This window comes from Gadus chalcogrammus, chromosome 22 (genome assembly GCF_026213295.1).
Source record: "Gadus chalcogrammus isolate NIFS_2021 chromosome 22, NIFS_Gcha_1.0, whole genome shotgun sequence".
NCBI classification, from domain to species: Eukaryota; Metazoa; Chordata; class Actinopteri; order Gadiformes; family Gadidae; genus Gadus; species Gadus chalcogrammus.
Window position 1 is genome coordinate 7,940,998 of NC_079433.1, and position 69,820 is coordinate 8,010,817.

Below are 69,820 nucleotides of genomic sequence, written 5' to 3' on the forward strand. Positions count from 1 at the left end.
AAGCGCATTGCATTGACAGTTGGTCTTCAGACATATCTGCCGAGCCTAAAGCAATTTGTTTTGGCCAACTAAATGCAACAACACCGGAGTGGTCAAGCACTTACGTCGAGATGATAATGTGTCTGGAAGGCACTTTTCAGACATTTTCAGACAGTGATAAAAGCGAGGCCGGGTGAGATTGAATACAATGCGGTGTTACTCATTCATCTGGGGTGCATTAGTTTGCGTGTGGACAGCATGTGGTTCAGGACGAACTCTGGAAGCCCAAGATGTGGTTACACTTTTTTTTTTTTACATAATATCTGTTTATGGATTCATATTTTGCCTATTGTACAATTTCCTTCCATGTTTCTTATCTTTTGTGTATCTAGAAGCTCTCAGTATGTGAACCCTATAGGGCCGGAGCCCCGCTATTCTGTTGGTGCTGCTCTGGGCCCTAACACCCCTATATCCTTACCACCGGGCTTCAGCTCCACCCCGCGATAAGGACTCACATTTCCGTGCTCTCATGCCAGCCCTTCCCCACCCAACGCTCGTCTGCGTGCCTTTAAAACGCTGCTTGTTGGCGGCAACTTTTAGCCCCAGTGGAGGAAGCCATAGAACCACACACACACATGCACACACATACGCACACACACACATAGACATACACACACAAACATACACATACACAAACACACACAAACATACAGAAACACACACATACATAAACGCACACATTCACATACATACACACTTACACAAACACATAAACACGCACATACCTATGCAGACACACATAAACACACACACACATACACACGTAATTATGGATTCATCTTGTTTTTTACAGGGGGGGGGGGACAGAAAGACAATAAACAAAAAGAGCTGCATCAGAGAACCACTGAAACGAAGAGTTGCTCCTTCCACACACCGCCTCATATAACTGGGGGGGGGGCCCTCGTCAGCACCCTGGGACGAATCCACACTGAGAACAGCCTCTCTCCGTCTCCAGCTCGCCCTGCAAGGTTTCTGTTAGACTAGGTAGAGACAGAGGAGAGCCGCAGCCCGTTATAGCACTCATCTTAGGAGTCATCTTAATGCACAGCGACAGCCGGCTCGCCCTCAACCTGCTCTCATTGGCCGATGGATGTGTTTTGGCCAGGCAAGGGGGCGGGGATGGGGGGTGGGGGGGGGGGGGGGTTGTGTTTGGGGTGGAATGCAATTTAGGCCCACTTAGATCTCACAAATGAGCCTGCAGCGATGTCGGCTGCTTTCGGTGCTTACCTGACACGCACACACCCCCACACAGACACACACACACACACACACACATACACACAAACACACATAAATACACACACACACACAGACACACACACACACACACACACACACACACACACACACACACACACACACACACACACACACACACACACACACACACACACACACACACACACACAAATACACACACACTCACAAATACACTCACACTCAAAAATACACACACACATTTAGACACACACACGCACACTCTCATTATCAACATAATCGATAGCAAGTCGTTATTGCACCCACTCCACCAACCCCACCGCCTCCACCACCTCCCCCCACCCCATCGCCCCCATCACACCGAAGGGATGCATGAGGTGACTGCCTAGCCCTGGCTTGGTCACTGTTATTCTCAGCTCTGACGTTATAATGAATCAGATATGCTTCGGTAAGCTGTTGGCCATCTGTATATTTGAAGGGGGATACGTCAAACTACGGGATGAATCATAGTCGGGCCGACCTCAAACGAGGATTTGTTACTTCGCTAGAAAGAAATCTAATCCACAACGTCTTCAATAGTCGAGTTGGGAGACACGTTGGAACATTGCGTTGGAACATTGGGGATTGGGAGGATGTATTGTTCATGAGTGATAACGCAGCATTGTTTTCTAGATGGAAAGGCCTGTAAGTTACCGTGTTTTGTTTCTGGGTCCTCTGTGTTCAATTTGCGCTGTTATGTTTTGCTTTCAATAAATATCCTGATTGTTTTTTTTGATAACCCCTTTGTGTAATGGCAGTGAGACTATCCAATCATTTGTGGTACACCTTCATGCATTGTGTATCGCAAGAACTCACAATGTCAGGTAAAATAGAACGAAGTAACCATTAAAGATGATCCAAAAAAGTAAAATGCAACAGCAACGTATGTTAGTAGAAAGACTACACACCCAAAGGTCGCATAAGTGACCTGCTCCCCTTCTCTCTCTGCAATGTACCGATAGCACTGAAGCTAAGGTTAGCCACCAGGATATAGTCACATGAGCAGCGGGTGTAGCTCGTACTAACTAAATGTTACTTTACTGTTTGGAGACAAAACTAGACTTTTCCGAATTGAATCTTTTAAATTTACAAACATTCTACTTCTTTATATTTCGGGGCAAATTGAATTGAAAAAAAATTGAATTCTGATACTGACATGAACGGATGGGGGTTATTGCAGTCACATTGTGCAAAGCAAATTTGTCTGAAGAGGTGGTCTGCCATTTAAAGAGGGCGCTGCACCTCCTCTATAGACAGCTGTGGGAAACCCTGATAAGCTAATTGATAATATTTTCAAGCGTTTAACCAAGTTTTTTTCCCACACAAAAGGCACAAAAATATAAGGCATCATTGAGCCGCATATATTAAAAGATATCATATATGATTCGACGATCAGTCAACGAAGGCTCTGGCTTGATGATGCAGATTTGACAATACTGGACCTTTGTGGAGGACTTCCCCTACATCATGGTCTAACATTAATGTGAAAGTGAACTTTATTGTCAGACCGACAAACCAAAGTTACATAGAGGACCGAAATTGGTTTCCCCCATACTCCAAATGGGCTTTTAATATCTTTACCACACAAAATATAACATAATAACATAATAATGACATGATAAGTCCCACATGAAGTACTAACAAGTACCTCCTATAACAAGTAACCAACAGAAACAGACGGTGCTTTCCAACACGCCCCTGCGTCGTGATGGTGGCGTTCGCCGATATTCACGGCCCCGTTTTATTTATAAATCACGATGGCCGGAACTCCCCCACACATCCTCGCCTGGAGCCGTTGTGTTTTAACGAGCGGCGGGCGACCGGTGATGGCGGCTCCTCGTTAGCCAATAGCCTCCTAGCCGCTCCAACTGTATGCAAATGTTGAAATGCGCAACTTCACAATTTCATCACATACCGCCGTGGATTGTGTCTGCTTAATCCCCAGATATGCCTGGTTTTCCTGGAAGGAGGAGGAGGAGGAGGAGGAGGAGATGGCAAAGCAATCAAAACTTCTTCGCACAGTAATTATGATCATCATGCGTGAAGGCTGCAATGGCTGGAATGTAAATATAAAAATGTACAGGATTAATTAATTTGCAAAGTTCAACGGCTGGAAACTCTGGGTTTCTGTGTCTGAGGACTGTGTTTGTGCCTCTGGGGCATGTTTTGTCTCCTGTAAAGCCCGCCCACGACCGGTCACTAATCCCGGTCTGATAGCGGGTGACAGTTCCTCAGCGGGTCAGTCCTCCTCTTCCTCAAAAGGGTCGAACGCCTGATCACACAGACGGACAGACAGACAGACGGACGGAGCAGACAAGGGGGCAGTCGGAGTTGAGGATGACAAGAGGCATTAGGTCTATTTGTCTGCACACACACACACACACACACACACACACACACACACACACACACACACACACACACACACACACACACACACACACACACACACACACACACACACACACACACACACACACACACATATATCTACAAACAGGCATGCACAAACATGCACATATACATACACACAAACACACATTCAGAACACACACACACACACACACACACACAAACCCTCACATACATACACAAAAGCACGTGAACAAAATGTCCACATGCGTGCGCACAATCGGAAGCGTGCAGCCGTGCACACAAACACACACATGCTCCCAGAATTAGTGGATGATCAGAGGTGGCATCAATCGGCCCAATCAAGCGTCCATCTCCACTCTGGGAGCGGTTAAGCTCCGTGCTGATCGGTGGCGGAGCGGGCCGCCCCGGTCGTTATGGAGCGACTGCTTCTGCCTGGGAGGACCCGGGCGGCTTTAGTCTGCAGGCCCTCGCACAAATGGCACATCAGGAGGGATGAAATGTCGGCCGAGAGTGGAAATGAATGCAGCCCATAAAGTAAAGCATCCGACAACAGGACTTGCCCTGATTGTCTGCCATAAAAGAGGACACTCATGGCCTGTGTCGGATATTTGTTATAGCCTCTAAGAAATGTAAATTACAAAACGGCCACCAGCCGTATCCTCTTTTGACCTCATCTGTTCGCCCTGACTTACTGGTTTAATAGAGTTGTCCCCAATGTATAGTTTTTATGGCCCCTATGCTTTTCTCATTGTTGTCCGTTGTATATTTATGGCTTGTTATGTGGTCCCTGTTGGTGTTGTTATTGTGTTTACTATCACTACTGTGCAGCAAAAACCAATCGCCCCTTGGGGATAATAAAGTCTCCACTTTCCCCCACCCTACTAGAGTACCTAATGTCAACTAGTTCCACTCTCAGACCATGCATAGTCGGGATCAAAGAAGTGCTCAATGTCGTCACGGGCGTGCTCCTTCGTTACAATGTTTGGAGACGCATTGAAAATCAATAGAGTGCTAGGAACATCGAAATAGCTCCATTACTGGGTTTTTAAACGTCCACCATCTTACCATCAACTTTTCAGATAAGGTTCGTAAAGACAAGGCCTGCATATTAAGTACTGCTCACCAGTTTCCCATTTCCCTTTGGCTATTAATATTTCAAGTTTTATCTTTAGTTGAATAGGTTTATCTTATCTTGTCTTATTTCATTATTATGAGATCATATTTAAAATTAACTTGTGAAATTCCTAATATATATATATATATGTATATACATATATATATATGTATATATATATATAAATAAAAAATCTCAGTATGTTTTAGTGTTAGTGCATATGTTCATAAATATCTGCATGCTATGATCGTCAACATTACGCATTGCAAAGATTGCAGGTGGAAAGCAGGTCATAACTCGCCTCCTATCTGCCATGTGATTATATCTGATTAACCGCAGCGATGTGATTACATGTGTTGTGTATGGAGATGAGCATGACAGCGGTTTACTCTCGTTTCAAGACTTTGAAAGAGATGCAGAAGGCTCCCCCTCCTCTCCGCCCAATAAAAACAGCGACCGCCACCAAAGCAGAGGCCCCTGGACTCCCAACGGTCTTATCGATCCCAGTGTGAAGCGGGGTACGGGGGTTCAGACTCTGCACCTGAGACCTTATAACTCAAGCCATGCAGTGAGAGCCATAGACCTGCGGCCAATCTTTAAATGTACAATGTTCGGCCAGTTTATTTTTAAAGGAAACGGCAGCGTGGCTAGAATATTTATTTAGCTCTAAGCTGGAGGTGCCAGTCCTCAGGACAATAAGGAGCTCAGTAGGGTCTTGGGTTGTACACAGGAGACCCCTTAAGAATACCTACTGATACTATGAAATTAACTGTGCATAAAGATATAAATGGATGCACATATTGATATTTCTATAGGCTACAAACTGAATGCATTCTAAATCATACATAATACTCACTACTTAAAAAGAAATTAAACAAGATCCCAAACACGCTCATGTACCGGTAAATATGTTCAAGATTGAGTTGTTTATTAAAACAATTTAATTTATCTACTTTTGCACCTTTTAAGCTATTTCCACTGGATTTTTCTCAGCTGGAGGCACCACATTGAGCATTGCTCCTCAGAGTTATTTTAATAGTCAATCAAGGAGAGGGTGTCTTGCCTGGGTCGGCCTTGGAGATAGCATTTCATTATGTCTAATCGTTTGCTATGAAAGCCAAACTGGCTTCCCAGGAGTGATTACAGTATCTGTTTATGATTTGTATTTCACAGTGTATTCACATTTAAGAAGGAGTGTAAAGATAGAATAGAAATACCTTCTTTTTTTTTTTTACAAAAGCGGCTCAAACCATGAAACTTCTCCCAGGGTACATGAAAAACTTTCCGCTTTGCATCATTTGCGTCCATGATGGAAAATCAGGAGATAAGTGCTTTTTGTCTCCTCTGTGCCTCACAGATGCTTGCTCAGGCAGCCACTTTATAGCATCATCCAAGCAAATGCGTTGGCAATTTCAGAAAGATCTTGCCTAGGGAAGTGGCTGCAAGAGGCCAGCTGTTGTATACATCTGCTGAGTCCCTGTTGTGCTTTCGGACTCTTGAATGAGGGGATGTCTGTCATATTTGGTTGGGAGTCAATGGACTCCCCGAAGGGAGACGAAAGGCGGTTTGCTCTGAAAGGCTTGGCAGGTCGGGCTGCAGTCTGTCTGTCCGTCAGCTTCCAAGGCTCCACCGGCGGTATGTGGGGAAATGCCAGACGTCACTGGCCGGGAAACCCATTGGACGAGACTTCAAGTGTTGTGGACGACCAGGGTTGGCAATAGGAGGGGACCGCCTGTCATCCTCTAGCTGCTCTCTCTTGGAAGATCGACATTTGGAAAACATTGGCCATAGGGCGGCGTGACTTCAAAAGGATTGCTGAAATACTGCTGATACGCTGATGTAGCCTTGGTTTGGTTCCCAAGACCTTTCGGCAGCCAATTTAGCTTTCTGTCAGGCGTGGGACAACATTTGGAACAGCAGTACAATGATGTCGTATAGCTTCCTGGTGACATTGAAATCGTCCTGCTCTCCATAAGCCTTCCGTCGGTTGCTAAGAGAGATGAGGTCAGAGGCATCCGCTCCGGCCATGTCTCAGGGGAAAGAAAGGAAAAGGTGAAAATGCTCTTCAATACTCTAAGGCCCCGTTCACACCTGGCAGCGACGTGGCCTTTGGGGATCCCATCACGAGTGGACGGCTCTGAGCACGTCAGCTCACTTCTGGCATTAAAATACGTTGGAGTAATTAACCGGCGGCAGGCAGCAACGTACTTCCACGTGCCTAGTCTGACGAAAGGGAAAAAGGAGAAGGAGAAGAAGAAATCAAACCAATCCAGGAAGAGTCTATTCTTTGGCAAACCAAATCCCCCGAGATGTTTGACACACTCATATTAAATCTCTATTGGCTTTTCGAAATGTTCTGAGGTCTTGGAAAAAGTATGATGAGCTAAGTGATTTTGATGATGTTGATTTACTTTGGCGTTGCGCCCCTTTGACGCGAGAATGAATATGTACCTCTGCCAACGCAGAGGACATCACAATAGTTGGCTGTCCTTCAATATGGCAAAGGTATTTGGCCTTATGTGACCCAGACCCCATCCAAATGTGATCCCATCTCAATGGGTCTTGGGTGCTTCCCACCTGCAGCTAGGGCTGTCCCACAAGATGAATGGTAAGGCCAGGTGTGAACAGAGCCTTTTGGTCAGCATCGAGAGGGAGAAAGAGAGGATGTCGAGATACATGGCCATGACGCTAGAAAGATAAATCAGGTGTGAGCGTGAGAGGAAATAAAATGTGGTGAGGAGAACAAAGACATCCAAAACCACGGATGTCAGACTTCCTCCCCCCGAGAAACGCTCTGCCTCGAAACAGAGAGCAACAGGATTCCGATCCACTCTGACAAGAAGAATATTTTGGGTCTATGATTAAATGCATTAACAAACTCAATATGCTGGATGTCTTTCAGACGTGCAGAAATATTAAATTGCTTTTCTACAGTTGAAGGATATGAAGACTGGTTTTAATAATAATATTTATTATGTTCTCCCGGACAGCGCTCATTTCGGTTTTCCATTGCAGCGCTCAAACTACTCCAACTACTCAGTTGAGACCAAAGCAGTAGGCGGTTGCGGAGGGGGGTTAATGGTTGAATTTGTTTTTTAATAATAAACATATTTAGTAGCTATTTCAATTTTTCAACAAGGTTTAAAGATCTCCTATCAGGTGAGGAGCGTTAGTCCTGCGGTGCATTTCATCCTAACTTTCCCCAATGTTCGAACCACTTGATTGCTTTGTGATGATTGGAATGATATGTTTGTCCTTGGAAGCTTTTAGGGTACAGCTCTGCCGTAGACGAGTCGTATTTGGACTGCTGACCAGATCCGGACGCCCCTGACATCCAAGCAGCAATCCTACGGGATATCGTTGTTTTGCTTTTTATGTTATTAAAATAACACTGTAGAAATGAGACACAAAGTGGTCTCCGCTGTCTTAGGCCCCGTCCACACAAAGCCGATTTCATGGCGAAACCGCAAAGGTCTTGTACGGTTCGGCCTTCCGTCCACACGGAGCTGGCGAATCCGCTGACCTAAACCGCAAACTTCTGAAACCACCCTCGGAGGTGGTTTCAAATCTACCCGGTTTCGTTTTGGATTCGAGTGGACGCCAGAAACCGACTGAAACCGTAAACCATGACGTCATCGTCCCACCCCTAGGCCCTCTAGCCAATGACTGTTCAGCCCGCGGAGTCTCAGAACTCACAACAACAAAGATTTCTGTAGCAGAAGCAGCGCCCCTTAAGGGCCTGGCATGTGTACTACAGCGTTTCTACAGATCTACCCGGTTTCGCTTGACTCCGTCTTTACGGAGATACTCCGAAGCCGGATAGATCGAAACCGTAACGGTTTCGCCCGTTTCGGCTTCGTGTGGACGGGGCCTTATGCTGCGTTTTAAAATCCATCCGTCTCGGAAGTCCGAGGACATTGCCTAGCGACACGCACAAACACGCCCCTTTTCCTCGGACGGCGAACTCACCATCTCGGTTGAACTCAGTGGTGACCGAGCAAAATTCCAAGACAGAATTCAAGATGGATGCGCCCATTGTGACTTGAAGTATGAACTGTTTTCATTGTGCTTGGACCACTTTGGTGGTTTAAATGGCAATTTCAATCACTCGTATTACTGCAATATCTACTGCGTCCGTATCTCTGCCTATGGCCTATAGCCTACTTATTTTGAAGCGCCTGGTCCTCTGCCAATGCTACCGCGACAACAGCTTTCCGGCTGGCGTCCATGTTTATCTCGCACGACCGAGCGAAATAATAAAACGCTCGAAGTGTGGGCGTGGCGTCAGATCCGAGATCCGAGTCGGTTCGCAGAGAATACTCGAACGCAGCATTAGACTCAGGTAGGGAAGATACCAACTACTAATTATTTCTTATTTTCTTACAATACTTCGATTATTTGATCATTAACTGTGACGATTGTGATCATTGAAGTTTAAAATGATCTATTCGGGACTGCATTGACTAGATGTTCATGGACAAATGAAGAAGCATATAGAAATACACTGTATGTACAGCAGTGTATTTTTGTCCCACGTTGACAACTGTTCTATGCTTGCAGATCGATGTTCACACCTCATCCAACACATCCTTTATCATTCAACACATCGGCCCAGCACTCAGCGCAGGGCTGCTTGGCTTGTATCCACTAATGTAACTACCTGCCAGACTGGTGTTGGTGGCTGACAGATATAGACAGTGTTGCTGGACATTGAGATCTAAATCCCAAATTGCTGTTATCTGATTTATTTTTGCTCTATCCCCAAGACAACACCTCTTTTTATCTGTGATATGGTCGAGGTGAAACATGCCTGCTTACACAAAAACACACTTATCAGAAACCCATTGTGATATAAATCGATGTCTGGAGTTTCAGTAACAAGGAGAGGGGAATGTCATCTCTTACTCTTCACATTAAATGAACGCTGCTGCTGTGAGATACGTTTTATTTATTTTTACGTCATGAAAAGTGTAGAAAATTGTAAAGGCTATCAACTATAAAGAAAGTTGCAAACCCAAAAATATTTTGAGGTTGGTAGAGTTAAGAAATATGTATTTGAAGCTTCATAGCCTGGATATTCACCAGCAATATTAAAGGTCATCATCCAAGCTTCATAATATTAAGGAATCCAAAAGAAACCTTAATATTCAATATCCTCCATATCTTGGGAGGGCGGCTCTCCAGATCACAACACACTCATACGTACGTACGGTATACAAAAGTTGGGCTAGCGTGTCCTATTTACTGATAAAATGCACGCCCAGACTCTCAGTTTAGTAAAAGGTGGAATTGCTTTCTGAAAAAAAAAAAAAAAAAAGACAGATTACTTTCTCCCTGAAGACATTCCATTTGGTTCGGATCCGGGACTTGCTACGATCGGAGGACAATCCGGCCGAAACCGGAGCCAGCTGTGAGACCCGTGGAACGAGAGGGTAAACTGTGCTCTTGTCGTGTAATACCTGTGATTGGCTGCCGGCCAGATATGCAATTATGGACAACAAGCGTAAATACAAGAAACAATGACATATGCACACACACCAATATACAGACACACACACACTATGCACGCACCAACAAACACACGTCAACGTACACACACACACACACACACAGACACACACACACACACACACACACACACACACACACACACACACACACACACACACACACACACACACACACACACACACACACACACACACACACACACACACACACACACACATTCCCTTCAGTTTTGTCTTCGAATGGAAAATTATTTTCTGATTTTCTCAGATGAGTTAGTGTGGAATAAAGTGGGAGAGGCTATGCGCTTAAGGTACGCCTTAAGAAGCATACGACAGGTAAGGAACCTCATAAACATTATGCATCCATCTCCATCTCACCTCCACCCGAAAAGTATTGAGGGATAGAGGCGAATGCGGTTTCGACACTGAAGAAATGTCTTCTCCACGAGCCAGAATCCCAACAACAGCAATCACCAACCCCAGACACGGGCGGAGATGTTGACAGCGTCTTGAACGACGGAATTCACTCTGGAAGGACTTAGGAGCACAGTCGCCTCACAGATGACAAATTGGCAGGTGGATACAACTCTGCCACTGCGGGCCTATTGCCACCAGCAGACATCTTGAGAGTTTCGAGCGCACTGCCGCGTCCACAAACATTTTGAAAACGGATGGTCAGATGTCACACTAGAGGCAGGCAATCTCACCCAAAAGAAAATGAAATGGAAATGGATTCTGGCACGCGCGGTACGAGAGAGGGCCGCTGTCAGACATGGCGGTGAGCGATGGCGAGGGGTGCGCACGGGATGGCGTCCTCGTGCACGTGTTCTGCCGCTGTGGAACGAATGCTGCGGATCTGCCCGGCGCTGTATCACCGACTCACCGCCGTCCGTCATCGGAGAGGCGGCGTCGTCAATACGACATAACCCTACACCCACGTGGGCACGCACACACACACACACACACACACATGTGTGAACACACACACCCACACCCACACATGTGCGCACACACAACCACACCCACACATGTGCATACACACACACACACACACACACGCGCGCACGCACACACACACACACACACACACACACACACACACACACACACACACACACACACACACACACACACACACAGATAATGTGTTGGCCTGCATCCCATTTTTCTTGCTTTATTAGATCTCAAATGTCGCCTCCACATATGTTCATCGCTTACAGCTCCCCGGCCATCATCGTACTGGCGTAGCCTCGTTTTTCTAACTGCCGCGGGGCTGCACAGCATTTGGGCGACGCCAAATCCATCAACCTGCATTGTGATTTATCCAGTATCACATATTCACGGCTGAATTGGGTGTTCACTGTGGATAGGGCAAAAAGGTAAAGCCCTTTGGAAAAGGAAATTACATTGTTGTATGTTTATAACTTTTGGAGTGCTCTGCATCACTGAGGGTGGTTTGAGTCAACGGCTATGAAGGTACCCACGTCTGACCGTTTTATTGCCAGAATATCCAGATGGTAGGATACTGAAGAAATGTATTTGTATGGATCTCATCTGTAAACACAAGGTAGACCTGCAGTGAATGGATTTAGTCAACTATAGTCTAAACCGCATAATGTGCTTCAGAGAACAATAAGCAACCTTTTCCAAAGTTGCAACTGTAAGGATTATTATTATTCTGACTCAAAAGAATAGATTGGTTCATTCTGCACACTCAACAGAAGATATGCATCCCACACATTGGATATGATGCACAGAAATAAATTAATGTCAGGGAGACTGTCAGGAACACTCACAGGAGATATAACTCGTATGTACTGTTCAAGGAACCGGAGCTGTCAGCGAAACGCTATAGTTAAAAGAACAATCTGGCGATGAGTGAGTGACATACCGGGGTAGACATAGTGCAGAGTGGAGGATGGATCGCAGGTGTGCGGCTGGGAGCCGTTGAATGGGATGAACAGCAATCGAGGAGCCTTCAAACTAAGATGAATGTAGTGCCACGCCCACAACACGGACACTCCCAGAGATAGAGAGAGAGAGAGAGAGAGAGAGAGAGAGAGAGAGAGAGAGAGAGAGAGAGAGAGAGAGAGAGAGAGAGAGAGATAAGCAGAGGAGACACAACGGAAAGGGAAAGCACAAGAAACACAAGGAATAACTTGTTGTTTTGTTTATCTCACCTTGCATTAGGATACTTTTTGTTGTACTTACGGCAAAGGTAGTCCCAGGCCAACTGCCCTGGGAAAAATAGATATATTCTAATCTATTTAGACTACAAATTAAGACTTTCGGGGACTACAGGCAGCTTCGTGTAAGCCCCACGGCAGCGCTCTATAGTTTATGTTTTTTAATGCTCTGCGTTATTCTTGTTGCTCTTGTATGTGCTGTGTTGCGTCAACCTGCAAGGCTGCAAAGATTCCCACTCCACCACCTGTGTTAAGAAACTGCACCAAAATCGAAAGTTCGGCTCAGATATAAACTTTTTTTTCAAATTCTTTCTTTCTTTGCTACAAATTTCAGCAATAAATCGGTGGTTACGCATAAGAAGTGACGGTTCGGTGTTCTTCAACCCGTCTCTGCTGTGTTCAAGTTTCCACAAGAAACTCAATTATGAAACTTCCCCTGCTGTAGGGCTGCTTCTGATCCAGCCAATCACGTTTATTAATCACAGTTATTTAATCCATCCCATAATTGTGTCCATAATGGGTGTTGATCAAGACAATTATCCACTGTATTCACCTATATGTTCATTGACAATAAAAAACGTTATTGAGACAAAAGCACTCATGTTGTTGCAGTACTCCGAACCACCTGGTGGGGGTCGTATAGAAATGATGGATTAAAGTGTCATGTTAAGTGGTACCGTCTGCATCCATCAGCGGAAAGCTAAACAATTTATTCACACCAATAAATCAACCCATCTGGAGAAAATACATCTGAAAGTGCTGGGAAAATTACAGTCATTAAAATTGCGCAAATGTGTTTTTCAATGAATGGTTTTCAAATGAATGGAAGAATTTGGGAAGGCATAGTTTTTTTGTAGCTCTGTTGTTTACGCACCCAAGCACACACACACACACACACACACACACACACACACACACACACACACACACACACACACACACACACACACACACACACACACACACACACACACACACACACACACACACACAGTGAACCAGTCTCGTTTTCCTGAGAGCTTCTTGGGGGGAGTCTTTGAGACCCCAGAGAGTGATATTTACATGCAGGGGAAACACTGCCTCACTAAAGGTTAGTGGAGGGAGTCTGACAGTGCCCACTCCCGGGCAAGACCTTATGTCATGTCTGCCTGCCTGGGCTGACCTTCTAAGACACCAACAGCGTTTAGACACCTCTCCATGTCTGATGCCATGTTGTGTAGTCCGTCCATACAGGTCAACTCCAGGGTGGGGGGGGGGGGGGGGGGGGGGGGCAGAGGGAGAGATACACAGAGACAGACAGACAAACAGCCAGAGCTATCTGGGGCCACAGTGGTTGATGTGAGTCAGCCCACCGCTAATGGAATCAATCACCCGAGCCCCCCCCCCCCTCCTCCCCCCAGCCTCCCCCTAGCCTCCCCCTAGCCTCCCCCCAGCCTCCCCCTAGCTCCCCGTGCTGAAGCCACTCCTGCCTCCATTAGGCCCCATTAGGGCGCCGTGGCGCACCGTGCCGGCCCGCTACAAGCTCACCTTACCCTGAACCTCGGACACACCTTTCGGAGGGTCCGAAAGAAGGCAATAATGTCAACAAGCGTAAGAGGAAAACTGAAAACGGTATCAACGACTTTTTGTTTTTGCCTCGCTTGGCTACGTCGTCGTTTGGCGTAAGAGAGAGTATATGTAAACTTTTGCACTGACGGCTGCTATTTAAAACTATAAATATATTCAAATCTATTTCGAGGATAACGATTCCTGCTCCCGCTCATTAGAGACACAGAGAGAGAGGTGCCTCCCGCCCCGGCCAGGAGGCACCTGGAGGCCTCACCTCGGACCCAGCCGTCCTCATCTGGGACCCAGCAGTCCTCCTCTCGGAGCCTGCCGTCCTTCTACTAGACTCCTGGGTAGACAAAACGTCAAGGTGAAGACGGCACAACACCTGGACCTGGGAGCCCAGGTCCGTTCATGCTATAATGAACAAAACTCATCTGCAGAGTGAGTGGATGAAGCTTTCAGAAGGGGGTTTACGCGGAAAAACCTTAACAGACACAACCTTGACAGAACCTTGGTGTTTCAGCTTATCTCCCCACCGGGACATGTTGAAGTGGTGCTGGCAGAGTCTGTGTGAACAGGAGACCCAGGACGGCCTGCCTCCTCCCAAGGTTTCTGAGTCTCAGGAGGAACCTCTTCCTCCTCCTTACAGTCGCCCGGTGGCTCGTCTGTGGCACTAAATCAGTTTGTTGACAAGCCAAAGGAGGTTAGTGGTTGTCACGGCCTGCCGTTCTGATCCACACTCTGTATTATGGCTGGGCCATGGGCTTATTCTCTGGGGTTTAGAACTGGGAATGAAATAACATTTCTATATAGGCTCATTCAAAGATGCATTTTCTTTGCTCTGTCAATTGATTTAGGGAGCTCCCAGCTGCTTGCCAATTCAGTCTGTGTTTGGATCCTACGTTTAAACCCGCTTCTCCATTTGCTGCTTTATCGGACCCGACTCTGAGGGATGTAGCTTTGCATAAGCTAGATAAAGAGCTCTCTGCTATCTCTGTTGCCAATGCATTATGGAGCATTGTCAAAGAGACTTCCCCTTGAGCTTCATAAATGAAACCATTGGAAGAATGAGACAAAACTCATTTATTCAATGCTCATCTGACTATAATGTATTGTTATATAGATTTTGGTCTGTTTAGCTATATAGTGACATTTAGCTGTGGAGGCATAATTTTTCAATCAAACGACTGGTTTAATATGTATGGGAATATCATTTGGCCTCATGTGGGCCATTAATCAAGTTGTTGACCTAGAGATAGTCTACCCAAGGTCGCAGCTCCACCCAGGCTGATCAGGCCATAGGTCAGAGGTGACCGGGGTGATCATAATGTGTGGGCTGTTAAATGAATCACATGGATGCTTTTGTTTTCTATGTATCCTGCTCATTTCATGAGCAGGATATTTCATGATTTGATTGGGTTTTTGATTGGGGGCAGAAATAGGGCAGAAATTTAAATTTACCTAATCCTGGAATCCTCTCAAATTTGTCATACACTTAGCGAAAGCTCACTAGTGTCGTGCACATAACAACAAACCGTGTGTTAATAGCATGTTGGTGTGTAGTTTGTGCGACATTTGAGCGATGTGCTTCATCTCTTTCTCTGTCCGCCACACAAACGTCTTTTGCAAGCGGTCCAACGCATGCGCATCAAGCTTCTTCCAGGAAACACTAACGTTTTGATTTGATCTGTACACTTGTGAAAGATTATTCTAATAAAAGATTATTTAACACACATGGCTACGGGTGTTTTTTTAATTAAATCAAATGAACATGACATCAATTGCTTATTTAACCTTGCACTGAAATTTATTCAATAAATCTCGGATTTATTGAAGGTACAGCTACGGGGGAAAATAAAAATTTAAATTTAAGTTGCTGACACAACAAAAAAAATGTCTGTTTGATTAATTCGATCCATTTAACGAAACCTATTTCACGCACGGCGGAGTCCTTGTGATCATTGACGTCCATGCCTTCCGTATTTAGCGATGGTCACTCAGGGTGGCCTCACATGAAATCTATATCGGCATCGGCTTCTAAAATCCAGCATCAGTAGGGTTCTAAAACCAAGTAACTTCGGCTGGGAGTCAAACACCCCAACCACTAGAATGGGCTATCTTTGTTGACATGACGTGTGTGTTGTAATGCCAGACCATTCATTTGACAATAAAATAAGTGGTGAATTATTTTAACTTGCACAAATACGCAAGCCTCGTGAGACCATCTATTTCAGATTTTGTAGCCCTTAATGTTATTGTTTTTTGGGCTCTACTCAGGTCTGCGGAACTGCGGAAAGGGAATGGTAAACTATACTCTTCAGACAACTATGGCGATATTCGTGGTGAAAGATTCCCAGGCGACGTCAGAAGTTATAGGTACTGTTATTGAGGTATCAGAGATTCTGAAGTAGTTACCGTCGGTTGCAATGCTGTTGCCATGCTCCCGCTGCTCATCTACTTTTCCACCATGCAGCATCCTAATGAACTCAAGCTTTGCAACAATCTGTACAGTTGAGCTCAGTAGCTTGTGAATGTGTGTGTCTCTATTTTTCTGTGTCCCTGAGCCTATATGTAACAATTTCATTCTGGTGTTGGGGAAAGTTCCATTATAGAACTGTGTCTTACCAGTCACTTGTTCACAGCTTGAGTACTTGCAGTATTTGAGTTTTGTTAAGAAATGTTGTTTTAATGTTCTAAAGTAAATATACAGAGGCACTATAAATGTCAATCAATATCAATGTGCCGCGAGGATTTTTTATTACATTTATACTGTTTTGGATTGGATGAAAGATATCATTGCAATTTAGTTAGGTTTATTAAATGATTAAAACATTTTTAATTAAAGCTATACATTTTTTATTTGATAAAACGTACAATTTAAATTAAATACATTTCTATACTGAAGAAAATGTACTATGGCCCAAGTCTTAGAAAACGTTTTCAACAACGTGGAAATTACCTTTTGAAGCAACTCATTGTGTTCATATTGGATCATGTACAATATATAAGTTTGTATAACCTCGAATTCTTAAAGTCAGATCAATAAAAACTGTTTTCAGTACAAAAAAATGTCTTCTATTCATACAGCCCTCTCCACCTTCCGTAGCCTACACTGAGGAGACTTAGCAGGTATGAGGAACTGTCATCCTGAGCCCCGGTTCCATCGATCACACCTGGCCAGGAACTGAGTGAGCATGCAGTCGTTTGGCTCTCCAAACTACCATGACAACAGACAGAAAGGTGATGGATCATTTTACATTTAATGTACACTCCCTAAATTGAATGTACATATTCATCATCTCACCTCATTTTTCTATGATATATTCCCCATTTTTACATTCGCTGGAATACAGCTGGCGTTTTACTTTTGTATATACATTACTTGCCAGTCCTGCAATATTTCAGCTGTTTTTTTTCTTTTGAATCCATTCGTATATCTTCAGGCTAAAGCCTTCTTTGTAGCGGCTGCTTGCCGTTTTACAGGGAATGCCACTGCTCAGAACGACCCTGAACCGGGCAGAAGGCCAATATATCAATGGGACTCAACGCAACATGCTCGCACCGAAGGGAAGATGAATGTGCTGCTTGATCATGTGTGATCCCATTATGAACTGATTAATGAATGAATGGATTCCATACATTTGTGGACACTCCTCAAGGGTGTTCTGTTTTCTATTTAACCTCCAAAACGTTTGATCAAGGGCCGGTCAGGGTAATGGGGTGCACACGTCACAACTGGGTGTATGGCACTGATGGGCTATTAATGTGTGTGTGTGTGTGTGTGTGCGTATGTGTTTGTTTGTTTCTGTGTGTGGGGGTATTTGTTTCCGTGTGTGTATGCTTGTTTTTTTCTGTGTTTGGGTGTGTCTGTATGCATGTTTGTTTCTGTGTGCATGCGTGTTTGTTTCTGCGTGTGTGTGTGTGTGTTTGTGTGCGTGTACATGTGTGCGTGTGCGTGTGCGTGTGTACATGTGTGCGTGTGCGTGTGTTAGAAAAATAGGGAGAGTACAGCTCATCGACCTCATCTTAAACCACATGTACCAACTATCTTTTTCCAAGAAATGGGTTTCCTCTTAGTGGTATTTCAGGACTCTCCTTTCAGAATCCATTAAGAGCCACGCCTTCGCAGAGCAGAAATCCTCCCTGTTGGAAACAGTCTTATGTAACTCCTTCATCAGCAAACAAATGTCTCCATCAAAACAACATTTCATGAGCCATTAAATCAAGCCAGCTGGTTCAGGTGCTGTTTGGAATTCAGAAGCCATACTGAATATATTTCAGCAAACAGGGTGTGAGAAGAACCACATCATATCTAAAGTCCACCTGTTTCCCCTATGGTATCCAAAGTCCAACTGTTATGATGTTATAAAATATATATTTTTCTACCAAATGATTGTTTAAATGCTTTTTCTTGTTCCCCATCATATGGTATGGTTTACTGTTTTGTTCCAGAAGTTATGTTTAATGGTTATGCTCTATAACATATGCTTTACATGTATGGCTCGTTTTAAATTCATAGTTGCTGACGTAATAACATAACATATCGTGTATATTTTTTCTTTTTTTCTTACAGAAATCCAGAAATCCACATCCAACTCCAAAAACGTGACATAAAAATTCTGTGTTGAGTGTCTTTATCAACCTAGGCCAATTAGAATAGACCCAACAATCTGATTTCATTCATTACAGACAAAGTGTGGACACGGCCACGCACCCTGATTGGTGCATATCCTAGCAACACGCCCACCTCTAGTCCAGTGGCTCTCGGTATACCAATAGCATCCAGCTGCAGCCCTGGAGCCAGGGCCTGTGATGTGGCAACGGGCCCTGTGGGGTGGCAACGGGGACTGTGGTGTGGCAACGGGCCCTGTGGGGTGGCAACGGGCCCTGTGGGGTGGCAACGGGCCCTCTGGGGTGGCAACGGGCCCTGTGGGGTGGCAACGGGCCCTGTGGGGTGGCAACGGGGACTGTGGTGTGGCAACGGGCCCTGTGATTTGGCAACGGGGACTGTGGTGTGGCAACGTGGCCTGTGGTGTGGCAGGTCCGTTTTTTTCGTTTTTATTTTACCTTTTGCGTGTGATGAAACGGCGGGAAGATGAGTAGATGTCCATTTTGTCCATGATTTTTTTTAATAATATAATTTGTGTTGAAATTATAAATAATTATAGTTGAAAAAAATACATTTGTTTTGAGAATTCCAGTCCAGTTTTTGCATTGTTAATTTATCTTGTTAAATTTCAATAAAATAATTAGGAATAATAATAATTACTCAAATTACTAAAATGAAATGAAATTTGAAATTTTAACCTCGAAAAACTCGACTGGGGCAGCTAGGAGACGAATGTGACACAAAAGATTGAAATAAGCTGAAAAAAACGGACCTGCCATGCACTCCACAGGACCCTATTCCCCTATGCCCCGGCTCTGGGACTGCAGCTGGATGCTACCCCGGTATACTGCACTCCGTTCAGGGACACGCCTTGACACCACAACACCCTCAGAACAGTACCTCAGTAAACCGCCATCACATTAACCGAGAGACAAAAACAACACAAAGAAATTGCTTGGGTGGGGGATTTTCTTTTTTCTTTTGTTAGGACTCCCTGGGGAGAGTTATTTCAGGGCTTATGAAAGTCGCGTGGTAGAGGAAGAGGATAGCGCCGGCTGTATGGCGGCTCTGGGAGACATAAAGACCACATTGTGTGTCAGAGCAGAGGGGCGGGAAGGTGCGGCGGGAAGGTGAGGCGCTCTGAGATTCACGGCCCATCCTCAAGACGGGGGTGGGGGGGGGGGAAGAGAGTAGGAGCTGAGACGAGTGATTGTTTGGGAGAATGATAGCGAGAGAGAGAGAGGAGGGGGGGGGGGTGTTAGAGGGGGGTAGAGAGGATTCGAGAGGCTGGTGAAGCAGGTAAACCGCAGTGAGAAGCTGTCTGCCTTTGTTTATCGAAGCCTCGGATCCCGCGGGCCCGGGTCAATAACTCACCCGGCAGGGGCGAGGAATCGGCAGAGCCGGCCACGCTCCATTGGCCACCGCGCTGATCTGGCAGTGCAGCCGTCACCACAGACACCGGCTGACGGGACCGCGAGCAGGTGATCCCCGCACAACGTCCGTAGAGAACAGCACACCTCATTTAGCGCGGCCGGTGTGGATGTCTTCCCACTTCCACTTGTTTTTTTTTTTCATTTGCCTTCGTTTGCCACTACTCCTGAATCAGCGGTTCGGTGTCTGTGAAAAGAGACAGCGTAACAAAAGCACTCAGATCCCCTTGTTGGGGAACCAAAGAGGCCTTTGTGAAGCTCTTTCAAGCAGAGTCAAGTGTCTCTGTGTATCTCTCTTGAACACAGGTTTACAGTCTCAAAGGGACACGCTAGTCGCAACCATGGTCACAGAGGTCCAAACCTCGGTAATCTTTGACGATAATATATATTTTTTAAAGGGGACTTATTATACCACCAGGTGTGAGTGTGATTAGCCTTACAAGCCGTTTCGAAAGTCGGCCTAATATGACATCACTAGTGGGTGTGTCCACCTAGATCTGTGCTGGATAGATGAGCAATGTTTACTTCAGTCCACTGGGTAGGCTGGTCGATAGATCTATCCAGCACAGATCTAGATGGACACACCCACTAGTGATGTCATCTTAGGCAGATTTTCGAAACGGCTTGTAAGGCTAATCACACTCACACCTGGTGGTATAATAAGTCCCCTTTAACCTTTAACTGTATACCAAATCAGCGGATGAGAACTTCTCAGAGATTAGTAAATGCGTATTATACCACTAGGTGTGAGTGCGAATGGCCGTTACAAGCCGTTTTGAAAATCGGCCTCTTCGGACATCACAAGTGTACGTGTCCACCTAAATATATATATATATATTATATAGTGCAGTCTACCATTCCCCCAGTTGGACTGTAGCAAACGTTGCTTAAATATCCGTCATACATCTAGGTGGACACACCAACATGTCAGAAGAAGCAGATTTTCAAAACGGCTTGTAACGGCTAATCGCACTCACACCTGGTGGTCAGATATGTCACCTTTAACTCAGTGGACACCTGTTACTTTGTGTCTGCCGAGTGTGACATATGTTGGTGCGTGTGCGAGAAAAGCACAACCCAACTTTGTAAATCTGAGCCCCTGGATCTGAAGCTACTTTTCGAACCCGGGCTACGGCCCTGGTTGCTCCACATCCAGTTTACCATTCTGGTCCAGTGCCTCCAACCTGAGAGAGAGCACACGTAGGAACCAGCCTTACTTCATACAAACCGTATGCAACCCCCCCCCCACCCCCCCACCTGCGCCCAGCTCCATCTCAGCAACCCACAGCCCCGCCGTCCCACCTGAATATTGAATCTCCCCCTTCGTTTTCCATTGATCCCATAGTCCTCCACTCGACTGCACTGTTTGTTTTGGAGGGAGCCCCCCTCCCTCACCCACTCCCCCAGGAGGGGGGGGGGGGGGGGGGGACATGCTTGAGATAAGAAAACCTTGCGGAGGCACGAAGCGTCACCCTCCCGTTATCAGGCTGATGAGTCTCCCCCCTCCACACACCCCCGCACCACACGGGGGCTCTCCCCCTCCGCAGAGCTGTCAACCCTCTGCCTCCTTGAAGTCGTTTGACCCACACAAAGGAGGTACCGTTAGACATGTTGTTGCCGGGTTCGAGCGTATCGAGCTAAAATGAACAGCCGTTTTTGTGTTTTGTTGTGTTTTGCATATTCTCTCGTTGTGGGCAGAGTGAAAGTGGCTGCCCTCGGCCCTCGACCCCGGACACCACCACCACCCTCTCGTTCTGAGTGGTGCAGGCTGAAAGGCCTTTGAATGGCTCCTTTGTTCAGATGGAAGTCCTGCGCTAAGGGGAGCTTCTTGCACAAAGCTCACACGAGGCGACAAGGCTCCCACAGGCAGGGGACTCTTCAGGGGAAGCTGAGCTGGCACTGAAGTCCTCCTCATTTCAGATGAAAACCGACACAACAAAGACTTCTTTGAAGACAGTATGGGACAACGATTATTCAGATTGGATATGAAAGGTAGTGAATAATTGTGTTGTAAACAAGAATCCTTGTGTGATTTTTCATAGTAATAACTCTGTGGGTAAGTTATTAGTCGCTGTGCTCTCAAAGGAGCCTGAGATGACATATTAACAAAGTGGAGCGATGGTAGCGGTTCTAAACGTGGTTCTATGAAGAACCCTCACAGTCCCAGTGGTAGTTAAACCAACTCACTGTGCCTCGTGTTTGTGTGTGTCTCCTGCGTGTATGTGTGTGTGTGTGAGTGTATGCTTGAGTGTGTATGTGCGTGCGTTCGTGCGTGTTCTGCTCATTATCCCTGTTAGACGAGCCAATCACAGCGCGGGCTCTCTGATGGGAGCTGCGTGATGCAGAGTGGACTGGGCTGATTTGGGGGAGAGATTGGTTATTAGCGCCAATCACAAGTAATTACAGTGCAGCGCGTTGTGAGGGCACAGGAGATCTTTAATCTCAACAGGGCTAAGTAAGGGTTTAAAGTAAATTGCGTTCAAAATGCATTACACAACACCAACAAATGATGAAGTATGTATTTTATATTTCATGTGGGGGAAAAAACAATGGGATCATGGTGACAAAGTGAAAAACGGCAAAGAGCCTGAACCTTATGCTTAAAGAGTACTTGAAATTGTCCAACATTGGACCTTTTGGCCTGTCAAACCTTTCATGAATCAAACGAGCGCCGTGGCATTTCATTGTCCACGCTAGGGATCTTTGACAGCACCTCTTATTTCCCAGCAGACGTCTGGGTGACCTATTCACAGAGAGGGGGCCAGACGAAGAGAAGGAGGGCGAAGGCGTGTCGGTGCCTGGGACAGCCGAACCACTGGTGTCCATGTCCATGCATGTCACACTTCATCACAGGACAGCGATGGCAACACACAGGTCACCTCACGCTGTCCGATCACTTTCACCAGTGTCTGTGGGCCTTCTCCCACTGGGCTTCGTTGTCAAAGCACAAAAAGTTAAATAGGATACAGATAGAACAGAAGGAAAATACTCATTATGATACAAATACAAATTTGTGCACATATTGGAGGAATACTTAGACTAAGATCTCTCTCTCTCTCTCTCTCTCTCTCTCTCTCTCTCTCTCTCTCTCTCTCTCTCTCTCTCTCTCTCTCTCTCAGGCCCAGACAAAGTACATTATACTGTAGGAGTTGAGTATGGAGAGGTTGGTTAGGAGGGGGTAAACTTGTTGCCAGCTGTACACCAGCGTGCACCAATTTCATTATTCGCAGCAGCGTTGGGCTATGTCCGAATGGTGCACCAATCAGGGACCCCTTTATTGGTTGGGTACATCAAAAAAAATGAATCGGTGCACTGAGGCAAATTGAGAATAATAAATGATTACATCTTGGCAGGTAAGAATCAGGTAGCTTCCCCATTTTGCACCAATTGACTCTACAACGCAGAGCAAAAAATAAAGTCTGATTTGATTTGGTGTCAACGTTATCTTGATATTACAATCCTGGACCGCATACAATAAGCCTATTGTTCTAGCATTGCATTCTGCTTCTTTGTGTTGCCAAAGATAAGTGTTTACATTTATACAAGCCATTCAGTAAAATATACCTTTTGAAATGGGATGAAGTTCAGTCTTCGAATAGATTCAAAAACAAAATGGATTCTATAAAAGTAATACCTACACCTTCTCATCTTCTAAATGATAAAAGAAAAGATATGATTCCATTTCCATACATTATGACCTGTGCAAAAGTGCCTTGAGAACATGTTTGAAGGCAAATATCTAAACAAAACCATATATATACATTGGTCCTACATATTATGGGATGCCAGGTGATTGATACTCACCAAACTCTAGCTGCGCACACAGAATGAGTCTTGCAGCACACTGATTATCCGACCTGTTACCTCTCCAGAGCTAATGGGATAAAATCAGTAGAACAGATAAGCACATCTGGTTGGGCTGTTTTTGTTTTATTTAAATGACTTTTAATCGGCGTTTAAGTTGTTTTATTCCGTTGTTTGAAGTTAGTTTCTTGCATTAAGTTGAGGAAATAGCCATGGAAGGGTCCATCTATGCGGATTTAACTGATAGTGTCTAGACACTACGCCACTCAATAGACGATTTAAGCCATAATGTGAACTTCATTGCAACTATTTGTCTGAAGCCAAATGGAGAAAGCATCCCCTGAAAGGTGGATGACTAGGGGTCCCGCTATGGCACCTTCTGAGGTGTAGAATGATCACCAGAAACTGCATTGTCAACAACTAAAGAAAGCACAAAGGCCAAGAAGAGAAATCAATGTCTGATGGAGATAGCATACCGCCTTAAAATGCACGAAAGGTCAAACAAGCCTCAAGGGACCATTCTTGCTGACCTAGACATTTAGTGAAATGCAATGCATACCAAATATCTTGGAAGAAAAAGGAAAAGAAAAACAACAGTATAAATAGTCGTGGCGGTTTTCAAGGTGGAATGGTGGAAGCTGAAGCTCATGGACTGACAGTGTTGAACATGAGCTAAGGAGCCTATGGAAAGTAGAAGTCCCAAGCGGGGAGCGACTTTAATGGAGGGCAGGATGTGTGTTAAAACCAAAAACGGGCCATTGGACAAAGAGTTGGGTGGTCCATGACCCCGCGGCCAGGGGTGTCCAGGGAGCTGCCTGAGGTGGCCCGGACCAGACCAGGAATCAGGTTGGCCAACCCTGGTGTCACCCCCGTTATCCTAAACAATGATTGGATCTAAGCCCGGTCAGAAGTTGGACTTAGTTTGAAGAGTTTGATGAGTGAACCGAACAATGCCAGGGTAGTGCATATAGCTCGCCAGAAACCCAGAGAAGAGTACAATGTGTTCTGATTTGAACGGAGCGGTCAACAACAAGACATACTCACATGAGGGAACTGATAAGCAGCAGAGCCACAGAGCCTGTAAAGCATCTGATTCCATCACTGGTCATTGTGTGTTGGGACGTTCCACCAGCCAAAAAGCACCAAGGCAGAGTGCCATGATGGACAAGTGTCTAGATGGTTCACTGCCACTGTAACTATTGGTGATAATAATGCAAACTACACACCTGCATATCTTTACGCAAATGAGTGAAGTGACATTTTCTAAAGACATTTTCTAAAGAGGTCAACATCTAGTTAACTTAGTATTCTCACAACTCAGTGCATTAAAATTACTTTAACATTGACCAAACGTAATTTTTTACATCTCTTCAATACACTCTGACAGAGTCATGAATGATTGATAAACTCTGTCTTGGAAAGGTGTGAGATAGTATGGGTGAGGTCTGAACCAGACCCTGATTGCAGGTTGGGTCCTGGGGGATCTGAACCAAGAAGGGGAGAATATTCTTTATAATTATCGTTAATCTCTCTGTCTATATCAATATACTCTGACATTTTCCTGAGAATATATTATAGGTAACTCTATAGATACCTAAGTGGAATGTTACGGTTATTTTAAGCTTCAAGATCCTGCTGTCAATCCCTTTAAAATTTGACTTGTCTGTGTTTGTGACTCATATAGCCTGGATATTAATCATTTATAGGCTGTAGGAATATGTCATTTGGTCACTTGGTGATTTAACCAGATAATTAATGCATGGTTATAGCACTTCTGCCATTCAATCAAAAATAATTATCAATATCATCAATTTCCTATTACATGGACAACGATTGAGTTTAGGCCCATAGTTCACATGAACTAATGAACTAATGAACTAATGCACTCACGCCAACAGGCGTTAACATCTGACCACATTAGAATAAAACTCCCATTGAGCCAAAGTAATCTGGATGGGAACCAGAGATTCAATCAACGCAACAGCATTAGGTCGGCCTTCAAAATAATAGGGCCAACCACTCTTGGGCTGGTGAGATATAAAGCTATGATATCGGGGGTGGCCCGTCCTAAAGTCAACCAAGTGCTCCAAATGGAAAGGTACAGGGTGATAACGTGAAGGAGGTGAAGACAGGTTCGTAAATCCTTCAGCCTAGCTCAACAGACTGAAGGCGTTTCCCCGTGTCCCCCAGCCTGGCCCTGATTGCAGGTTATACTGTACCTCACGTTCACGATGATAGGAAGTGACCTGGGGGGGGTGGGGGTGCACCGGAGACGGGGGTGGGGCGTGATGCTCGAGAGGATTTAACTGCCAGTCATAAACCATAAGGATTCATGCCTTTTCATGTCAGCCCACACACCACAACATGTTTACCGCCATGTGACATAACGTTAACCACGTTGTGGTGTGAGGGCTGACGTAAAAACAACATCCTCTCACCCGCTGTGACACGAAGCGTCAACAACTGAGGCCGCAAATACCAACCGGCGCCGTTTGATAAAAAATACTCAGAGTCAGTTGGTTGCTCTACTTTGGGTTGGATTACACCTAACAGTACCAGGGCATTAACAGGGAATACTGACCCCCCCCCGGGGTCAACATTACTGGGGCAGACACAGGGAATAACCCCCCCAACCCTCTGGGGTCAACATTACTGGGGCAGCAACAGGGAATACTCTCCCCGGGGTCAACAGTACCGGGGCAGCATCAGGGCACACGACTCTCCGTGTTGTTGAAGCCTGAATAACACGACAATGTTTGGTTTCAGGGTCGGGCAACGTCACTCTGACCTTTTGCTTTGCGTTTTTTTTTGGGATTCAAATCAAATCACATCATGAAGAACACGTGATGGAGGAGAACCTACGGCTCCGTTTGAACACATTTTACTCAGTCAGACTGCTGTAAGGGGTTTCGCTCTGGCCTAGTAGATTCATACAAAAAGACGCCCTGGGGGTTTGTTAAAAAGCAGGATAAGAACTGCCACCGCAGGACAAGCCATGTCGGCCTCCCTCTATTGGATCCCGTCGCGGGCCGACTGAACAGCGGGGCATTGTGTTAGCAGGGCCCGGGGCCTCGGGTAATGCAGCAATGCGATTTGATACTTGTGGATCTGATTGACGACAGCAGTTGAGAGGAGGCAGCCGGACAGGCCCAGGCGTTAGGGATATTATTAATGGCTTTGGAAACCTCGCTTCTCCTTCCTCCTCGCCTGCAAATCTTTAACAGCGTTTGCACCTTCGGCGCCGTGTGATCTCCTCAGGCCCCGAACGAGCTGATGCGTCACACGCTCCCCTGAAGACTTTTTTTTTTTTTTCCCGAAAAACAAAACATCAATCTTAGATATTGAGCACTTTCATAGCATTTCCCCATTATGCTTGTCGGAAACTTATATTACCTGGCATTCTTCTTGTCCAGCTTTTATGGGTAATGGACAGCAGCCAAATATCCAATAGGCCTCCACCTCAGAGGGTTGGAAACGGGGGCAGCTCATTACATTAATTATCGGTCTGCAGGCACGCGGGTGTTAATTCATGTCACGAGATATACCTTAGTGCCAAATCCTCTGCGATGAAGGCCTGTATACTCATTCGCTCATTCACCAATTTCCATGTCATCGAGTCAGGTTATTATTTTGTTTACCAGTTCAATCAAACACATTATTTATCATGCAGTCGTTCTTTTATTCGACTTATATGACTTTAAACGGACAAGTCATTGAGAGAAACGTGATTTACAATGATGGTTGTAAATCCGCGACTGCCACACAATCAAACTACGCCTGACATGAACGACACACAGTCCGGACCAGTAGCATTTGGTCGATAGAAAACAGCAGCCTGAAGTTCATTTACAGTTTAAGTTCCATATAAGAACCACTCACAACTCATTGTTTATCCATCTGCTCTTATCTCCTTGGTCTGTGAGCTGTCTAGTCGCTGCTAGATGTCGCTCCTTATAAAATTGTTTACCCGAAACAATAACCCTAATACATAGACCATAGCCAACATACACTGCAATCATAAAGTCGAACAACGAAGACCCTGAACCGAGTCCTCTCATGACCTAGCATTACCTGTATTAAATTTGTGTGTGTGCATGTGCGTGTGTGCATTTTTATGTGTGTGTGTGCATGTGTGTGCGTGCGTTTGTATGTGTGTGCTTGTGTGCGTTTGTGCACGCGTTTGTATGTTTGTATGTGTGTGTATGTTTGTACGTGTCTGTATGTGTGCATGCGTGTCTGTGTGTGTTGAGGACCCCCCTCTGGGAAAATTGAAGTAAATGGGAGATGGAGAAGGTTCCATGTGGGCTCCCCGCCTCCCACACGGCCAGGGGCAGTCTGAACACAACACACCAGGCCTCCATGCAGTGTTATTAAGGGAACCCGGCATTACAGCCAGCGCTCCTGCCCCAGCTAACACATATGCTTGGTTTTGTTTTATCCAGGCTTGTGGGATGGAACACCCCAGGACATTTGTCCTGTTGCGCACACACACACACACGCATACATGCTCACACGCTCGCACACAACACACACTCACGTACAAACACACACACACACACACACATTCAGCAGCCCATCCCACCTGCAGAGGTAGCATTCAACGTTGCCAAAGGGGGGGTTCAGTCCTCTCCCGGCTCTCCGCACCGCAGGCGAGGGTCAATAACCATCAGGTCGGTGGGGGTGGTGGTCGAGGGGGTGGCGGTGGTGTACGAGGAAGCCCTGGCCGGAGAGAGCCTCGTTATGCACCCTGTGTGTAATGACAGCCCCTCCATCGGTGACCCTTCCTTCCCAGCGGCTCTCATTCCCAAGGGGAACCTTTGGTCCTGTTGTTATTATTCTGTCCAATGCTCTTCATTTGGACAACCCCCCCCCCCCCCCCCGCCTTTTTTTTTAATAATAACTCACACACACCTCACACCTTTCCATTGCCGCCGCTAGCATTCAGCCGTCTTGAAGTTGTCAAGAAATTTCTGCTCCTTCAGCAGTTTACCCAATTCCCCCCCATCTCTCTCTCTCTCTCTTTAATCTGACGGTAGTAATGCAGATGACGTTCTACGTTTCCAAGGCACCGGATGAGGCCTTTAGTTGAAGCTCGGCGACAACAAAACAGGAATGTATCATTTGTTCGGTCAAAGCTAAGCATGAGAAGTCCAGCCACATGAAATGGATGTGTTAATCAATGACACAGAGGGGGCTCTGCGTCATTTACAGTGATGGCTGTATTATAGTTTGGAATGGACTTTTCTACAGAAATGAGTCCATTGAAAACCAAATAACCATAAAAACCCATTCATTCATCCGTAAAAAAAAAAAACGGCAAGTGAGTTTTACTTGCGTTTTTATTTATTTATAAAAATAGATAGGCCTATATTATACACAGAATGCCAAACAGGCAGTACTTCCTCTGAGCTTGCATATTTTGTATCGGAGCGTTCAGCAGGGCCGGCTCTGACGATGCGATTAGACGATAGTCCAGAAGACCAGACGAGAGCGCTGGTGCCACATGCCATGATCGACGTACAGGAACGCCGTTATTAAAAACCAAAGCCTTGAGGGAGACCCAGAGAACACATAAGCCTACATCAGGGGTCTGACCTATGGCACAGAGAAGCCTACGGCTGCCAATACCATGAATCAGACGTAACTGAGTATGGAGAATCATTGGCCGTTTTCACCAACCATCCTCGGAGTGAATCGAGCCTGTGCACTCTCAAAATGCGAAACTGGATTATAAAAACGTGAAAGATAACACACACCTAATTATAAAGAATGGATCCAAACCTTCAACGACAACGCACTATGTCTGCTCATTATGGCTCACCAATTAATTTATAGTGATTATACTAGTTTTATTGACAGACTAGACAATGAATCGATCTTGCAGGTATATCTAGGCCTACATTATCACGGACGGTTAGTGATTCATGTTTGTCAAACTTCCCATAACGATGACTATACAAAACTGTTCAAAGAGAGGGAAAAAAGGAACTGTTATGGCAACCACTTAATTTCCCCAAAGCAAATTAATGCAATTTTGATTCAGCTCATCCTTTTATACAGCCTTTCCTTCCAACCAATTATTGTATGCAGCCCGCCTCTTGTCTAATGCAACTCATTCTTTTTTTTTATAGAAATGGAAAAGCCACTTAAGGCTTTTGTTAAAACAAAACCTTGAACATTTCTCCAAGTGGATTGTTGTCCAAGAGCTCTGGAAATGGCGAGGTGCTTTGAAGGTGGAGATGACATGAGAAAAGTCCTAAAAAACAAGACGTTTAATCTAACACTGCCCTCATCTGGTCATGTCAAAGCCACATGTAAAGGAAGTGAACAGTTCAATAACCCGGAAAATCTATATACCAAGCCCATATGGAGTCTGGAATGGATGCAATCGTCCACTATAAGCAGATAAATGGGATAATTTGCTTAAAGAAAAACAAGGGTTAGATATTAGTATGGTTTTATTATCCAACCCTTATTATGAATAATAACAAGAGGTAATAATGAGAATCCCGCGTTCAGGTCAAGATCAAAAAACCTTTTTTGTTTAATTTGTGAGAAATATTAATTTATACAGTGGGCTGCAAATTATCATTCAATGTTTAAAAGATCTCTGCATAGTGTAAAAAGGAGAAAAAAAATTGCATATTCAAAATAATCTCTGTGGTCAGTGTAGTCAGTCTACGTAGTTAACAGCATTGTGAAACACTTTCAGACAGTTTGCCAAATTGACATACAATAAAGGTTGCTAAGCTCTACATGATTTATCAACACAATTGCAGCCAACTATTGGCCTTAATATACAAAGTACCTTAAAACATCGTTGTCATTATACAAATGTGCATTTTACGCAAACAATTATTAAATTAGAAATATAGAATTATATGACAATGTTTAGTTGCTTTTTCGAGAGTTATGTTCCAAACCTGAAAATTGTAAAAGTTCTATACTTCCTTTACAGGAAATCAAGTGCCCTATGACAGCTACACCTAGACATATGTGCTGCACCCCAAACCCGCCCACCCAAAAAAATGCATTTTTAGCAAAAAAAAAAACAGTAAAATGCACACATTAGGATGAGGTGCAAAATCAACATTGCTGCTTTCTTCACAGAATAGAACAGTTGATTAAAAATAAATTTCAAAATAAGAGCCACAACAGGGTTTCATATGCAAAACTCACTGGCTCTGTAGCAAATCAGTTCACATTTTGTCTGGACCTCTTGTACGTTAAAAACATTGACTCACGCCCAGAGTTAAGGCTGGTGCCAGTTGGCACCCCATCGCCATCGGATACGACAGCGAAAACATAAACGCACCTGGTCCGACAACTACGTTTTTAATTAGTTCGACTAAGTACCGCACGTGCCAATTAAAAAAAAGAATAAACTACCACCATCCGTTTCTGCCAACGGATTTCCTGATCTGGGGTTTAAAAGTGTCTATTTAAAACAACGCATCGTACACAGTGTAAAGTACTGGGAAAGGCCTCGTCCGATTGGCTCTCCTTTGAGAGTAACTACAGTGATTGCGGGAGAGACGTCGCGTCGAGGGGAGGATCTCGCGGCACGCCCGCCGCGGGCCGGACTCGGAATCAGCTCTAGTGCTTCACTCTCGCTACTCTACCGACCAGCGCCCCCCCGGCTCCAGGGGGTAGGGGGGGGGGGTGCGCCCCGGCACCACAGCGGGCACTTATCTCTCCGGTGGCACTTGGGGGGTAACATCTTGTAAGGGGCCGGGCCCGAAACCCATTTCATCTGTGTCTCGCCTACCCTGCGGCCGCACTGCCGACGCCCAGACCCAGTGGGTTCCACCAGGGATGAGGAGAGCCCAAAGGGTCCTCTGCTTCCAGAGGAGCTGGTCCGGGGGCAGCATCAGTAGTGGCTCTTCACCTAGAGCCCTTGGGGTGCCCTCAAAAAGGTACCCGTCAGCAGTTGGGGACCCAGCGGGCTTTTTGGTCTTAGGTACATAGTTTTGTTGGGGAGTGTTGCGTCGAGGAAAGGGCTGTGCACGGGGCAGGGTTAAGAACGACGGGGGGGAGCCAATATTTCTGTCGGCTGCAGCGGTATATTCTTTTCTTCCATCATCCCCCACCTTCTCATCCCCCTCCCCCCCCTCCTCCCCCCCACGCAACCAATCCGGTGGAGGTGGACGGTTATGGTCTGTGAAACCTAAAGGAAACGAGAAGGGAAAACGTCACCGACTCTCCTTGGGCCGAAGGAGTAAGTGTGAGTGTGTATACGTGCATGTGTATGCATATGTGTGTGTGTGTGTGGTAGTGTGTGTGTATATGTATGTGGAAGTGTATGGAAGTATCCGTGTGAGCGCACGGCTGTGTGTGTGAGCATCTGATAATGTATTTATGGGAGCGGTGAAGGGAGCGCTGGAAGCAGCGGGCGGTCCCCCCAAGGATCAGGGCCCTGGGGGGCCCTGGGGGGCCGTGAGGAGGGAGGAGGGAGACTGACCGGGTGTAGATGCGGCTCTGCTCGTGCACCTCCATCTCTGAGCTCTTGAACTCGTTCAGCTCCTTGCGGATGGCGGCCTGGATTACCAGGTGGAGAAGAGGAAGCAGCAACGCACACGCACACGCACACGCACACGCACACGCACACACACACACCCCACCGTTAAGACACGCCTAGGCACAACACCCCCCCCCCCCTCCCCACACACAGAGAAAAAGCAACAAGGGGATTGCAAAACAGAATTGTTTTCAAACTACACTACGTTACATGTTTCAGAATACCCCCCCCCCCCCCGCTGGGCCTTGGCCACTCGGCTTTGTCAATGGAATAACTGAGAGACCAAACATGAGAAAGAGTTATCCCCTAATACCAGGAATACATTGTCTTCTTCCGTCCACTCCTCATACATTCAAAGAATGTTCCTGGCTTCACCGGACCAGGTAATACACTGCGCTGGGGCGCTGGGGGGGGGATTCGGAGCTGCCATTCAAAGGCATTCCTGGAATACCTTCCCTGACACCCGATCTGCTTAGAATGTAAATCCTCTCATGAGAAAGAAAAATAAAAAAGACTTTCCACCAAATGGATGGCTTACTACGGCATTGGACCTCTGCAAGTGTGTGTCTGTGTAAGCTTGTGTTGGTGCGCAGACTTGTGTGTGTGGGCTGATGCTTCCGTTTGTGTGCTTCTGCTTGTGTGTGTTGATGCTAGTATGTGTGCTGATGCTTGTGTGTTTGTGTGTGTTGATTCTTGGGTGTGGGAGTGTGTGCTTACGCTTTGTGTGCTGATGCCTGTGTGTGTTACCACCTGTGCGTGTGTGTTACCACCTGTGCGTGTGTGTTGATACGTGTGTGCGTGTGTGTGTGTGTCCGTGGGCCGATGCCTGTGTTTGTGTCTCTAGATACTTGTGGGTGCGCTCCATTTGACTACCTTGTCGGCGGGGGTGAGCTTGGTCCAGGGCTTGTCAGCGCGGCGGTCGTAGTCGTGGGCGTGAGTGCACTCCACGTACTCATGGAAGCGCAGGATCTTCCTGGCCTGCAGCTCCGCCACCGTGGGCCGCTGGGACAGCTGGGGTGGGGGGGGGGGCACAGGGAGGCTTGTTACAAGCTCTGCAGGGAGCAAGCCCGTGTGTGTGTGTCCGTTTGTTGATGCTTTTCCTATTTTGTTTAACCTTCTTTCCCCAGGCAAGCCAAGGAAATGTTATTAACCATAGCCAGGACGAGTGCGTGTTTTATTTGACATTTATTCAACCATGCAGGTCCTGAAGAAGATTTTGCGCGTGTGTGTATCGGTCTCTCTTTGTGTAAGTGTGCGAGTGTGTGCGTGCCATGCTGACCTTTCTGGTGAGCCGCCGTTTGATCTCGGACCTTTCCATCCGACGGTCCGATTCGTTCTTGGCTGAGAGACAAAAAGGAGCAGGGACCGTAAATCAAAGACGCATGAGAAACATGGGAGAGAAAGGACTCGACTCAGGGAGAAGGACAGAGGAAGGGCCGGAGCAGGAAAGGGATACAGGCTTAGAGAGCTCCCGTGACTTTGACTTTCAGGAACATAGAGATGTGACACGAGCCTGCCTTAAATCACCAGCGTGTCTGGAAGAAGGCCCTCCATTGTTCCACACACACACACACACACACGTACACCCTGCCCAGGTTTTCAGGGACAACGCACGAGAAGGGCTGTGTTTGGTAAACGTACTTCTTCGGCGCTGGTGTTTTGGATTCTAAAATAAATTCAAAGTCATTCAAAGCTGTTTCTAATTGACAGGAGATAACAACCCAATCAAGGCCAAACGTCCTTCAACAGAATTGTCTGTGATTATTGAAAAGGTTGGATTGTGAGTGAACGCGCTACGAATGCACAACGCTTTTTGTTTCACGCTCAAACGGAAAGTCCTCGTGTCTGCGAGGACAAAGAAGGGGAGTGCAGTTTTTTTGCGTCGAAAAGTTTACCGTTTCTAAAGCGGAGACTTGTATTTCTTTCAACACACTCTTTGCCATTGGATATGAAAACATTAAGACCGGGCTATTGCCATAGGGGCCCTTCTCAAGAGTGACATTTACCCAGCGACGCCTCACACAAAGCTAAATAACCAATAGACCAAGGCACCGCAGTGGGTCTCAGGAGCGCTTTTGTATCCATTAGTGTGGCCCTGCGGCACAGGGGAGGGGAAATGAAATAGACATATCCACGGGCCAAGGCAAGATCAGCCAGATAAAAAGACGCGCTTTCTGCATGGCCGTCAGCAGAAGGGGAAGATGACCAGCCCCAGTATTCGACCTTGCCGTGCCAGGAATGAGAAAAGGCGTAAAAGAGAAAACACACAAAATAAATAAAAGATGATATGAATAAAAGAAAAGGAGACGAGAGGGGGAGGGAGGGAGAGAGGGGAGAGGCAGGAATGGAAAGAGGAAGGGAGTAAAGGAAGAAGGGGGGAGGAAAGAGGATGGGAGGAGCAAAGGAAGGAAGGAGGGAGGGATGGAAGGGAGGAGAGCGAGGCAGAAGAGAAGCGAGGTAAGACAAAGAGAGGCAGGAAAGGAGAGGATGATCTCACCTGGGAGGATGTTCCTCTGCTCCAGCTCCTCGGCCGAAGGTCTCTGACTCAGGCGCCTGTGTGGACAAAAGGGCAGCACATCAGAGCTCCTCTGCAGACCGTACTCATAATGGGGTTGGTGTGGGGATGGTGGTGGTGTTGGTGGTGGTGGTTGGTGTGGTGTTGATGGTGGTGGTGTGTGGTGTTGGTGGTGGTGGTGGTTGGTGTGGTGTTGATGGTGTGTGGTGTTGATGGTGGTGGTGCGTGGTGTTGATGGTGGTGGTGGTTGGTGTGGTGTTGATGGTGGTGGTGCGTGGTGTTGATGGTGGTGGTGGTTGGTGTGGTGGTGATGGTGGTGGTGGTGTTGATGGTGGTGGTGGTTGGTGTGGTGTTGATGGTGGTGGTCGGTGTGGTGTTGGTGGTGGTGGTCGGTGTGGTGTTGGTGGTGTTGATGGTGGTGGTGTTGATGGTGGTGGTGTTGATGGTGGTGGTGGTGATGGTGTTGTGTGGTGTTGGTGGTGATGGTGGTGGTGGTGTTGATGGTGGTGGTGTTGATGGCGGTGGTGTTGATGGCGGTGGTGTTGATGGCGGTGGTGTTGATGGCGGTGGTGTTGATGGCGGTGGTGTTGATGGTGGTGGTGTTGATGATGGTGGTGGTGTTGATGATGGTGGTGGTGTGTGGTGTTGTGTGGTGTTGATGGTGGTGTTGTGTGGTGTTGATGGTGGTGTTGATGGTGGTGGTGTTGATGGTGGTGGTGTTGATGGTGGTGTTGTGTGGTGTTGATGGTGGTGGTGTGTGGTGTTGATGGTGGTGGTGGTGGTGGCGGTGGTGTTGATGGCGGTGGTGTTGATGGTGCTGGTGTGTGGTGTTGTGTGGTGTTGATGGTGGTGGTGTTGATGGCGGTGGTGTTGATGGCGGTGGTGTTGATGGCGGTGGTGTTGATGGCGGTGGTGTTGATGGCGGTGGTGTTGATGGCGGTGGTGTTGATGGCGGTGGTGTTGATGGTGGTGGTGTTGATGGTGGTGGTGTTGATGATGGTGGTGGTGTTGATGATGGTGGTGGTGTTGATGATGGTGGTGGTGTTGATGATGGTGGTGGTGTTGATGATGGTGGTGGTGTGTGGTGTTGATGGTGTTGATGGTGGTGGTGGTGTGTGGTGGTGTGTGGTGGTGGTGTTGATGGTGGTGGTGTTGACGGCGGTGGTGTTGACGGCGGTGGTGTTGACGGCGGTGGTGTTGACGGCGGTGGTGTTGACGGCGGTGGTGTTGACGGCGGTGGTGTTGACGGCGGTGGTGTTGACGGCGGTGGTGTTGACGGCGGTGGTGTTGACGGCGGTGGTGTTGACGGCGGTGGTGTTGACGGTGGTGGTGTTGACGGTGGTGGTGTTGACGGTGGGGGTGTTGATGATGGTGGTGGGGGTGGTGTTGATGGTGGTGGGGGTGGTGTTGATGGTGGTGGGGGTGGTGTTGATGGTGGTGGTGTGTGGTGTAGGTGTGTGGTGTTGGTACCGTGTGAGCGCGCTGCTGATCTTGGACCGGAGGGCCAGCCACTGCTCCCGGTTCTGCCAGGCCGTGTCGTCGGGGCCGTCCTGCTGGGCCTCGTGCTCCTGCCTCAGAGCCAGCGTGTCCTTCCTCTTCACGCGGTTCGCCAGCCGACCTGCAGCACAACCTTGTTCAGCACTGGCTCACAGCCTTCCGTTTACACACCCTGGGTCCTTTTAGTGCATAGTAAACGAGCAGGTACAGGGGACAGAACCAGGGCTCTCAAACTGCTGACTGCCTGTGGTCACTCTGGAACAGGTCACAGCCAGTTCCAGACACTTGAATGTACTTTCCAGTAGCCAACTCTATATTAATCATGAGTTATTATTTGACGTTTATAAAGGACATAAAAGCCTGCTTGAGTCAAGATTCAACAGAAGTAATTTGAGTGCAATTTGTGAGAAATGCCAAGAGCAATCAGTCAGTGAGTGGAATGCGCGAATGAGAATGTCCGACAGCTCTGCATGAGCCACTTTAAACTCAAGCCTGACTCATTTCGGACCAATCATGGCATCCCACCCCTGATTGGTCTGGCGATTCCGTCTCGCCTGTCAATCAAATGCCCCCCTCTCAATGACGGAGGAATGCAGGGAGGGAGGCTGCGTTTTGTATCGCCACCCCCCTGCTCTACTGCCCACTCTGACCCCCCCCCCCCCCCCCCTCCACTCACTCTGCTGCCCCTCTTCGTCGCTCTCTTCCTCGCTGTCGTCCCTGTAGTTGATTGGCCCGTCCGAGTCCGTCTCCTCCTCCTCGCTGTCACCCGGCCCGCCCCCCTCGGGGATGGCGCTGACCACCAGCCCCCGCCGGCTGCGTGGCTCCAGCTCCGGCTGGCGGGGGAACCGCGGGGGAGGGTGTAGCTTGGCCAGCTCCTCCTCCATGTCGAAGTCATCGTCCTCTTGCCTGGGGGAGAGAGAGGGAGAGAGAGAGAGAAGGAGAGGGGGGAGAGAGAGGGAGAAGGAAGAGGGGAAGGTAGAGACAAAGAAAGGTAGAGAGAGAAAGAGGAAGAAGGAGGGAGAGGAAGGTTTAGAGAGGAGAGAGGGAGGGTAGAGAGAGAAGGAGAGAGGGAGGGGAGAGAGAGAGAGAGAGAGAGAGAGAGAGAGAGAGAGAGAGAGAGAGAGAGAGAGAGAGAGAGAGAGAGAGAGAGAGAGAGAGAGAGAGAGAGAGAGAGAGAGAGAGAGAGAGAGAGAGAGAGAGAGAGAGAGAGAGAGAGAGAGAGAGAGAGAGAGAGAGAGAGATGTGAGAAGAGTATACTTTTCTCCTGATGCAGGGCAGATATGAATGACACAACCGGTATTTTAATGAGGGTTTTGTATTTGGAGCTCGGCACAAACAAAACACTTCACTATTTAATTGAAACATACACTCTGAAACTTTTCTAGGGCAGATATTGAACTCCATTAACACCATATTTCAACTAGGAAGTTTGTCCACAATAGAACACGATCCAATGCAAGCCAATCCGTCCAGGGAACAATTTCACCCATTCTCAAAGTGTTAATGACCTCCAAACATATTAACCCAACTCGTTACATCGATAATCACATTGGGGCCATTCAGGGCTAATTAACGATCTAAAAACAATAAATGGAGATACGGTTAGTGACATCGTTAAGAGAGCATGCCGGGAGAGAGAAGCCCAACACACTCCACAGAGAACAAAACCAAACCCACATCCCGACACGTTAGACTACGGCCATCTGACGCTCTTCTTCCTCACGCTGCAAAAGCCCGATCTCCGTTATCACGATATCTGATAGCGGTCTGAGCGGGCGTGTTTGCTCGGCGTCAACAGAGGTGGGGGGGGGGGGGGGGGGCTTAATGTACGCATTTACTGTATGTTATACGTCCTGAGTGGGCGGCACTTAAACATAGTACTTAGCATGGTGTAGCATCTTATCCTAGCTATCTTGTTGTGTATGGGGAACGGGTTAACCAAGCAATTGCAAGTGCTTTGTATTTATTACTATGAATACCTTTACCGTACCGACAGCAATATATATAGTTTCTCTTCCTTCTGACAGATGTACTCAACGTAGGGCTCTGTGGGTAAAAGCGAGAGCTGAATGAGGTGCTTCTTACAGCCGCAGGGGTTCGATGGTGATGGGCAGGGAGTAGCGCACCGAGCCGCCCTCCTGCAGGACCTCGGGCGGGGACTCAAACAGCTGAGAGTGGGCCCTCTGGGAGCCGTCCGGGTTGGCCTTGACGGGCGAGGGGCTGACCAGCGCCCGCTGGATGCGGATGTGCAGGGGGATGGCCGACGGCGGATTGGCGGGGGGCAGCGTGACGGGGCTGGGCGGGTCAGCCGCCGGCGGCGTCGGCGTCGGCTCGGCGACGGGGAGGACGCGATGCCGGGGCGGGGAGGGGGGCTGGTGGGCCGGCGGCGGGGCGAACGCCTCCGGCGGGGTCTCGGCGGGGCGGATCTCCGGCGGCGTGGCGGCCTCCGGGGGCGGGGGCTCCTGGGGCGGGGCCTCTTGCGTGGAGTGCCGCTTGGTGACGGGGGTCATCCTCTTGGGCGGGGTCGGCGGCGAGCGCTTGGAGGGCGCCGGCACCACGATGACAGCGCCGCCGGACTGAGAGGGCTCTTATGGGGACACACACACACACACACACACAAAGTCAGCATCCACAAACCATTACGGCCATCGTCGTAGCAGGACAAACAGTTGTTGCACATGACACTAATGATAAAAGCGTGTACCAGGGCGTGGGGGGGGGGGGGGACTACAGTCCACCCCCCCCCCCATGCCCTGGTACATCAAAGGAGCCGACCCATCATTAGCGTCATGTGCAACACGCCTGTGTATCCTGCGTCTACGCCTCGGCAAGAAAAAGTCCATGCGCAGCCCAGGATTGGCAAAGACACAAAACACACACGCACACACCAGTAAAGCCTTCATTCGGAAGCGTTGGCTGTACAGCTCATGACATGACAACACGGATGAATCCTCGACACACACAAACACCGAACACCCAAACCCCGAGGGACGGTCCCCATCAATGGCCGTTGGTGTCACCGATCCGGTGCCGTCACTGTGGGTTTGGGTTTTCGCGATGGAATGAAATTAAGTGCAAAAAAAAAAAAAATGACTTGGTTGAGTGGAGACGGATGACACAAGTGATTCAACGACACACTGCCGTTGAATCTGAATTAATGGAGCGACGTGGGAGTTGGCGCCTCAGCCAGAGCCATGCAACTGGGGAATTAAGACTGCAGGCCGAGGAGTTACCTGAATGGTCTGACCGACCCCCCCACACACACACACACACACACACACACACACACACACACACACACACACACACACACACACACACACACACACACACACACACACACACACACACACACACACACACACACACACACACACCTTGGTGTGATGTTAATTCATGCTACGTTTCTTATACACAAGTGGGTTAGTGGTCTTCCAGTGAACCGGCCCAATTAGAGGCCAGCGTCATGACAACGACATCCTACGACAGTGGTGGTGGTGACCAGTGAAGAGGGATGGGGGGTGAGTGATGGTTCTCTCTAACATGCGTTTGTGGGGATTAACCCGCGGCGGTGGTGGCGGGCAGGGTTAACGTGGGACACGACGGCCCCCAGCCGCCGTACTCTGGGTACCTGAGCGGCTCAGCCCCGCCCTGTGGCTCAGGTAGACGGGCAGGGAGAGGTAGAGGCCCGGCTCGCCCCGGCGCTGCCAGCCCGTCCTGTAACAGTGCGGTCGCACCGTGGCGCAGCCCTTCAGTCTGGAGGCTGCCGGCGCAAAGACGACGGCGGCGGCAAGAATGGGGGATGGGAGAGGAGACAACCATGAACCACGTTATATTACTCCTTTGGTGCACCATCGAGGTTCAAGGTTAGCCATGAAGGGGCCTGTCGGAGACATTCAGGACCAAGGCAATAATGGGTGATCGGAGGGGGCTTCCAGTCTGTGTGACATGCCGCCTCTCTGTCTGCAGAACACTGTGCACCTGTCGGTGAACACCTGCGGGACCGGTGTAGACACGGCGAGGGGAACAGAATGAAAACAACAACCCTGAGCGCTGACAGGAAGGAAGGAGACTTGGCAACGGCGAACTACGGCCTCAATTGACGGCCTGGGTAACACACACACCACACAAGAGCGAGTGACGTAATCACGGTGCGGGTTTGTTCACGAGAGCTATGACCAACCGGTGCTTTTGGAATGCTAGTGTTGGAACAGCTGTTGAGTGTGAAGGCGGTTGGTAGCAGAGGCGTTGGCTGTAAACAAGGGCGCTACTACGGTGAGGGCAAGCTGGGGCAAGGGACACGGGGCTCCACCTGTAAGACAATCAGGAACCAACGCTCTGCCTTGGGAGTGCCTACGTTGCGCTGAGAGCAAGCTGGTGCCTGCCTGCACTCTCTTGACTCCCTCCCTCCCTTATTCGCTCCGTCTCTCTCCCGTGTCCTCGAGAGAGCGATTAGTTGCACACAATGAATCTGCAGACGAAGTGCTATACATAGCGGAAGAGATTGCGTGAGGAGAGATGGGAGAGATGGGCGACCGGGAGAGACGTACCGTCTGTGAGGGGAGTGGTACCGTTATGTGCAGCGAATAAGAAACGGTGAAGTAACCGCCAATAATGGGACCCTATATCATGCGCCTAACTCCACGATGAAAAAACCTGGGAAATAATTCGCAACCTTTGCGATACACAAAAAGGTTATTTCTAATCAGGCTCGAATGACAAATCAAATTCCAGGGCCGAGGTTTGTGATCTCGTGAAGAATATCACTGATTTCATTGGATGAGCGCTGCTGAAATGAGATTGTGAATGGGTTCCCTTAAATCACATTTGGTCGCGTCAGCGTCTCCCTGGATGGTTACAGCACCCGGTCGTTATTGAAACCAATGGCAGCACCCTAAGCCATTTGAAACATTGGAAACAACTTGCATCATTATTATTTCCTGACGGCGTGTGCTACACACACACACGCCAAAATGATTAATTAGGCACACCCACCTCAGCGTATTACCGTTAAGGATGAATAAAGACAGCCCTCTTTGCATGGATGTTAAAGTTTAAATAGTCATGGGACAGGGAGGAAGGAAGGGAGGTGGGGGGGAGGGGTTTGGCCCGAGGCAGGACAACAAACCTAAACACCCAAGGCTGTGTTATGCGTGAACGGTGGACTCTCCAGTGGCACAGCCTCCGCTCCATCAGTATTCATTTCCATACAATTCATTAACTAGAATGTTTAACCTTCATGTGCAGCACATGCATACGAGGCAGCAGGTAGTGAATTTGTATTCACAGCCTTTTATGCTCAGGGATCCCAGAGGTCCACTCTAAATGTGTACCACTAGGGGGGAAACAGACTACTACAGAAGATTGACAGTACAAGCCAGGAAATACAATTTAGCCCAAAAAAAAAAAAAAACACTGGCTTTCACCCCAACGGCTCGCACGGCTTTAATAACAACACAATCAACCACTGTCTTAATCCGAATCAGGACCGGTCTGGCGACAGGAGAGGGATGAGGGAGAGGGAACAGGAATGGCCGCCGGGCGACAGCGGGAACTCACCGTGCAGCGCCGGGTTGCTGTTGCGGTTGCCGGGCTTGGGCGGGGGCACGGGGGGCTGCTTGGCGTGCGGGGGGACGGGCGGGCGGCGAGTCGGGGGTGGCGGGGACCAGGGGGGGGGGGTCGTCGCTGATGAGGGACACCGTCCTCGGGGGCTTGGCCACCGCCATGGCCGACGAGGAGGAGGACGAGGAGGAAGAGGAGGAGGACGAAGAGGCGGAGAAAGAGACGGCGGGGGGAGCGGCCGTCCGGGCCGTGGGGAGGGGGGGGCTCTGCTTCTTGGGGGGCAGCAGGGCCTGTTTGGCGGCGGCCTCCCTCAGGGGGTCCCGCGCCGCCTCAGGCTCGCTCACGGGGTTGGACGCCGGAACGGGGGCGAAGCGAACGCCAGCTGACTCTGAGGCAAAGACACGCACACACAACGGGACACACACGGACACACAAATTAGCATGGGTGGGGGTGGGGGGGGACATTGCCTCAACAAACAAGGTCTCCACCGTTCCCCAAGGGGCACAGAGCGCTTAATATACAGCAGAGAAACACTGGAAGCCAGGATTACCAGTTACTCAATCTTGAACATTTCTAAGGAGCTTGTTAAGGACCTCTGACCCAGAGGGGACGACCAAACAGGGCCCGGCGGCGATTAATCATTAACACGGGACTAGAGCCAGGTGCCAGGTGCTCCGTCTTACCTGCACGGCCACAGACAGCTGAGGTGAGGATGACTACCAAACCGTTAAAGTAGAGGAAGAAGAAGCAAAATCACCTAGGCCGACTAATTGTGTCCCTCGGTTCGTATCCGGGCCTGCCTCCAGAGATGAAACGCTGTTATTTACCACCATAGACAATGTCATTGTAGTCCGCTATGCCTGATTGCAACAGAGTTCCATAAAACATTTTAAGTATTACCAGGACAGCATTGTTTTATGGATATTGGGGTATTGCATTTATTGCTGAAAACTCCCGACTCTTGAGTTACACGTTTTTAAGGCCACAATAGGATATGCAGATTCAATATTATGAACGAGTGCACGGCAGGGGATTCCGTGTCACCTCACCCTGTCATCGGCATGCACGTCTTCTGGTTTTAATTGGATAACACCACATTATACTGCACGCCTTCTAAACTCAACCATGGCTCACAGTAAAACAAGAATTCTATGTCATTAGATGATTCATGAGAATCATAGATTAGTCATTTTGAAGGCGAAGTACGACGTCTAGCCTGTTGCAAACAACATCCGACAACCGGTTCATATAAAAATCCTCCCAAACCCCATTGGAGGATTATCCCTAAAACTGTACTTATCCACTTTGAACCGTACCATGCCCGTATTGTGCTTCCTGATACCAGCATCGCACTCAACAAACAGTGTGCAGCAGCTCTGAACGAGGTTATCTTTATGGCTGACATAATGCCTTTGAACAGCTGGAGTGCAGCAATTAATTGCTCTGTAGCTGCCTAGCGTTGCATAAATAGTGCAACTATGAGGGAACTAACCCAGAGCTTTCAGCACCTCACACATAGCGGAGGGGTAGGTCTTAATCACCTCGTAAAACAGGTTTAATTTAGATTGGATTGTTTGGGACAATTTCTTCTTGAACTGCTCTTTCATCAAACAGTGCTAAAAGTAAACAAAACCCATGACCAAAAAGTGGTCTGATTGGTAAAGGGATCTCACTTTTAACAGTAAAAGAGGTGGCTTCAAAGTACCTAGTATGAGTCGTGTTTCACTGAACCAGTGACTAAACGATAACAGGGTATCTGCAGGTTTCAGCAAGCCAAATTTTTGACTTTTTAATACCTCCTAATACCACCTTGAATGAAATTTAAGACCAAAAACACGCAATGGTGGGGGTTGGCAACAGACATGAGCCAACTTCGGAAACAGACATCTTCCAGTCAACTGTCCTTGAATTTGCACCTACCCATTGTCGCAGACTAGCTAGCAAGCACGCAGATAATCGTTTATATATGCAGCTAGCAAGAAAGAAGCCTTTCTACATGTGCTTCCTGAAAAGTCCCACGAGAAAAAAAAAAAAAAAAATAGTCCTGCCCCGACAAATTTAAGCCCTTGAGTTACAGTATTTAAGACCAGCATATGACGAATTTGTAACGAATTTAAGACTTGTTAAGGCCTTCCATTTAGAAACATGAATTTAAGACTTTTTAAGGATGCGCAGACACCCTGGATAAGACAAGGCGGGCTCACCTGTGCGACCTCTGAACTCCTCCGCTGGGCTGTATCTGGGCAGGGTGCTCCTCTGGTCCGCCTCCGAGGCCGGCCGCACCCTGCGGTTCTCCTCCGAGTTCGCCTTCTGCAGGACCGCCCTGACGTCCACCTCGGAGACGGGCCGGCCCGCCGCCCGCAGGCTGTCCACGGGGTTCCGCTGGGGCTCCGGTTTGTCCCTGCGCTCGCGCTCGGCCTCCTCGCCTCGTCTCTTGTCGGGTCGCTCCTCCTGCCTGGGGTCCTTCCGGTCGCGGTCGTCCCCCCGGTCCCCCCTCCAGCCCCGCCTCTCTCGGTCCTCCTTCTCCCGCTCCTCCCTCTCGTGCTCCCGCTCTTCCCTCTCGCGCTCCTCCCGGCGCTCCCGCTCGATCCGCTCCTTAACGCGCTGCTCCCTTTCCTGCTCCGCCCGGTCGTCCCGCCGGTCCTTCTCCCCCCGCGGCTCCCTCCTGTCCCGGTCGCCACGCTCCCTCCTGTCCCTCTCCTCGCGCTCCGGCCTCTCCTCCCGCCTTTCCCTTTCCTCGCGCTCCGGCTTTTCCTCCCTCCTGTCCCGCTCCTCCCGCTCCGGCCTCTCTTCCCTCTTGTCCCTCTCCTCGCGGTCAGTCCTCTCGTCCCTCCTGTCCCGGTCGTCTCTCCGCTCACGCCTCTCCCTGGGGTCCCGCTCACGATCCCGGTCGTCGCGGCGTTCCCTGCGCTCCGGCTCGTCCCGGTCCTCCCTCCTGTCCCGCTCCTCCCTCTTGTCCTCCCGGGGCTCTCTCTTGTCCTCATTCCTGTCCCGGTCTTCCCGGGGCTCTCTCTTGTCCTCTCTGAGCTCCCTCTTGTCCTCCCGTCCGTCCTTCCTCTCGTCCCATCGGGGCCGGACCTCCTCCGGGACGGCCCCCCTGGGTAACGAGCCGCCCCGCCTGTCCAGGTCCGACGGCAGGCGGCTGCGGCGGTCGGCCTCCACGGCCTGGCGGGCCAGAGAGTCCACGTCCAGGGGCGCCCGGTGAACGCGCGAGGCGTCCGACGGCACACGGCTCCGCCGCTCCTCCCCCTGAGGCAGCCACATGGGCGTGGCGCGCGAATCAGACTCCCCGCGGAGCACCCGCACGCCGGCCTCCGACTCCCGCTCCACGTCCATGGCCGCCGGGTGGCCGTTCTTCACGGGGCCAGACTTGTGCCGGTTGCTCTCTGTGGGGCGAGGAGGTCGTTGTGATACATGGGCGACGCAGTGGGGCAGCTGGGACGCAATTACATTTTAGAGGAGGGTATAAAATGGCCCGTATATTCCCTTTTACTAGGCGGCGCACCTTGAAGTTATAACCTCGATGACAGCGAATAAGCAAAAACAATCGCAGCTTTGGGAAAGGTATTCAACATTGTCTCCTCTTATCATGGATGACATGTGCCTACAAACAACCTGTTTACATGGCCAGGGTAAATGCAGATGATAGAGCTACCGATGTGGGGGATGTACTCACGATTCTCAGGTATTTCCTTCAGCACCCCTCTCTCAATCAGCTCCTGCCGGGATTTCCTCACCGATATCTGTCTTTCCAAAGCTGAAATGAAGGAGAAAAACCCCCAACATTTGACATCAAATTTATTTTGGATCGATATCTATCTGAAGACAGTTTTGTTTTGTCCCCCTATTGCCGTCCAAGTCCCTGTTTGTCGACCACATAATAATGTTTCTTATTGATTGGATGCAGGCGTCGGTTTCACTGCCCTACAAATAAAAGGGTATTGCTGTTGTTAGCACCCTACACAAGGTTCCCAGACGCCCCTAACGGACAACCGTCATAACTAAACATTATTTGAATTGCTCAGATCGGAGGTGAACCTACCGATGGAGGTCTCGGAAAACTTTTCGCTGGGCTTCTTCTTCCTCCACTTCCAGGGCTTGAAGATCTTGCCCAGGCTGGAGAACTTGCCCTTGCGCTTGGATGGAGGTGTTCCATCTCCAGAGTTGCCCCCCTCGCTCCCGGTCGAGCTCCGCTGCAGGTCTACTTCCTCATCTGGAGGAGCAGAACACAGACAAAAGAGAGACGTTCAATACAAATAAAGCATTAACAAATCAATACAAGTTATAAAGCACATGTAAACCACTTTTTCACCAGCGATGCAGAGCCCTCCTGATTATAGTAAAGTCAAGCCAAGGTTCCCTTCAATCAAAACCTCTAATACAAGCCCCTCACCGGCCCTGATGAGTGGGCCGCCTGGACGAATGTGATTGCAAATGGCAGTGCTCGTAATGGGAAGAAATCACCATGCGAGTGCCCCTTGCAAGACTTCCAACAGTGCACCATTTGTCTTTGGCACCTCCATGGCCAGGAGCCCAGCAATGCAGCCTATCTCAAGGGCTGACAGCCTCCTCCATGAGGGGGGGGGCGGGCCCGGGCCTTAATCTAGCGCAGGTGCTACATTTCTCCCGTCGTGCCGCGGCACAGGGCCCGCGAGCCAGGGGGAAGGCTGGTCCACATTCCACTCTTATTACCCGGCGCGCTTCTTTCAGCTGTCAAGCCCCAGGAGACCAAACAGCCCCAGTGGAAGAGGGCTGCACCGAGAGGCAAATGGAAAGGGGTTGGTGTGTTTTGTTTACTGCGAGCTACTCCCGTTCACAAAAGGGAGTGAGGGTTGTAGTAGGGAACATTGGCTCGTACTGCGCGTGTTGACACATCGTTAACCAGTTTAATCAAACTGTGACGAAAAAAGTTGCAATAATCCATGATGACTTATGTAACGTAGACATAACAATGTAAACAAAACAGTTAGGAAAGGCGCCTACCCGGGCAGAAACCGTGACTCACAGCACGCTGCTCCTACTTGGGACGAAACCCACACCTGAGTGTGCTTTGCAATTCTAAGGCAATGAGTTGCTAGTCACCAGTGACGTCACCCTGCTTCATTGAACTTTGCATGTCAAACTCCATTGACAAGAAAACTGGCCCAGTGAACCAGCCTGTTTGTTTATACAATGTAAATAAGTGCCGAGTGCAAAGTCGGATCAGTGGCACGTTACATAACCTGCGAGTTGAATGCCTGCAGGAAGAGACTTGAGACAAACGGTAAGAAAGAAGGTTATCACAGTTTCGTTCATTAGTAGAAAGCATATATAGTTGACAGGGTTCTGTTTTTTTGCCTCAATGTTCTTATTTTGGATAGGAAGGACAGAAATAGCAATTGTTTCACTCGCCATGAGTTTCTATTCAACAGGCTTGAGGACATCATGCATGATTGTATTTAAATTAATCTTGAGCCAATACAATTCTTGCTATATTTACAGAGCCACAATTCTGAATATATGATGGAATACAAAAGCCACCCACGCAAAGGCTCTAGAATGATGATGACTAATAGCAATGCTATAAACCAATGTAATTATACATGAGGGAATGGGACCCAAGTCTGAGAGTGATTACATACAAGGGTCCACCCGGTCCACCACTGCTATGCAGAACAATTAAGATTAACTATGCAAAATTTCTAGCCACACAAACAATGCCTGGGTAGTTCCAAGCCAAGGAACCAAACAGGAAAAAGCTAAATCAATATAATACAACTGCTGTAATTCTTTTTCTGCATTCTGCATTACTGGACACACTTGAAGATAGCGGAAATTAGAAATGTTGTTGTCAACATTAGCGTCAACAGCTTATTGTATGGTGTGAAACGCTGTTATTGTCTACTCTACAACAGTTACTTATCACTCACAAATAAAAAAATCACAAAGATCAACTACTTTAAAATAAATTAAACCAAACTTAGCAAGGCCTACTTGAAGATAGAAATTATTTAAATTACCACTTGTTTTACCAATTCGAAAACTGCCTAAGATCAAACTCAAAACCCAGATCTAAATTCCACGCGTCAACTATTTTAAATAGATATCTTTACGCACATAAAACAAGCAAACCATCATCTCTCACTTTCTCTTCCAATACCGATGACACGCAACATAAATCCTCTCAATACAAGTTTGGGTACAATGTCAAAACACAAGTATAAAACTGATATAGCATTATTTACACGCCGGTATACATCTGTGGGTTCTCTATACAAAAAATTGAAAAAGCGAAAGATAGCGGAAAATACATTTTTACGTTAATTAAAATGACAACCTTACACTAACAAAAAAGGCTAAGTCCTTGCATTACATGCATTACTTTTTCAGTGCGGAGGCCGTGGGCATTATATACTGTTATTTTACAAGCAGTTATATCATTTTGTAAAATAACGGTAGATAATGCACATGGCCTGCACACTGAAAAAGACAGCTTGAAACCGCACAGCTGAACATCTTGCAACTTTTCTAAGGAGCCTTTTACTATACCATTGATCCATGTCATTCAAAACAAAGCACGCCATCATGGCAACCTCTGGCAAACACAGACTGATATGAGCTTTTTTAAGTTTAGATAATGTGAAAGTCAATGCCTATCTGCACATTTTAGTACAGCTAGTTCGGTTGCGTCTTGAGCGATCCCTGAAACATAAGCCGAGCATGTAGTATGGACAGAACTGGACCGTAATCCAAAAATACATACATAAAGTGATCAATAGAGACTCCCCAATGAAAATAACAACAGCAGTGTTGGCCCTGCCAAAGTGTTGATGGTCCCTACAAAGCTTTCTTACTGGAACCCACTTGTGGTACAGCTAATGTACACTTTTGGCAGTGTTAAATAGTTCTGTCTGCTGGGCTTGACATAAGCGCATGCACACCCACGCTAGAATGATAGCCAACACATGACAGCATGAGTTAACTATAAATGGTTCTGAGCCATTAAGAACCCTAACCTTTATTGCTTTTGGGAAGGAACTTACACATGGCAACCTTTAAAAATGAAAGGAGTACATTTTGACATGGCACATTAAACCGCAATGCACACAGTGGACCTACCGCAGTGGACCTAATTCTGTCAGACGGACACACAGTTTAAAGATATAATGGAAGCCAGCAGGCATGGTGATGCCATTTTCATGCAAGGTGAACTCACGCTCATAAAAGGTATAATCAACAGAAAATAAGCCATTATAGCAAGTTAATTAGACAGATATGCATGTCCATAATAACCACCTCTGCCTCGCTCCGTCCCTCACACCCTCCTTGCCCATGGAGCTGGCAGATAGGATCTGCTACTATGTCCTACAATTAGCCTACATGTGAGGAGGAAAGAGCTTTACAAGTGTAGCTGCAAGCCAGCCCAGGACTAGTACTCCCCTCAAGGTCAGGGTTAAACGTAGCCAGCATCAAGGCCCGGTTCAGAGCCAACAACATAGCGATAACATCAACCCTGACACAAAAGATGTTGCTTCGTAGTCGGTGCATCCAGGCTGCTGCACCGTACCATTGCTAAGACTCACTGAAAATGGTATGCTTGATAACACAAAAAGGGAAGAGCTCACACCCGTCTCTGACATTTAGCATGAGACCCAAAGGGTGTGAAGTGGGGTTAGTGGGTCCCAGGGAGAAGCACACATTGTTGTGTTTGGTTTGCAACAGTGTTACACTATGGTGTGCGGAGTGTCTCTTACAGAGCACAAACACGGCTGGTAATAGCTTTGCAAACCAAAACGCAGGATAAGAACGGGAAGGATTAAACAGTGCAGACAATAGACCCCGACACACAGCACAACAAAAAAGAGTGTGCTGCTGTTGTGACACATTGACCCTTCGCAAGAACACAAATTTGAACTTAAACCTCGGACTGCACATTAACCGATGAGTGGATTCTTTAAAAGGCTCTCCTCTTGCTCTGCCTTTACAACAAGCCAAGACTGCTAATGATTTACTTAACACAGCACCCTTAGGTGTTTGGTACACTAATACCATCCACATGAACCCTCGTCATGATGAAACAACAAAAAAGGGGCGCTATTTGATTACACGGAGGCCAAACCGAGGGCGGATATCCTTTGCACGTGAGCTCCAACACGTCGCATCCAAATTAAACACTACTTTCGAACAGGTCGTACTCGCCAAGAGTCATCCCGTTTAAAAAGGGCAAGCAAAGGAACACAAGAGTGTGTTTGCTACATAAACACCCCTCGGCCATCTGTCGAGATGTTTTAAACAAACAACGAAGCTTTGCAAACACCTCAGACCCCCGAGACGTTAAGCAGCTGACAGCGCCCGGGTTATGGGTGTACTGTTTTCCACAGGACACCGCACTACAGACAGACGCCATACGAGTCGACGGGGTAAGTGGAGTCGGACGAGGCCAAAAGATAAATCCATGTTCAGCGAGACCTGTTGACAGTTGGTGCCTTGCACCCCCAGCCCTGGCTCTTCGTGAAAAAAAAAAAAAAAAAAAAAACACCCAGCAACCATCCATTAGACCGGGCCAAGACAGGAAGTGATACGCGGGGCTCGAGTATATTACACAATCACAGCATTCCATCAACGAACATTCTTCTGCTCCTGAATGTACCTACTGCTTTCAACCATTTCAAAACACAGCCATTAGACATACACATCTACCAAACTGCGGTGGACCAGCTTTCAGGCCAAACTCAAAGCGTAAAAGCGAAACACTGGGGTAGTCCTCCAGTAGTAAGCACCGCATGTATCCAAAGGTAAAACCCTGGTGGTCCACACAGCCACCTGTCCTCTGCCTCCAGCCCAAGACTCACCATTAGTGTACCGTGCTGCTGGTGACTGGCCTGCTGTCGTAGAGCTGCCACTTTGTCCCATGCTCCCACTCCTGTCCCAGCCTGCCCCTGCCTCTAGCTCTCCAGAGGCCTGCCGCCGGGAGGGCTACAGGAGGGACGCTAGAGGGGGAAAACTGGAGCCGTGAACAGCCCCAGCACTCCTGTAACCAAAGCTGCTTGCCTGCTGGCTGCCGTCGTTTATGCCCTCTCCCGTCTCAGTAGTCTCGCCCGCCCCTTCCCTTCCCTTGAGCCCTTGTGTTTTCCTCTCTCTCCCCCCCCCTCTTGTTCACCGTCTCCCTCCCTCTCTCTCTCTCTATCTCGCTGAACACACACGTATGTTCACTCAGCCCCTGGGTTGTTTGGTCCCTCCCATGTCGGAGGCCTGACTTCATGTAGGAGGAACGCCGTTAAGACACTCGCGCATGCCTGTCATTCCTAAGAGCGCCAGATATTCATCAAGGGCAAAGTTCACCACAGGGAGGCTCTGAGGGTTGGCTGGTCCAGTCAACAGCCAGCGGATGGGTAAGGCAAACCCTTACCACTGCGCCTGCCCCCACCCCCACACACACACACACACCCGCTCGCAATGCACTATTCCCCAAAGCTGTTGCGCAGGCTTCAGCGAGAAGGTGGGACGGCCTTTAAACGGGTGAGGTAATTTGAGGAGGGGAAGGTGAGCCAGCGATAGAAGGTGGAGCCTGGTGCCAAAGAGCAGGAAGTGACATCGGCGTGGTGTCGAGTGACACTCCTGGGAGAAGCTCCGTGAGCACAGCACTTGATGAGTCAACAAGTGACAGTAGCATGTGATCCCGCTGTTTGGCAATAAACTGTTGCTTCAGACCGGTTTTGAAAACGTTAGAACATACTAAAACTCAGCAGTTGATTGTTGATCGCCAAACGGATAAAAAAATAAATAATAAGATAATTTGTTAAGATCCACAGATATATAGCAGTTTATCCGACGGATGTTCAAACATGCCTCTTCTGTAAAGAAAAACCTATTATTTCAGTAGAACCACACTATCACTCAAGCCATTGAGGTTGCCAATCCTAGTAAAAAGTAAATGCTTTCCCAAAAAGCAAAACGTGCTTCCTTAAAATCGATCTTCAATCAAGTAGTTAAATAACATGTTGCTGAATGATTTGCCAGACCTGAAGCTCTATTTATCACAGAGACAGGTCAGCCAGGCATCCGCACATTTCCATCTCTGTTCTGCTGCTTAAACTGGGGGTGAAAGTGAGTGGGAGTCAAGCCTCTTTCGCAAAGGGAGATAGTGTGGTAGTAGGGGGAAGGATTGCCGTGAGGATTTGCTAGCAGACTGGCTTGCTGATTCAAATAGGAGGCCTGCTTGAACCGTTCAGTTGAGCGCACACACACTACAGTATCATAACATTATTTATGTTGTGTTGTGTTTTAAAAAAGGGACAAGCATATGGATTTGTAGACTACACACACACACAAAAAAAAAAGGAGTAAGATTGCCACTGATAGTACGGTCATGAATGTGGTCAGCACAGGTACTGAATTATAAACAGCTTTATTTATAATGTAATTTAGATGCCTATGATGTGTTGCTAAATCGGATGAAAACACACAAAAGGTTTAGGCAATACTATTGAATTCAGTTGGCAGGTGGATCTGTCTAGCCCTAAGGCAAAGAGAAATCGCATACAAAACCATAATGAACATGTTCTAGCGATCTACCTTCAAGGGCAGAAAACAGATTCTACATGGCACATATCGATTTAAGGGCCTTTCCTTTTGGTTTGCTTGGGTAGCAGCCTGGTGTTAAGTCTACTAAAATGTCAGGAACATTGTGTCATACATTGTGAATGTCTGTTTTTCGAAAATGTTTGCATTGGATCTTTAAAGCAACGCATTTATATTTGGGCAAATATAATACGTTACGGACACACAATTTAAATTAGTGTAGGTAAATCTCTTGGTACAATATGCTTATGTACAACTCAGGCTCAGACACATTCCCCATGGGGAGTTGTAAAATACACACACACAAAATACTTTTGATGACTGCAGATGGATGAGGGGGACGTCAATTACATCATAACGTCTATAGTAATTTAGGAATATCGATATTGGACAAAAGATGTGGAGCCTAACTATTAGTAGTTAAGAGTGTAAAACATTTAACACACAGGCACTCCCAGGAGGAGTGCCTGTGTGCCTGTGTGTCAGTCAGTCCAACTACGATGGACTGACTGAATGACAGCACAATAGCCCTCAAAGATGACGTGGACAGTGATGTAGTGAATATATGAGAAGCAGTGTCATTAACTCAGGTAGAACTAGGCACTTCAGCTCCATTGCACCCTCTAGAGCACAATCAGGGCTAAGACTAAGAAAAGGCTGAAGGGAAAAATGAAAAGCGATCATTTATAGAAATTAAGAGCAAAGAAAAAAAAGCACCTCTGAGACCACCAAAGTAGAAAGAGTCAACCAATCACAACAAAGATAAACAAATTAAAAAAACTCAAACAGAAATGGGAATTATAATTAATTAAATGTACTTCCCTTTGTCCTTATTGAGTTAACCGTGTAATTAAATTCTCTTTTCCAACACTAAATGGGCAACATTAACACAACAATCAATGCAGGGGTCTTTCCCTGATTGTGTCAGTTTCACAGAGACCAGCATGACAGCCAAACTGTGTTGAGCGCCACCGCTTCATGACTCACTGAAAAAACAGAACCCTGCCTTTTCCTCAAATCACGGTCCGCCGACGTGCAAGAACAAGAATCAAGAAGCCGAAAATAGCAACAGGCCACCAGTATGGCAGTCATCGTGTTGTGAAACCCAAGTGTCAAAGAAATGCTCCATATCATGAGTGAAACTCTGGTTTATAACTCAGAACTACAAACTAGGCCTGCCACATCTCCCTGACAGAGATCAGGCATTGTACATTTGTATTTATCAAGCTAAAATCGTTCATAAAACATAGTCCCTCTACCGCATCCTCAAAAGACCAAACTGCTGAAGCCTCAAAGAGTCAAATTCCCTCTTCTTAAAAAGGTCTGAAAACACCAAGTCAAGCTCAAGCTAGCATTTTACACAAACAGTTCAAACCACCAAAAGGCTCAACACAAACATCCAGATACTGAGAGGGAGGGCTTACTCACGCATGTTTTCAGCTTGTACTGCCATTCCAGAAGTCCCTCGCCGTGGATCAAAGCAAAGAAAGAGCTAGCGTCGACTGAAACCACCACAGCGGGAAGGGAATCATAGAACCCAACCAGGGCCCGTGTGAGCGTGTGAAGGTTTGTAGTGAAATGTGAGAGGCGGGCGGTGGGAATGCAGCACCGCGTGACCTACAGGTGTGTCCTCGGAGAAGGAGAGGGGCTATCAGATAGCCCCAGTGTCAACAGCACAATGCGTCACCGCAAGGCCAACCCTAGCCCGGCTCCCACAGTCCCGTCGCCTCCCCGCTAGCCGTTCACACGATATAGGGCAACGGATACGGACATGCAACACACCTAGAGAAACCTCTGCAATAATAGACTTGAGTTATTTTTAGTTGTATGTCCCTACTGGATTAAGAGTCCCATAAGGAAGTGTGTAACCATCACGGCAGTGACGCCAAGGTGTGTCCATCTGCTGTTCATGAGGCAAGACAACGCTTAGCAGGTGGCGTTGTTTAGAGTCATTATATTAGGGATGTCAATGGCAAGCTTATTTTCCAAGTGTGAGGCTAGATGTATTAAACCTTAACTTGCTGCATTAAAACACCCTTCAGAGGAATGGCAACAGTTTTTTCAGTGTTTACTATTGCAATGAAGTACATGTCTCCGGATGTGCATACAGGGATCGGGAAGTGAGGCCCATTTCATAAAGTAAGAAATAGGCCCAAAAAAAATGCCCCGATTCCCATATCAGCTCTTTGAGCATGTAAATATACACTGTTAGAGAGTATGGATTTGCTTGTTCATTGATATGAACAAGCAAATCCCAAAAAGCCATAATTTGGCAGTGCCAACAAAATTTGGCTCTGCCAAATTATGGCAGTGTAATAATAAAACATGAAGGATTCCTACCTTGATTTTCCATTAGTGTCCCAAACACAGTAGTCCACAGCTCCTGAATGAGAAAGGAAAAATTGTTAATGAAATACTGATTAAAGTTCCTCAGAAGTGGCCGTATAATTACATTCTTTCCAGACAGACCGAACGTAGTTCCACTGAACTATGCATCAGGCCAACAGTCCTAGATCCAACATGGTGTTTAATGCTCCGTTGCTGGGCCAGGAGGACGGGCTTGTGTTCCCGATGCAGTCCAACCAGTCCGTGCTAGCTCATGATCCGTTTAAAAAAATGCATGGCTGCTCTGATGATTTTACATATTGAAGGCAGACGTATTACATTGATGGCAAGGTCTTACACTACAGTGCATGAGTTACTCTAGGAGTATGGCTTAATTATTAAAAGTGTGATATTAAAAATGAAACGCGATTAGAAAGTACGATTTTACATTGGTTAAGCATATAAATAAAACTATGATAGACCTTTCAACCAGGTATACACATACAAGAAAATAACATCCAATACCGCGCCCAACGCCACAGACAGTCTAAAGTTCACACAACATCTCGATTAAGATCATTTACAGAGACGTGTTGAAACGTAAAAGGCAATGTTGTTGTGCTTTGGCAGACTGGAGACGCACAGGCAAGTTCCTCAACCACAGCCTTTAAACCCAATAATAAAAACCTTATTTCGTAGAATCCAAATCACGAAAGACCATTAAAAAAGGACACATATCATATTAAAACAAATGAAAGGGCCAAAGTCTATTGGATAAAGTCAATGGCTTTTTGTGGTGTTAAATAGATGGGGAGTAACAATAGAGCCATCCGATCAAGCAAGGAATTTATTTTCAAAAAGCCCTAGCATTACTCACACAATCAAGTCTGTTTGTTACAAGTCTGATTTTTTAATTTTGATGCAATGCCACTTGAGATTTAATTATGCGTCCACGTTTGTATGCATAATGCGGTACTTTAGTAGCAGTCATTCTACTAGGATGTTTTCACCCCACCATTCATGTTGAGGATGTTTGTTGGCCTGGGTAAAACTAGGTCGGCAGTTAATGTTTGAAAACGAGCACTTGGAGGTAGATTCACATCCCCTCAATGCTGTTTACTTGCATTCCTTTGGCAAAGAAGGCCTCATTACAAGAAGGAGCATCCAATCAGAGAAAGCCGAATACCTTTGGGCACGTAAAATGCAGTTGGGTCCATTTCTAGTTCAATTTCATAAATCCGATTGCGTCGGATGAGAATAACAATTTACATACAGTCCCAGACAAAGAAAGGAGAGGCAAAGGAAGTGCATTCAATTCATTTAGACATTCTGCAGAGCTTAAGAGTGTGCAAAGAACATTCCTACTCCCTTACAACACTGGTGTCTCTGGTCTCCGGCACGCACGGAGCCACCAGGGCTGAGTATCACTGAGCATGCTATGCTATGCACGGTGAGGTTATAGAGAGTGCCGCCTGTGAGCAACACTGCCAAGCCGTTCCCATGCGATTAATGTCAACACGGCGAAAAGCTTGTTGAAATTCAAACGATAAGGCAGGCTTGCCATTGGTTGTGTGGAGTTGTGTTGTGCATGTGCAAGGAGGAGCGCACCGCAAAACGTTTTAAATTTCCCTTTGGAATGTAGAATCATGCAGAAGACGTGCAGGAGCAAGGTGAATGGCAACTGTATTTGTAAACACATCACAGATCTGAATTTGGACAATCAGCTTTCTCCATAATGTGCTGTCAACTCTCCAAAAATAATTCCAGATATGAAATCTTTAATAATAGAGCTTTAACCATTCTTAGAAAAGTGTACTCTTAACTGGTGCGAGTATGCGTGTTTTTAATTGTATTCCAATATCTGCAGTGAATTGTGATGTTACAAAACAGAAAACTGCATATTTTGCTCACACTGTACGTGTAAGAGCCCAACTACTAGGGCGAGAGATGAAAATAAGTAATAGCTAAATTATCTCTTTCTGCGCATTCGTTTCACACCCTTGTTGGAACCATTTCAATTTGCAACATTGCTATAAAAAAAGTATTTCAAAAGCAACTACAAGCAGTATAAATACTAGATATGTCTCCATGTTCACTACAGGATAACAATGGAAGATTACATTGGAGAAAATTTGTTGAAACCATTTGCCTAAATGCTAAATATTCCTGCTTAGCATAGTGTCCTGCACCAGTCATCGGCACAAGATACAGCGCCGAAGACTTTTGAGTCTGGTTATCTAGGCTCTGACGTTGGGACAATTCTCAATAAATGTTGCATCCACTTACATCTGCTGACAATCATTGGGGTCCTGACGATTCCCTGCAACAGTGCCCGGACGCTGGGCTGCTGGGGTTATCGCTGGCTCCAGATGGAATCCTCCGTTGCTGAGTGTTGACAGTAATCCTGTAACATGGACAAACATATGTGGATCACGATCAAACCATGTCAAACACATGCTCAAAGCCCACGCTAAATATTGGCCAACGCCAACAATTTTTTTTTTCCATAGGAAGTACTAGGCAGGTCTTGTCAATACCCCTTGGATGAATTCATAGCAACCAGGCGGTCCTGTGCGTTGGATTATAAATATTTGATGACGCGGATGAAAGAGACAATAAGCAATGAAAGGCTGTTAAATCAAAAGTAACAAGACAAGGGTTAGCCCAAAATAGAGTCAACTTAATTTGCACAGCCCACAACAAACGCCTAAGAAATAAAATGGCACTAGGTCCAAGGTTGACTTTCACAGGAAAAAGGCATGCCCACATTACAATGGTCCAACTGGTTTAGCAAGTGTACGGCTGTGATGTACAGGCAGCATATGCGCAGCAGCAGCACATATGCAAGCAAGCATCAGAGGCCAGGCTTATAAAACAGTAGCTACTGGAAGTAAAAAGGGAGGAAAATTCAATACACATGTAGCAATCAGCGATTCATGAATCAGATCAAAAATCAACTACTGAATTTGAAATTCAAGCCGGTGTATTATACAGTAGATGGGACGCAAAGTTTATGCCCAGTTCCCTTTTCAACCCTCAAATTATTTATTAGGTAGTAATCAGCACCACCGCAACTCTATTCTCTTCTCTGATTTCAGGGTGTGCGGTCACTTCCACTGCAAAAACAGGGACTCGTTAGTCGCTACTCTGAGCAGACAGGAAAAAGCAAACAGAGCACGGAGGTACAGTCCAACACTGTGTGTGCGTGTCTGCAAGTGAGCAGACGAAAGCTTCAAAGAACATGAGACGATGCAAGTCACAGCACAGTTCTTAGGGCTAGGAGAGACTACATAAACAACACACACACACACACACACACACACACACACACACACACACACACACACACACACACACACACACACACACACACACACACACACACACACACACACACACACACACACACACACACACACACACACACACAGAGAGAGAAAGGCTGCCTCTCTAGCTAGTTCAGAGCATGTCCGGATTACACATCACAGCTTTAGTGTTTTTCTTTGTGTTGCAACCTCACGTGGTCCCTTTCATGTAAGCAGAAAGAAGACAAAGCAAAAAGAAATAAAACGGAGGCAGACAGCAGGCAGACTTTCTGGTTTGGTGAGAAATTAGAATGTCCAACGGTGGAATGATGGTACATTACCCAAGTGCAATGAGTTTCTAATGTCATGTGTGCTGTGTAGTATACACTAGAAAAATTAAGATTGACCATTTTGACAGATCAAACACCAGCACATGTTAGGTGTACTGACAATGACCACAATGTGTCAAACTACCTCCTTGAAAGCTCTACGGGAGGAACGGAACGCAACTAAATAAATAGTTTGTTGACAAAGGTAGAGCCAAGGGAGCTGACAAGCATCAGAGAACAGCGAGAAGAGGAATCTCCACTTTCATTACGACAGTTGCAACATCGAAGGGATAAGATAAACGATTGACTCCATTATACACAAGTGCTGTTGGATCTTGTGCTGTTCAATCTTGAGCGATCGATGGATGGACCTAATGGACAAGACGACCCCACACACATACGGACAACTCCCACCATGCTGTAGCATTGTACAGCATAGCACACCGTTTTGAAATAAGCACTACTGCTAATCCCGCTGTGTTCAGCATTCAAACCCACTCATTAAGACCTTCCGATGTGCACGGCACAAACAGCCATTGTGTGAAGTTTCAGTCTGCAGGCATAGCATTCCCGAAACAGAGAACCAAACTTGTTCAGGAATGAACATTTAATATTACCGTAAACCCTGATAACGAAAAGAAAGTGAACCCAAGAGAGGCAGACAATTCTGTACTCTGTGCTCAGTTTGGTACTAAGTTATGGAATGTAAACACTGCTGTTATCATCCGATTTAATTGGTTGCTTCCGGGGTAAAAAGGAGACATGTATTGCCCAGGCGCTGGCCTACTTTGTTGTTAATTATGTATGCCATTTCCCCTACCAGGCTGATTTGTACAACACAAAGTGAAGAGTAGCCTACTTGATAATCTATTCAGATGGATGCTATAGTATAAAGGCTAAAGTTCATCCGCAGGGGTTGCCGCGATTTTACAAATGGATATGTACATATTTTATAATTTAAACAAAAAATACGCCTGTTTATTTGTTGTGGAAATGTTATGGCAAGTTTCAATGTTATAGCAAGTTGTAATAGTGCGCTGACGTACAAGGTCATGAGCCGATTACTCCATAAAATTTAAAAACAATTTCAAATGTCTTTATGGCTTTTCCCTTTCCATGTTGTCCAGGAGTAAAGCAAAACACCCTACTGAGACAGTACAGGGGCGTATGAGAATACCTTAGGATAATGAGGTACTGAAGAAACACAGGTACCTGTTGAAACAAGTAGAAGGGCTTGCTCTGACTGTACAGGAATGTGTGGAGAGGCTGGTGCGGTTGAAATCAGTTGACTAAAGAACGTGTGGGATGTATCGTGTACTTAAAACAGGATTGTATGGAGTGATAGGATGCAGTGTAGGATAGCAGTATAGGATGACAGTTGCTGGTACAGTGTTTGGAAGGTCTTTCACCAGGCCCACAATGAATAGACGAGCCCACTGATTCAACAGAATGCTCATTAAAACCACAAAAAAGCAATAAAAAGGCGTAACATATCTGCCTGTCGTCCAAACGACATGCGGGGAATATCGCCTATCAATAAACATCGACGTCGAGACTAAGTGCATTTACGCTTAACTAGTAGGATTTAAATCATAAACTTAGATAGTCCAAGATCACTTGTTTGGCGTTAGCTTGCCAATTTCAACAAGACAGGGTATCTAACATCCACGATGATGGCTGCTACATGATAAACCTTTTTCTTTCATAATTGTGATAACGTAAATAGTCGAATTCGTTCGAGCATAGCGTTAATCCTGATGTAGTCGCCAGCAACAGGTGGATATTCCAGTAAATTGTATCGTTAGCTTATGTTAGCCTATTTGGCTACTTCTAAACAGTGGTGGTTGTGTGTGTGTATATATATATATATTTATAACACAAATAAGCAACTCGGATAGGCAGTACTCACCCTTTAATAAGAAAATGACGTTCTCTCCAGCCCATGGACACACGGAGCAAAGGTTAGTCTGTAACTCTTAACGTGGATCCTAACGTGACACTTGACGAGTCGCTGATCTCCAATCACACGACCCAACACTGGCCTAGAAGGCGGAACTAGCCCCGCTAACCACCTTTAGCCCTCAATTCAGCCGCTCAACTTTTGAAAACTTAAAAGTTATGAAGTTCGATCATTTGAATCCCGTCCTACAATATACGAACCGAGGGAAAGTTTTTGAAAAATCAGTATTTGTTATGAAAGGTGTAACGGCTAATTCCGCATTAGGCAGATTATAACTGCGCATGCGCCGTTGTGTACAACACGTTTACCTGGCTCCTTCCTAAAGTGCGAGGCGTTAAACTACCAGCCTATCAACCTCGTCCTTCCCTTTTAATTTATATTTAGTTAGGGTAGGCGCAAAGCATATGACACATCAAATAGGATTGATACGTCATTTTTATTACCTACATAAATATCTGCGTTAATTTTAAATTTTATTTTTCAGAAACCACAAAACAAGTGATGGAATACTCTGACCTCTCCTGGTTATCTGCTGAACTGCATTGCTACTGCGCACACATTTCTCTCATGGCCCATGTGTTTCCCGTGGATGTAAATATTTGGCGTTGCCATGTGAATGAGGGTGTGTGTTTCTTTCGAATGCTCTCAGAAATTAGTTCCACGTAATTATTATGGTAATTGGTTCTTCTATGTTGCCCCACCTTTGCCTTATTAAGTGCAAGCTTGCCAGAGCAGATAAACAATATGGTTTCATCTCTGTATTACCTGCTTGAAATATGTTTATCAGATAAATATAGACCAACATAACTAATTGCAATGCAGACACAACAAATCCCTTTAGTTGGGGCTTGATAAATGTGCATAGATGCCAGCTCCCGATAGAAAAAATAATTTTCAATTCCTCAAGGGCAGAACAAGTATTTGTGCCTTTGTTTGGGAAGCAATCTGAAGTAAACAGACCTCTTAGAAAAGAAAGAGCTGGCGTGCGAATGGTAGCTACATTAATTCCCAGTCTGGAGCAGTTTTTTTGACATTCCCTGCAGTATTCGGCTCTACATAGGAGTAATTATAGGGCATCAAGGGGAATAGGCCACACAAAAGCCAGCCTCCACATGAACCTTTAGTGGTCTGGAATTATGTTCAAGACAAGGGTCACTCTCACTTTGTTATTCTCTCTCTCTCTCTCTCTCTCTCTCTCTCTCTCTCTCTCTCTCTCTCTCTCTCTCTCTCAAATTCTGTCACACGGTCTCTCTGCCCGCCCATCACTCGATTCCCACACTAAGATTGTCTAGCATTTATTAATCTAAACCTAATCTCTCAGTCACCCGCGATGGCCCGAGGGATTTCATGAGTTTGTATCTGTAACATTGACTTGGAGTAAGACATAACTTTTAATAAATTGCTAATTATCGATCCTTATAGTTGCGCCTGCCATTTCAGGTTCCTCTTCTTGTTTTTGTTTGTACCTAATGGACAATCCTTGTATGCTTGATTCCCCATCACGAACCCTTGCATAAAATGACCCTTGGCTCTTACAGGCAGCACCCACACCAAATTAGAAAAACAGTGAACAAATGGAGGAAGTATCTGTTTCTTAAAAAAGACTAGCTATAAATACGGTTGATATTCAGAACTTTGGGTGGTATTTCGCGAAGAACACAATACTTCCACATTTGGATTCGCCATGCCTATGTCTTCACGTTTATAAATAGTAGGGTTGGAACACAACCACTAACTCATAGCATGGACAAGCCATTTCATCCACCAATAGTAGACAGGAAAGGGAACGGCAGGTAAGAAGTCATACAGTTTGTCTGGCAGACGACCGACAGACATGTCTGTCGGTCGCCTGGACGTCATGTCCTTTTACTGGAAACATTTACCATCATTGTCTGAAATGCGCAGCTACTCTAAACTCAAAACAAATACTTGGTAATCCCATCATTTTATTAAGATGTATAAAGATACCCAGCATGCAACTTTGTTATTATGCTTGATTATTAGTGGGACTCATAATTGTTGGATTTAATAAGTAACTTTCATGAGCGAGAATTTAGAGCATGAGATGCCGGAATCCAGACTGGTTTTGGATGAATGCTCATCTTTGTTGACACAGACACTGTTTACATTAAATATGAGCCTTCTTTTAGTTTCACCCAAACTTTACACCAGCCATCATCAGGATAATGCAATCTTATGATGACTCATACTAACTAATGTAATGACCTTTCTGCAACTGCAAAACAATTTATGATATCCAATAGCCAAACTATTTTATCAATATTTTCCTTCACTGTTAATGTGGATAAAAAAATAACACAAAGCCAAGGTATTATGTTGAAGTTCAAGCGGGGCCAATTTCCCGAGCTATGTGTGTGTGTGTGTGTGTGTGTGTGTGTGTGTGTGTGTGTGTGTGTGTGTGTGTGTGTGTGTGTGTGTGTGTGTGTGTGTGTGTGTGTGTGTGTGTGTGTGTGTGTGTGTGTGTGTGTGTGTCTGCATATCATGCTAAATACTGATACACCACAATCAATCAAATAAAAAATCCACCGTTGGGCATTAGCACCAGGAATGAAGTTTGAATAACTGAGATCAAATCAAATTGTGGAAGCAGAACCCAGTGCTTTCTGTGTTTTTATACCCTGGATTGATTGACTGGCGCATGGGTGTGTTTTGATCTTCAGAAACCTCCTAGTTCAGATATGTTTCAATGGAGTTTAAACACTGTAGTAGGAACATAGTGCAGGTTTAAAAGGCTTCATGTTCAATGGAAAAGTCAAACCCAGGTTCTTCCCCGGCTGAGTACACATCAGCTACCGGTCATAATGACGCTGTGTGTACACATTGTCCGTCTAGAGCTTTACAGACAGACAGACAAACAGTCACCGCTCTGAATTTGACCCTGTGAAGAACTTCAGCCACCTTTGTGGAAAAAAGACCTCATGAAAAACAGACAGGAGGGCAAATAATGAAAAAAATAAAGTCTTTCTTGCAGCCCACCTGTCTGAACACAGCACTGCAGGTGACTAATGGTGGTGCACGGCCCGTCTTAGTGTCTGGGGAAGCACGGCTACTTACCGCCAATGAGCTGTATAAGCATGTTGTTCTCACAGACCGTTTGATCCTCATAGGCCGTAAAGCTGTTTGTTAAAAAAGGCCCGAAAACGTGGCTCTCCATCTCTGTCGCTTACTCACAAAGTGTGCGTGGGGTAGGGCCTACGGTGGAAACATGTGACCCGCGGGGTGGAATCTCCATTACCGTGGGGCCGTGTGATTGGAACACGTCTAAATAATACATCATTGTGCCTTTAGGTAATCTATGAACCCCGTGTTGCGCAACATTGTGTGGGGATGTGTGTGTGTGTGTGTGTGTGTGTGTGTGTGTGTGTGTGTGTGTGTGTGTGTGTGTGTGTGTGTGTGTGTGTGTGTGTGTGTGTGTTGTCATAGTCCAACATACATGTTGAATGGAAACTGTGTTTTCTCCTCACCCAAGAATGTTATGTGTCTATGTGTGTGTGTGTGTGTGTGTGTGTGTGTGTGTGTTTTGTTTGACAAGCTTTGGATTTGTCGCCACTGCTGGAGAAAAAGTCTGCCCATTCATTTTGAGACAAAGCCATTGTCCTGCACTGAGTTCTGAATAAACTATAGCTAAAGCGTAGCCATAAATAGACTCAAACCAACGCAGAAAAACACGTAAATAGACATAGACACGCACACGCTACTAAAACACATGGGCATAAACCCGCTTACACTCATCACATTTGTTTGTGTAATTTGGTTGAACACTTTATTACAAATCAAAGTATGCCCGCACACATGCATGCACACACATGCCAACACCCACATGAACATTAATGCAAACGCCCACGCACAAACACACACACACACACACACACACCCACACACACACACACACACACACACACACACACACACACACACACATACACACACACACATACACACACACACACACACACACACACACACACACACACACTGCCCATGTCGGGATGATCAACTGGCCCCTGAGGTTTCCTCCATGATTAAGCCGACACACACACACACACACACACACACACACACACACACACACACACACACACACACACACACACACACACACACGACCACGCAGTACAAACACTGCCCATGTTGAAGATGACCAATATGCCCCTAGGGTTTCCCCCATGATAAGACACACACACACACACACACACACACACACACACACACACGTCTGTGGTCCACACCCTTGGCTGATAACGTTTGCAGGTTATTTTTATAGCTTCACCATAGGACTTTGTTTTAAAAAGGGGAGGTTTGGAACACTGTATGTCGTCGCCCCACCACATCTGGACGATGTCCGATAAACCACGCGGCATGAAATCATACAAGATGCCCGTGGCTTGTTGTTAGCAGGTCAGCGTTGGGGGTTGAGGAGATCGATAAGCACAGGAAGTGAGCCGGTGTCTAAACTAACCTTGGAATCAGTGACAATAGGAACATATTCACAATGTAGGAAAAACGGCCACAATCAGTCTGCTCATTTGTATTTATGGTGTGTTCATCGAATATATCAAATAATGTGATAATGCCAAGGCTCCTCCTCCAAACCAATAAAAATGTTTGTAAGATATCCTCAATCATCACCATCCTTTGACAACTCACCGCCCCTACTTCTATTACTTCCCATAACAGATCGCAGAATGACATAATCTCCAGTATTCAACAAATCATAAGCGATTGTTGCCATATATAGAGCATTGAACTCTCAAAGGGGATCCTTGGAAAAACCCACACACAATTACAATTTCCCCTCTTTAATCTTCCTTCCCTTTCCATTCTTATCTCTTTGGCTGCTCAATGCTTTTCAAAGACTTCTCTATGACGTGGAGGCTATAGTCTCTTTGCCTGACCTCATAGCCGCCAAAGCCCCTCCAAGACAAGCCTCCTATATCGGATCTATGCTGTCTGCCCACACCTTGTCAAAACACCCTCTCCATACACAGTCCAGGCTGAGGTCAGAGGGGATTCCGTGGGGTTAATCAGGCTTATTATAGCCATCCTTATAGACACTACTAGGCACCGCTTTCACCTCAGGGTTAACTACAGGCTAGGGTGGTAAGCCACCATATGTTGATGTGGAAGCCATTTTAGAAAACTAAAAGAAATGAATTATTGTTGTTGGTTTTTTTGTTATTCGTTTACCTATTTGTTTATTATTGGCTTTGATATTTTTTTGCATTTTATTTTTTCATTTGATTATCTATTTATTAATGTTATGTTTCTTTATCTTTTCTATGTCATATGTCTCGGATGCCTTTAATTTTTATAACTTCGGAACAAGCTGAATCTATAGTTCTCCAGTAAACATATATCATACATATATCATTCTATACATCAAAGAGGCTCTCCAGATTCAACGTTGTATTGGTATTATAATTATCATTATTATACATTTTTACTTATTATTTATTTAGCTGAATTCTAATTCTAATTATATTTATAATAAGAATTATATTAATTTGATATTAGATACAATTATTATAAAGCATAATAATAATACTATAATTATTATTGTTGTTGTTATTATTATTATCCTCATCATTATCATTGTTATGATCATTATTATTATCACAAATGAAATGGTACCTGATAACCCTGTTCCAGTGTACTCTCTGATAAGCTGAATAAATGTATCACACAAGAGGCCATTGTGGCTCCAGTGAAAGGACTTGTTTGACATCCACTGGACGCACCGAGTGTTGTAAATTAGTTTGCTCAGAATGAACCGAGTAGCAGTGACCCTTCCCTTCCCAGCAAAGCAAACACAGGGCCGATTGCGTGCCTTCAGTCGCCTTCCAATATGATTAATGAACAACCTTTAGTTGTTCAGCGCCTGCTCTATCATCTCTTTCTTTTCTTCCCCTTCTTCTTCCCTTCTTCTTTCTCTCTTCAAGTTGTTGACCAGATTCTCTCATTCCTTCTGTGTTTCAAGGTTGTCTCTTTTTTATTTCCCCCTCTCCCTCTCCCCCCCTCCCCCTCTCTCTCTCTCTCTCTCTCTCTCTCTCTCTCTCTCTCTCTCTCTCTCTCTCTCTCTCTCTCTCTCTCTCTCTCTCTCCCTCTCACTTTATCATCATATCTAATCTATACTGTATATCTTACCCTGTCTCCCTAGGGGAGCGGTTGGCGGTGTGGGGGCGAACAGGAGCATACCTCCTGCTCTCCGACGAGGTCAACCTGCAGTGAACCAGTCATGAGTGAGAAATGACCCCAAGCAGAGTGTGAAAGAAAAAAAAGAAGAAGAAGAAGAAGAAGAAGAAAAGCACGTTCCGGCAGATGGAGCAGATCACAGTTCGTTGTGGAAACATTGTGTGCAACGGACCATTACCAACCACTGTGGCTCGGGTTGTTTAACTGTGTGCTCCTGCAACGCCAGATCATTCAACCGAAGGATTTTGCCACCCCACTATCTCATGGGTCAATGACTAAGTCAAAAGGTTTACTACAGGAGGATCACAGCAGGTCCCGGGAACAGTTTAGTCAGCGAGTGAGACTCACACTTTATAAGATAAAGATAAATGATAAATCGTTTATAATCGTAATTTGAGAATGACGTACAAATGGGTGAGATGTGACCTTTCACCAGATCTCATATAACTGTATATTATGAGTATCATAGTAATACTTTCTCCAGACTTTCTCTTGCGACCCTTTTACATTGCTACTCGATGATAGCGTGGGCATTTCGGGATCTCATGCAGTCAGCAACCAAGCACATAGTTATGCATTCATGAAGCTATTTAAAGCACTCTGAGGGTAATGCCTCTCTTCCACCCAAGCTCTTTCAAACACAGGTGACGTGTCATGCAAGCAAGGGGACATCCAGAGCATCAGCAACAGCTAGGAGTTTACTGCTCAAAGACACATTTTGGGCACCAACAGTTGAAGCAGAGTCCTGAGAGCAACCTTTCCACATTTCGGCCGGCCCCATTGTTGAGCTGAGGCATGAGAGATTATAAAGTAGCTTTTGTTGTGATCATTTTGTTTTGCTCTTCCTCTAGCTAGGCTAAGATAGGGTCATGATTTGTAGCTTTATACCAGATGTCCGAAATGCAATTTCTGGTCTGTTTATCGCTGAGCCTAGGGGGGTTACATGAGAGTTTAAGTTTACTTAAAGCGTGTGTGCGACTTACTAAAGCGCTCGTGCGATTTACTAAAGCGCACGTTCAAGATATAAATCAAAGGCGTGCTTGATAAAGTTAAATATTAGAGTAAAAATATTACTCCCATTTCCCCTAAAACGAAATATAGCTCCTTCTGAATCGTGGTCCAAGGGCTCGTTCTCCTTCAACAAAAACACCAAATGGCAAATCAACACATGTTGAAATGAATGTTCGCTCTTTTTCCCGGTTGAAAATCAGTCACCTGACGAATGATGAACCTGATGACCTTGAGCAATCAACTGATGTTTCACACATGTACGCTTAGATCCATTCTGGATCTAAGCGTACATGTGTGAGGGCTCGAGTTCAAGGTTCTCCCTCAGTCCCTTCAGGGCTTGTGAAAGCTTATCCTCATCGTTCTGGAAAGGCCTGGAATTATAGTGCAAGGTGTTCCTCATTTGAACGCGGATCTATAACCCCCTCGGAGACCGACCTGAACTGTCCATAATGCTTGTCAGAAAATACACATCTCTCCGTGGTCGAACATGGCGGACGTGCACACACCGCCGCAGACTGTACCCTGTATCGCTCTATACCCTGACATAACTCCCCGCTCAGAGAGATCGCAGGTGGACATCTTCAGAGTCTGAATAGAAAATTAAGATAAGCCATCGGAGACGTGGAGTACGGAGGTGAAGGCGGGGACTGTTTAGAGAGCCACCGCCGATTGTTTATACTGCGGCGCTGGGGTTGCAGGTGCGTTGGCTATCACCTAATCTGGCGTACGTGTGCCCAGACAGCCCAGGAACTCTTCCGATGGCGATCTGTACCATAAGCAGCCTGCCAGTCCAGTACCGACATGCTGACCAGGGGCGGGTGAAGACAAACATGGATGGCTGTTAAAACCAACTCGGTATCACGCGATTTCGTACTCATGCGCACAAACGTTAACCTATTGAATCTTGTCCCAGAGCACGATTCAATAGATTAATGTTCGTGCGCATGACATGAGCACGAAGTCGCCCGATACCGGGTTGGTTAAAACATACAACTTAAGTTGATTTCTTCATCTTAGGCCTGATCCCATTATAAAATAAGCCAGGATTTGACTAAACATTCAATAAGGTTTAAAACAAACAGACCTCCTGCTCAGACCCATCAAACTTTCCTAATGGATATTCGATTTATTTGTATAAATAGTATCCCTTGAATCATGAGTCTTGATTCATATCCATTAGAAATAGTCTACAGGTGTGGTCTGTTTGTTTTAAAGATAATTGACCAATCAGTCATCCCCGCTTATTTTATGACGGAAAAAGAGTTGAGATAAGCCAGCTGCTGTTTTCACACTCAAAGAAGATTTGAAACTGATTGAAGTGCTTCCTTTTAGACATGGATGAGGACGTGCCCCAAGAATGTCTGCTATTCACAACAGTCTTGAGCGCGTCGAGGTGGATCTCATACCAAGAAATTAAACCAGCTCATTTCCTTATAACTTCCTAGTATCTCCTGTAGAATCTGTGTGGACTCCCCTTCTCCTCTCCCCCTCCAACCGCATTTTTTTCTTTTTCTATCCGAATGCCAGACATATCTACCCAGGAGCCCCATGAAAGGGCAGAACTGTGCATGTGTGCATGTGTGTCTGTGTGTGTGAGGTGTGTGCATGTGTGTGTGTGTGTGTGTGTGTGTGTGTGTGTGTGTGTGTGTGTGTGTGTGTGTGTGTGTGTGTGTGTGTGTGTGTGTGTGTGGTGTTTATTTGTCTGAGCGTCTGTGTGCATGTGTGTATGTGTGTGTGTGTGTGTGTGTGTGTGTGTGTGGTGTGTTTGTGTGTGTGTGTGGTGTGTGTGCGTACGTGTGTGTGAGTGTGTGTGTGTGTGTGTGTGTGTGTGTGTGTGTGTGTGTGTGTGTGCATCATGTGTGTGTGCGATGTATGTGTGTGTGTGGTGTATGTGTTTGGAGTGTGTGTGTGTGTGTGTGTGCGTGTGTGTGTGATTGCCCTGTCTGTCCCTAATGTCCCGACGTCCAAGAAGGCCCGATAAACAAAACCAGGAAGTGTTGGAATTCACAGATAGACGTTTTTTAACTGCAGACATCGCCGTCGTGGGGGGGGCAGTTCAAAGAAACAGAAAAGCAGAGTCATTACTACAGGCTAGCCTGTGGGGACACAGAAGTACAGAAAACAATAGTCTCAACACCCGGTTCTGATGAT

The 69,820-nt window shown here is 46.5% G+C and overlaps 1 protein-coding gene across 1 annotated transcript; it reads right to left on the reverse strand.

Moving 5' to 3' along the window:
* Positions 1–28,928: 28,928 nt before the first annotated feature.
* On the reverse strand, positions 28,929–60,691 carry LOC130375315 (phosphatase and actin regulator 4A-like). Its single transcript, XM_056582141.1, is given in 17 exon segments — positions 28,929–32,040; positions 32,335–32,411; positions 33,265–33,402; positions 33,671–33,732; positions 34,889–34,944; positions 36,377–36,524; positions 37,080–37,309; positions 38,489–38,990; positions 40,035–40,166; positions 41,963–42,051; positions 42,053–42,353; positions 44,171–45,352; positions 45,643–45,723; positions 46,009–46,179; positions 54,867–54,909; positions 57,138–57,255; positions 60,395–60,691. Coding segments are annotated over 15 exon segments (3,198 nt in total). The 5' UTR covers positions 54,880–54,909; positions 57,138–57,255; positions 60,395–60,691; the 3' UTR covers positions 28,929–32,024.
* Between the last annotated feature and the right edge of the window lie 9,129 nt (positions 60,692–69,820).